Raw genomic sequence first — 72,089 nt, forward strand, 5'->3', positions numbered from 1 at the left:
ATTAATGCAATAGCCATATCTGACAGGAAGGGGAACAATCTACATCGCTGTAACATCTCAACTGGACTAATATAACAGGTTCCATGTAAATGTAACTTGCCCACCTTCTGGGATGAGCTGACAAGAGAGAATACCAGTTTTACTCCACTCCTGGCATTGGCTGCATGTTGGCTCTTGGGAGAAATTGAAGATAATGGTTACTATATATCAGAGATCAGCAACCTTTCAGGAGTGGTGTGCCGAGTCTTCATTTATTCACTCTGATTTAAGGTTTCGTGTGCCAGTAGTACATTTTAATGTTTTTAGACGTCTCTTTCTATAAGTCTATAATATATAACTAAACTATTGTTGTATGTAAAGTAAATAAAGTTTTAAACATGTTTAAGAAGCTTCATTTAAAATTAAATTAAAATGCAGAGCCCCCCAGAGTGGTGGCCAGGACCTGGGCAGTGTGAGTGCCACTGAAAATCAGCCACAGGTTGCCTACTCCTGCTATATATGAAGGCCTAAATTGTACTGTCTCCAGGGTACCTTAAGGATGCATCACTATTTCTTAACTCCATTTCTCTGGAATGCTGGCAATCACTGCACCAAGGGCAAAGCATGAGGAAGCTGGAATCTGGGCTCCTGGTAACAGCGCCAACCCTCTTCACTCCCTACAGAAGTATGCTTAAATATGAATGTGGTTACAGTTAAGGAGAAGCTGCGAGACACTCCTTTTTGCTCAGGTTTTCCCATTGACTTCAACTGTGAAATTCTGGATTGCTAGCTGACGGATCACATTACAAGCTGTGAGCAGCAGTGGTGCATGATTCCGCCCCCCACCGGAATTAAACTGCTTCTTTTTATGCCTGCTTGCCTTGCTCTGCAGCTGTGCGGATACACGTATAGGTACATGCATCTGTATTTTGACATGGGAAAGAGAGGCAGAGTTAAATAATATTGGTTTCAGGGGTAAAAGAAGAGCAGGCCCTGAATACATAAGAAAGGTCCTGAGGTTCTTTTACCTATGCATATCTATGTGTTTTACCATGTCTGTCGCAGCCTCATAATAAAGGCAATGCTGCTAAAACTTCACGTGTGTGCTGATTTCTCCTTAGTTCTGCTAGAAAGGTTGGAAAGGGTCCCACTTAGGGAAAACTGTAAACTTCCACTGCTTCACCACTTTCCCAAAACGCTTTTTTGCTGCCAAAGTTTCAAGCACAAGATTCTTGTGCAAACAAGGTTTGCTTGAGTCTGTTCTGACTTTGGTGCTAAACTGATTGCATTGCAGCTGATCTTGAAGGTCAAATGAAGGTAGAGGAACTACAAAATAGCGTGATTCGGTACCCAACTGAAACCTAATTGGGAAGGAAATAGTTTCAAACTGAGCGACGGTGGCCTGAGACCCTGACCCTTACAATGACAAAAGCTTCTAATCATTTAAAGGGCTTGCATTGCTTATTTGAGTAGTGTAAACAAAAGAAATGAACCACCCTTCTGGGATGTGATGTTCTATTAGGAGATATTACCATCCTTGTTTTTATCCACTCCTATGCCACAAACCATGAACATGCTCTATGTCCTCAGGCACTCATTGGTTAATTTACTTGTGCAGCATAAGACAACAAAAAACAATACATTACACAACAGTACAACCAGAATAAAGAGCTGCACTATTTCGTTATGGTTTTTAACATTTTCATTTCTTCTTAGCCATGTATAATGTGAAACTACAGGTGAAGTTCTGGCCAATACATTAATAAATCTTATGAGGAAAACTAAATTAATTAAAACAAATTAACAAGTACAATAAAATATTAATACATCTGAGTCTCCACTGCATATTTAAAATGAATCAATGCACAAGTAATGGGAAGCTGAGCTCCTGTTCCTTTCTGACTCATATGTAACTAATATCATCCAATTCTCAAGCTGTTAAATCTCTTTAGCTCTTTTTAGATGGAACTAAATGTGTACTGGACTTCAGGCTTTTCAGCTTATTTCTGCTCAGATACTGTGGTGATGGGCACGCTAGAAATAAGGGAAAGATATGCACTGTAACTAGAACCAGTTGGAAAATCCTAAGTATTTTCTGCAAAAAAAAAAATCAGAAAAACAATTTTACTTTTTTTCCCTGTAGATTGCCACGTACTTTTAGGGGCGAAAGAAAAATGCAGACCTGTTATTTATCAGGCTGCACGTGGCAATAGACTGTATAGGTAAGGGAGGCAAGGAGGGTATGGGTCACGATGCAAACTGCAGGCACACACACAACTAAAATTAATTAATTTAAAGTTTTATTAGGGATAGTTACAAGGGGAGCAGCGTATGATTAGCTAATAGGGTTAATGGAACTTAAAACATACAATGACTAAAGTATTTACTATCAAACAATATTTATAAACAAAGATGCAGTAAACAATATTTATAAACACAGATGCAGCATTTAGTAATAACCAATACTTACGAATACAAACCAACTCATAACGACCAGCAAACGTAGAAACTCTGCTTAAAACACGTGAGCTGAGAGAGGCTTCGAGGTGATCAGGCTCGGTTACGGGTGTGCACAAGGTACACAGGATTCGTTTTTCTTTCTCCTCTTCTACCTGCACATGGCAGACCAGCCTAAAGTACCCACTATGACATCACAGAAGTGTCATAGGGGATGGGGCCCAAAAACTGTGTGTGTTCGTTTCTGTGTACAAGCAAAGTTTACACCAAGTAGGGGAGCAGGTGCCTAAAAGTCTGGCTTCACCCCCAAAAGGTAAGGAAATGCATTTAGTTTAGAATGCGTTTAACACTGAATGACAAAAGAAGAGGCCAGGGCAATACCAGTATAGGCAAGTTTTTAGGATGCAGACAGGAACTTACCTTAACATTCCCTTGGACATTTTTTCATTTTCAAAAGCTAATTTTTTTGCAAGGGTGGGGTTAGTAAAAAATGGAATGCTTAAAGAAGTAATTTTTTACTTAAAACGATCTCTTTCATCAAAGATTTTGACTAAAAATGTTAACCAATTCTAACTGCAACACTGTTTCGTGCAGCTTTTGGTTAATAAGATGCAAAGAATTTAAACTGAGCTTAGAATCACAGAATATCAGGGTTGGAAGGGACCTCAGGAGGTCATCTAGTCCCACCCGCTGCTTAAAGCAGGATGAATTCCGAACTAAATCATCCCAGCCAGGGCTTTGTCAAGCCTGACCTTAAAAAACTCTAAAGAAGGAGATTCCACCACCTCCCTAGGTAACCCATTCCAGTACTTCACCACCCTCCTAGTGAAAAAGCTTTTCCTAATATCCAACCTAAACCTCCCACACTGCAACTTGAGACCATTACTCCTTGTTCTGTCATCTGGTACCACTGAGAACAGTCTAGATCCATCCTCTTTGGAACCCCCTTTCAGGTAGTTGAAAGCAGCTATCAAATCCCACCTCATTCTTCTTTTCTGCAGACTAAAGAATCCCAGTTCACTCTCACCTCTCCTCATAAATCATGTGTTCCAGCCCCCTAATCATTTTTGTTGTCCTCCGCTGGACTCTTTCCAATTTTCCACATCTTTCTTGCAGTGTGGGACCCAAAACTGGCCTCCGGATGAGGCCTCATCAGTGCCGAATAGAGGGGAATGATCATATCCCTCGATCTGCTGGCAAACCTCCTACTTGTACAACCCAAAATGCCATTATCCTTCTTGGCAACAAGGGCACACTGTTGGCTCATATCCAGCTTCTTGTCCACTGTAACCCCAGGTCCTTTTCTACAGAACTATTGCCTAGCCACTCGGTCCCTAGTCTGTAGCAATCAGGGCCGGCTTCAGGCCCCAGTGCGCCAAGTGCGTGCTTGGGGTGGTATGCCGCGGGTGGCGCTCTGCCGGTTGCTGGGAGGGCGGCAGGCGGCTCCGGTGGACCTCCCACAGGTGTCCCTGCGGAGGGTCCGCAGGTCCCGCAGCTCCGGTGGAGCATCTGCAGGCACACCTGCTGGAGGTCCACCAGAACCGCAGGACCAGCGGACCCTCCCCAGGGACGCCTGCGGGAGATCCACCGGAGCCGCGGGACCGGCGAGCAGCAGAGCGCCCCCCGTGGTGTGCCGCTGTGCTTGGGGCAGCGAAATGGCTAGAGCCGGCCCTGGTAGCAGTGCATGGGATTCTTCTGTCCTAAGTGCAGGACTCTGCACTTATCCTTGTTGAACCTCATCAGATTTCTTTTGGCCCAATCCTCTAATTTGTCTAGGTCCCTTTGTATTCTATTTCTACCCTCCAGTATATCTACCACTCCTCCCAGTTTAGTGTCATCTGCAAACTTGCTGAGGGTGCAATCCACACCATCCTCCAGATCATTAATGAAGATATTGAACAAAACTGGCCCCAGTACCAACCCTTGGGGCACTCCGCTTGAAACTGGCTGCCAACTAGACATGGAGCCATTGATCACTACCCATTGGCCTGATGATCTAGCCAGCTTTCTATCCACCTTATAGTCCATTTATCCAGCCATACTTCTTTAACTTGCTGGCAAGAATACTGTGGGAGACTGTATTCAAAGCTTTGCTAAAGTCAAGGAATAACACGTCCATCATTCACAAAGCCAGTTATCTCATCATAGAAGACAATTAGGTTAGTCAGACATGACTTTCCCTTGATGAATCCATGCTGACTGTTCCTGATCACTTTCATCTTCTTGAAGTGCTTCAGAATTGATTCCTTGAGGACCTGCTCCATGATTTTTCCAGGGACTGAGGTAAGGCTGACGGGCCTGTAGTTCCCTGGATCCTCCTTCTTCCCTTTTTAAAAGATGAGCACTACATTAATCTTTTTCCAGTCATCCAGGACCTCCCCCGATCGCCATGAGTTTTCAAAGATAATGGCCAATGGCTCTGCAATCACATCAGCCAACTCCTTTAGCGCGCTTGGATGCAGTGCATCCAGCCCCATGGACTTGTGCTCGTCCTGCTTTTCTAAATAGCCCTGAACCACTTCTTTCTCCACAGAGGGCTGGTCTGGTCACCTCCTCCTCATACAGTGCTGCCACCCAGTGCAGTAGTCTGGGATCTGACCTTGTTCGTGAAGACAGATGCAAAAGCATTGAGTATATTAGCTTTTTCCACAACCTCTGTCACTAGGTTGCCTCCCTCATTCATTAAGGGGCCCGCACTTTCCTTGACCTTCTTCTTGTTGCTAACATACCTGTAGAAACCCTTCTTGTTACACTTAACATCTGTTGCTAGCTGCAACTCCAAGTGTGATTTGGCCTTCCTGATTTTGCTCCTGCATGCCTAAGCAATATTTTTATACTTCTCTGTGGTCATTTGTCCAATCTTCCACTTCTTGTAAGCTTCTTTTTTGTGTTTAAGAGCAGCAAGGATTTCTCTGTTAAGCCAAGCCGGTCGCCTGCCATATTTACTATTCTTTCTAAACAATGAGATGGTTTGTTCCTGCAACTTCAATAAGGATTCTTTTAAATAAAATGCTCTCCTGGGCTCCTTTCCACTTCATGTTATTCTCCCAGAGGATCCTTCCCATCAGTTCCCTGAGGGAGTCAGTCTGCTTTTCTGAAGCCCAGGGTCCATATTCTGCTGCTCTCCTTTCTTCCTTTTGTCAGGATCTTGAACTTAACCATCTCATGGTCACTGCCTCCCAGGTTCCCATCCACTTTTGCTTCCCCTACTAATTCTTCCCCCTGTCTGTGAGCAGCAGGTCAAGAAGAGCTCTTCCCCTACTTGGTTCCTTCAGCACTTGCACCAGGAAATTGTCCCCTACACTTTCCAAAAACTTCCTGGATTGTCTGTGCACTGCTGTATTGATTCATAGATTCATAGACTCTAGGACTGGGAGGGACCTTGAGAGGTCATCGAGTCCAGTTCCCTGTCCTCATGGCAGAACCAAATACTGTCTAGACCAACTCTGATAGACATTTATCTAACCTACTCTTAAAAATCTCCAGAGATGGAGATTCCACAACCTCCCTAGGCAATTTATTCCAGTGTTTAACCACTCTGATCTTGCAGCAGATGTCAGGGTCAATAAGAGAGATTGCAAGGAGAAAAACTCAGGGCACATTTAGAACAGAGATAAAGTCAATCACTACTACAACCTTTTCTTGAGATTTCAGAGTATGTAAAGTATCAGAGGGTAGCCGTGTTAGTCTGGATCTGTAAAAGCAGCAAAGAATCCTGTGGCACCTTATAGACTAACAGACGTTTTGGAGCATGAGCTTTCGTGGGTGAATACCCACTTCCTCAGATGCATATAATGGAAATATCCAGGGGCAGGTATATATATGTGTGCTAGCAAGCAAGCTAGAGATAACGAGGTCAGTTCAATCAGGGAGGATGAGGCCCTGTTCTAGCAGTTGAGGTGTGAAAACCAAGAGAGGAGAAACTGGTTCTGTAATTGGCAAGCCATTCACAGTCTTTGTTCAATCCTGAGCTGATGGTGTCAAATTTGCAGATGAACTGAAGTTCAGCAGTTTCTCTTTGAAGTCTGGTCCTGAAGTTTTTTTGCTGCAGGATGGCCACCTTAAGGTCTGCTATAGTGTGGCCAGGGAGGTTGAAGTGCTCTCCTACAGGTTTTTGTATATTGCCATTCCTAATGTCTGATTTGTGTCCATTTATCCTTTTCCGTAGAGACTGTCCAGTTTGGCCGATGTACATAGCAGAGGGGCATTGCTGGCATATGATGGCGTATATTACATTGGTGGATGTGCAGGTGAATGAACCAGTGATGGTGTGGCTGATCTGGTTAGGTCCTGTGATGGTGTCGCTGGTGTAGATATGTGGGCAGAGTTGGCATCGAGGTTTGTTGCATGGATTGGTTCCTGAGCAAGAGTTATTATGGTGTGGTGTGCAGTTACTGGTGAGAATATGTTTCAGGTTGGCAGGTTGTCTGTGGGCAAGGATTGGCCTGCCACCCAAGGCCTGTGAAAGTGTGGAATCATTGTCCAGGATGGGTTGTAGATCCTTGATGATGCGTTGGAGGGGTTTTAGCTGGGGGCTGTATGTGATGGCCAGTGGAGTCCTGTTGGTTTCTCTCTTGGGTTTGTCTTGCAGTAGGAGGCTTCTGGGTACACGTCTGGCTCTGTTGATCTGTTTCCTTATTTCCTCGTGCGGGTATTGTAGTTTTGAGAATGCTTGGTGGAGAGTATGTAAAGGATCTCATTGTTCACTTGGTCAGTCCAATTTTACATTTCTGGGTTTCCACTGGTTTCAGTGGAATTACCCTGTCATAAAACGGAATAAAGAGTGAAGTATTGGGCCCTGTAGTCTTTAAACAGCTTGAACTGAAGTAGGCATTGTGTCTTTTTTGTCATTTAGAATACTCCTGCCTGTTCTGTTCTTATCTGGGTTTATAAAGCACTCAAGAAACCACTGAACTTAATAATTTCCCTGTTTAAAAGAACATCAGTTTCTCTGCTTGTGCTGGTGTTTTATCTGAGTAAGAACTGTAGGATTTGGCTGTGAGTTGGCTCATGATACAGGTTTGAACTTTTAAAATATAAGTTGATAAAAAGGAAAAAAAAACATTATCTTGGATTTTCTTCCTTGAAGAAAGTGTTGTCTTTATGTTGAGATTGCTGAATTATTGCTACAAAAGGAGCATTCTGATAGTAGGGGGCAGCCTTTTCTTTTAATGTCAAAATTATTTAACACACATTGGGTGAGATCCTCACCACCATTCCAAGCCCTATATGCCAGGTAAAAAAGGCTGGAGTGGCATAACTGGACTATAAAAACCATGGATGAAGTCAGAGAAGGATTCTCCCAGAGCAGGAACTAGTCTATAAGCTGTTTACTGAGGACAGTTTTGCAAGTCGCGGTGTAGGTTGGGGTGGGGCAGGGTGGTAGGAGAAATATGTCAGGAGAGAAGACACTGGCCATCTCTAGATGGCTGCCATAACTTAGACAGGTCCCCAAGTCTCTCTAACTTATGCTGTGGGCCTCTCCAACCTCTGGAGCAGCCTAGGACCAGGAGGGCACAAGGGTGGCTTAAAGCCACTGTGACAGAGTGCTGGGAATCAGCAACTGAACCAGCACTCTGGTCACTGTTTAACCAATTAGGGCCCTGGGGAGAGAGTAATGAAGGAGAGGCATTCCTGATTACCAGCTCAGCTTGGGGTTGGGTAGCTAATTAGCCCATTAACAAGGAGATTGAATAAAAGATCACAGGAAAGAAGTGCAAAGAGGGACAAGTAGAAGAGAGGGGCAGGCTATTAGGGCCTGATAAAAGGGAGTTCTCTGGGAGAAAATACCTTTTACCCGTTTGCCTCTGGAGAAGGGTAGTGTAACAGGAGAACATTGTAAATACTGTGACTGCACTAGTATGTAGAAGGTGGTGGACTGAAATGCCATAAATAAATTGCACAGTGGTATCTCCAGAAGACAAGGTCCCTGAGTGGCCTTTGAAAAGCAAAGAGGACTGGAAGAGAGAGTTCCCTCTCACAGCTACGTTAGCCCCTTCCTCCACCTGGGCTGTGAGTTCTGTGTTGCCCCTTAGAAATGCAGCACAGAATTTCATCCATCTAAAAATAAATATATATATATATTTTACTAGAACACTAGTACACTAGAACACTTTTTACTGAAGAGGCTGACAGACAGACCGCTCACAATAAGAAAGAAAATAAAAAGAGTTACCTACCTGTTCTGTAACTCTTGTTCTTCAAGATGTGGGTGCAGACATGTATTCCACTCAGGTGTGTTCACACCAAATGGGCCAACATGGGAGATTTTTCCCTTAGCAGTACCCCTCAGAGTGGTGCCTGTGCCCAATGCCTCCTTGTGGCCCCGCCCAAAGCTATAAAAGGGCAGTGCCGCCCCCACCTCCCCGTAGCTCCTTCACGCCAGAGAAGCTGGCTGAAGACTCTGATGGAGAGGGGATGGAAGGTGGGTGGCAGAATACACGTCTGCACCTTCATCCTGAAGAACAACAGTTACAAAACAAATTAGTACCTGTTTTTTCTTGCAGTGGTTGCATATGTGTATTCCGCTCAGGTGATTCCCAAGCAGTGCAGTTCAAAGGTGTGATCAGAGGCTGCTTGAACAACAATCGCAGAGGACCAAGTAGCAACCTTACAAGTGTCTAGTTTGGAAATATCCCTGAGGAACATCAGTGACCTGGCTTGAGCCCTCAAATAAGCTGAGCGCATCTGTGGAGAAAGTGGCCAATTCTGTCTCATTGTTTCCTTGTACTCTGGTCTGTATTCAAGCGTTGTCTCTCATCTTTTACTTAGACTGTAAACTCCTTGGGGCAGAGAGTTATCGTGTGTTTGTACCACATCTAGCACAATGGTGGCCTGGTCCACGACACTACTAAATACAACTACTATTAATAATATAACGTCTATTTGTGCCTGGTCACTTTTTTGGGTTTGTTCTACTGCCTGCCTCGAATGGTTTAATCTTGCACAAGGCGTGTGCGTGTGTTGTGTGGAGCAGAGGCTATGCCTTTCACACACCCATTGAAAATGTTACGGCAGAGAGACACAACTCTAAACCATACCAGCACTTGTAGATGCTTGAAAAACAAGCCATTTCTTTGACTTTTCTCTTCTAATCTAACCTCTCTATCTAGGAGCTTATATGATCCTTGGTACACTAGTATTTTACTTACTTGCAAGTATTTAAAGATTATGGGACAAATCCTGGGGCCCACTTTGGTCACTGTAACACCAACAGTGCACAAAGTGACCTGAAATCCTTGGATTCCTCTCTGCTAGAGAGATCCTGCACTGATGTAAAGATGACAGAGCTGGCTTTATACCAGCTGCACCAGACCCATGCCCTGTAGAAGGAGCATTATGTCCATTTGAGGGCAGAGAGGAGCATTGCTGCAGCTGGAATTTCTACAATTCCTGGCCAGTAAGGGCAGTTCTAGCTTGTGTAAATTAAAGCAGCCCAATGGTAGCTTTAACTTGTGCCAGTCCTAGATCAGGAGAGGCAGAAAGGTGACATAGGACCACCTTTCCCTCTCCTTTCTATGTGTAATTCTAAAGGTTTTCATAGATTATGGAAGATTTTGTTGAAGATAAAAGCATGTACTGCAAATGCTCAGCAGGCACCATGCTTTTGAAAATAATGGCTCAATTCTAGGGTGGTTGATTGTTCCTATTTAGAAGGAATAATCCCTATTCTTTTTAATCCAAAAGGGAAAAAAAAGTAGTATTTTCTTACTCAGTCATCTCCTTCAAATGCATTTCATTGGGGGTTAAAACTCTCTCTATTTCCTCCCCAAATGTCTTCATTAATAGCCTTCAAGTATTGGCATCCCCAGGCGATGTACAGATGCAGCTCTGGACATGCTAGGGGCTTCATGGCACTCAAGGAGATAAGACAGTTTAGTTTAACACAACACGAATGATTCCAGCCTCAAGTCCCAATCAAAGAGATTTACAGCTGTTTTAAAAAGACAGTAATGTTGACTTGACTGGTGAAAGAATGCATGAAGCTGCACTCAATAAAAGGTCTGGTATTAACAAGTAAATAAATTTTGGAAACACAATATACAGATAAACTTTTTTTTTAAATTAATGTAGTATCCTAATTCTAAAGCATTAAACATGTTTGTGCTTTTGAAATTAATAGTCAGTTCCCCACAAGAAAGACATATCCTCTAGTTAAAACAATTAGCAAAACAGACAGTGAAAAAGATAATCTTTGTCACCATTTAGGCCCAATTGAATAGATTTTGGCCCTAATATTTGACAATGCACAAATCCTATTCTCTACTTTTCCTTACAGGGCTTCTTTTCTGTGCTGACTTTGTTGTCCTTTATTTATTTTAAGGCACAGCCTTGTAAGATCCTTCCTGCTCAGGACATTACTGAATCAGGCCCTACATGGGGCATTAAATAAATGCAGGAAGAGCGGTTCTGCTTTTAAAGTGGATGAAAGGAAATTAAAAAGGCAATTCCACCCCTTGTAACTGGTGGCTCTGCATAGACGCTACTGAAATGATCATCTGCACTCTGCATCAAGTAATTATGGGTTGCCTCATCTGACTGAACTCCATATGTTGACACAGACTGGTGGGAGGCACACCTTTCCTTATGTGCTGCTGGTGCTGCTGCCTAGGAAGAGCAGGGGGAGGGGGAGCTGATCATGTTTATTCCTTCACTGTGAGGCGCACAACCTGCTGAACAGACAGGTGCTGGCTGTGCTGATGTCCATGGGCAATGAAGCCCGGTGGTCCTAGCCGCTGACATCTATATCTCGAGCTATCTGGATTTTTAAACTGATATAACATGAAGATTGTCACTCTCTGTTACTGTACAGCTGTATCTGGTGGATATCCTTTGAGCACAATGCCTTGACCACGTCTGCCCTCCTTTCCTCAACTGATGGATTGTGCCATTATGTGGAGGGTAGTGTTGTGAAATCTTTTGGTCCTTTTATTTAGCCTCTAATTCAAATGTTCCCAGTCATAGTTCTTATTAGAGACTTTCCCAAATACTAGAACTAGTCTAGCTGCTGTTTATACGCCAGCTTTAAAATGCTGCAAATATTCTCCTCTTTCTTAGGGCCCAATCCTACCCCCATTATAAGCAATGGGGGTGTGTGTTGGCCATTAATTTTAGTGGAAAAGCAGGACTGGAAATGTATTACTGTATTCTATAAAGGCTTGATTCTGTGATGGGCTATGTGCTCAATTCCCACTGATTCAGCAGGAATGGAAGGTACTGTGCAGCCCAAGGGATCAAACCCTATCTCTGTATTTCATTTTTGTTCCCTTCAAAATGCCTCTGAGCAGGTACTAAAGGCATATCAGCAATCTGTTTGGTCCAAATTTTAAATGATGTATAAGCAAGGTTTTTTTTTTCTAAATCTAACACCAATAGAAATGTTCCTGTGCTATTCTTCAAATTCCAATGAAAAAAGTTGCCTTTACATCAATAAACATCCTTCTGCAGTGTTTGAACCCCAAATATTGGCGCAGTAAGAACAAGACCGTGACTATAAACAGAAGTGAAGCCAAGCTGATTGATTTTCATTGCCCAAGCTGTATTGAGGAAGCAGTTAAACTGACTATAGACCAAAAGAGTTGTACAAAGCAAATTATCTTTTTCACATATGGTTATTTTAGGTAGCAACTGAAACAATATTAGGCAAAACATTTTCAATCTGATGCAGGTATCAGAGTCCATTTCAGACAGATAACACTTACTTTGGGGTTTCCATCTGTCAAGTCAGTAACTACCACCTGAGGTCAACACTGGTATATAACAATGTCTTTGTGTGTCTAGTGAGAGGTGTGACATTTCTAGGATAATCCCAGACTTTTGTATTTCTGTCCACAGCTGTAGGTAATCCAATATCTGTTAGGTGTTAAGAAACACTATCATGTTACTTTGAAAAATAGAATTTAATTCCTTTTTAAACTTTGTTATTTGCTAGATCCTTTTAGAGACGTGGAGACAGACAATATTGATAGAGAGAGGCATTCCTCCCCATTAAACATTAATGTTTTCTCGCACACTGAATTTCTTTTGGAAGTTAATTACAGTGATTTTCACTCCAGTACGGAGAACCCATACATGGTCTTGTACACCATATAAATCCTGGGGTAAGGGCTTATGTGGTCCATAAGGTCTTGAGCTGCCTCTCTGCACAGGGGCAAATTTCATCCTTAAAGAAACATGGAAGTATTACATTACTTTCTTGCCTGTGAAGAATATGGCTAGACACACTAAGAACCAAAATTTTCAAAATTGGATACGTAAAGTTAGGCATCTAGGCCCAGATCCTCAAGGGGCATTAGGCACTACCTTCAAGGATCTGGCCCTGGTTTCATATTCAGGCAACTAAGTGGCCTGATGTTCAGAGGAATTCAGTAGTTGTAACTCCTACTGGTTCCCCTGTGAGCTTAAGATGTTCAGCATCTTTGAAATATCAGATTCATTCTTAAATATGTTAGATGCCTCATTTTCAGTTCCCAAGTTTGAAAACATAGGTCTGTTTTGGCCTTTTTGATAAGACACCAACTCCCAGTGATGCATAAATTGGGATCTCAATATGGAAAAACAACAAAAATGAACCCCCCTACATCAATTATGTTTATTAGCTGAGGGAGGAGGGTGAGTTATTGAGGAGAAAGGTAAAAAGATCACCTATTCTTCAATAATACTTTTAAATAAAAGTACAGGTTTGGGATGACAAGGGAGACAAAGGGTATGTCTACACTACTGGATTATACTGATTTTACAGAAACTGTTTTTTTAAAACAGATTGTATAAAGTTGAGTGCACGCAGCCACACTAAGCATGATAATTCAGTGCGTCCATGTACCAAGGCTGGTGTCGATCTCCGGAGCGTTGCACTGTGGGTAGCTATCCCATAGTTCCCGCAGTCTCCCCCACCCTTGGAATTCTGGGTTGAGATCCCAGTGCCTGATGAGGCAAAAAACATTGTCGTGGGTGGTTCTGGGTACAGCCTCACCCCTCCCTCCATGAAAGCAGCAGACAACTGTTTTGCGCCTTTTTTCCTGGGTGAACTGTGCAAACGTCACAGCACAACAAGCATGGACCCTGCTCAGCTCAAGACAGCAATCATGGATGTTGTAAACACCTCATGCGTTATCGTGCAGTCTACGCTGAACCAGGTTAGGAGGCACTGGCTACGGCAGAGCGGCAACGAGAGTGATGAGGGCATGAACACAGAATTCTCTCAAACCGCAGGCCCCTGTGCTTTGGCGATCCTGCCGGTAATGGGACAGGTTCTAGCCACTGAACGCCAATTTTGGGCCTGAAAAACAAGCACAGACTGGTGGGACCGCATAGTTTTGCAGGTTTGGGATGATTCCCAGTGGCTGCGAAACTTTCGCATGCGTAAGGGCACTTTCATGGAACTTTGTGACTTGCTTTCCCCTGCCCTGAAATGCCAGAATACCAAGATGAGAGCAGGCCTCACAGTTGAGAAGCGAGGGGCAATAGCCCTTTGGCAGCTTGCAATGCCAGACAGCTACTGGTCAGTCGGGAATCAATTTGGAGTGGGAAAATCTATTGTGGGAGCTGCTGTGATGCAAGTAGCCAAAGCAATCATTAAACTGCTGCTACGAAAGGTTGTGACTCTGGGAAATGTGCAGGTCATAGTGGATGACTTTGCTGCAATGGGATTCCCTAACTGTGGTGGGGCGATAGATGGAACCCATATCCCTATCTTGGCACTGGAGCACCAGGGCACCCAGTAAACCGCAAGGAGTACTTTTCAATGGTGCTGCAAGCACTGGTAGGTCACAAGGGATGTTTCACCAACATCCAGGTAGGATGGCCAGGAAGGATTCACGATGCTTGCGTCTTCAGGAACACTACTCTGTTTAAATGGATGCAGCAAGGGAATTACTTCCCAGACCAGAAAATAACAGTTGGGGATGTTGAAATGCCTGTAGTTATCCTGGGGGACCCCGCCTACCCCTTGATGCCATGGCTTATGAAGCCATACACAGGCAGCCTGGACAGTAGTCAGGAGTTGTTCAGCTACAGGCTGAGCAAGTGCAGAATGGCGGTAGAATGTGCATTTGGCCTTTTAAAGGCACGCTGGCGCACATTACTGACTCACTCAGACCTCAGTCAAACCAATGTCCCCTTTGTTATTCCTGCTTGCTGTGCGCTCCACAATCTGTGTGAGAGTAAGTGGGAGACCTTTATGGCGGACAGGGAAGCTGAGGCAAACCACCTGGCCGCTGATTATGTTCAGCCAGACACCAGGGCGATTTGAAAAGCACTCCAGGAAGTGGTGTGCATCAGAGAAGCTTTGAAAATGAGTTTCAGCACGGGCCAGGGTATGGTGTGACTGCTGTGTTTGTTTCCCCTTCATGACCCCCCTCCTCCTTGATTGACTCATTCCCTGTAAACAACCCACCCTCCCCCTTCTATTACAGCTTGCTTAAGGAAATAAAGTCACTATCATTTAAAAATCATGTATTCTTTATTAATTCATTATAAAAAGAGGGAGAGAACTGACAAGGTAGCCTGGGTGTGGTTTGGGAGAAGGATAGGAGGGAAGGAAAAGGCCACTAAAAAAATTTCAAAGTAATGACAACCTTTTGGTTGGGCTGTCCATGGGGGTGGAGTGGGTGGGTGCACGGAGCCTCCCCCCACGCATTCTTACACGTCTGGGTGTGGAGGGTATGGAACATGGTGGGTGGTGAGGGTGGTTACACAGGGGCTGCAGCGGAACTCTGTGATCCTGCTGCTGTTCCTGAAACTTCACCAGACGTCGGAGGATGTCAGTTTGATCATGCAGCAGCCCCAGCGTTGCATCCTGCTACCGCTGATCTTCCTGCCTACTCCTCTGATCTTCCTGCCGACACCTCTCATCTCGAGCGTCCCTCCTGTCCTCATGTTCACTGGCATCTTTCCTGTAATTTGATACCACATCCTTCCACTCATTCAGATGAGCTCTTTCATTGCGGGTCACTTCAATGATTTCCGAGAACATTTCGTCTCGCATCTTTTTTTCCCCCTGCCTTATCTGAGATAGCCTTCGGGATGGAGTAGGGAGGCTTGAAAAATTTGCAGCTGCATGAGGGAGGGAAAAAGGGGAGAGAAGTATTTAAAAAGATACATTTTACAGGACAATGCTTATACTCTTTCATGGTGAACAACACTGTTCACCTTACATAGCACATGTGATTTGACTACAAGGTCGCATTTTGCATCTTAATACTGAGTGCCTGCGGCTCTGGTGTTACAGATCTCAGAGACGCAAGTCTGGGCAGCAGAATTCGGCTTGCATGCGGCCATGGTAAGCCATTGTCTTCTGCAGCCTTCATATATCCAGCGCCCTCCTTTAACAAATAGCAAGCAAAGCCTGTTCAGCGCTGCTTCTTTCCTGTTAACTTGCAGCAGCAGAAACCATGCCCCCATCCAATTCTCTGGGATGATCGCTTTACCCCTCCTCCCACCGCCTGGCTGGTATCATGGAAGATCACTGCTAAACACCCCTCCCCCACTGTGTGGCAGGTAGCAGGGAAGATCTCTGCTACCCAAACACGAAAAAGCTCAGCGCCAATCACCCGCCCTCCTTCCCCCTGCTTGGCTACCTGCAAGGAAGGATTTCTTTTAAGCAAGAGGCAAACAGCCCAGTAGGAATGGCCATCTCTATCCCCTTAATTAAATACCAGAATTTCAACCAGGTTACCATGAACGATATCACTCTCCTGAGGATAACACAGCGAGATAAAGAACGGATGTTGCTTCAATGCCTGCAAACACCGGGACCATACGCAGCTAGGCTTTGTCATGCAATGATACTAGATTACTTGCTACATGCATGGCGTGGTCAAGTGTCCTACCATGGAGGACAGAATAAGGCTGCCCTGCCCAGAAACCTTCTGCAAAGGCTTTTAGAGTACCTCCAGTAGAGCTTCATGGAGATGTCCCTTGAGGATTTCCGCTCCATCTCCAGACATGTTAACAAACTTTTCCAGTAACTGTACTGGCCGCGAATGCATCCCAAGTCCTCAGGGCAAATTAATCATTAAAAAACGCTTGCTTTTAAACCACGTTTTATATTTACAAAGGTACACTCACCAGAGGTCCCTTCCATGGCTTCATTGTCTGGGATAGTGGCTTGGGAGGGTAATTCCATCAGTCTGAGAAAAAGCTGCTGGCTGTTGGGGAGAACGGAGTGCTGTGTGCTCTCTGCAAGCTCGTCCTCCTCTTCCTCCTTCTCATCTTCCCCGTCCGCAGAATCCTCAGCCATGGCTGAAATTACCTCCCCCACCTCGGAATCCACGGACAGGGGTGGGGTAGTGGTGGCGGACTCCCTGAGAATTGCATGCAGCTCAGCGTAGAAACAGCATGTTTTCGGCCCTGCCCCGGACCTTCTGTTTGCTTCTTTGGTTTTCAGGTAGGCTTGTCTGAGCTCCTTAACTTTCACACGGCACTGGACTGAGTCCCTGGTGTGGCCTTTCTCCATCAAGGCCTTGGAAATTTTTTCAAATATTTTTTCATTTCATCTTTTGGAATGGAGTTCTGTTAGCACAGAATCCTCTCCCCATATAGTGATCAGATCCAGTACCTCCTGTGTGGTCCATGCTGGAGCTCTTTTTCGATTCTCAGGAGACTGCATTGTTTCCTGTGCTGATGAGCTCTGCGTGGTCACCTATGCTGGTGAGCTCTCCACGCTGGGCAAACAGGAAATGAAATTAAAAAGTTCGCGGGGTTTTTCCTGTCTACCTGGCCAGTGCATCCGAGTTCAGATTGCTTTCCAGAGAGGTCACAATGGTGCACTGTGGGATTCTGCCCGGAGGCCAATACCGTCAATTTGCGGCCACATTAACTCTAATCCGACATGGCAATACCGATTTCAGCGCTACTCCTCTCGTCTGGGAGGAGTACAGAAACCGGTTTAAAGAGCCTTTTATATGGATATAAAGGGCCTCGTTGTGTGGACGGGTGCAGGGTTAAATCGGTTTAACGCTGCTAAATTCGGTTTAAACGCGTAGTATAGACCAGGCCAAAGCCTACAAGCGTCTTCTTATCCTATCCTGTCCACCTGCTGGCATGAAAGTCATGGAGAAAGATGGGATGTTGTAAGGCAAAGAGGCAGCTGCAGGGGGTGGGAGTTCAGTGGTAAGTAGGGCAGAAGGAAAGCCTGGGGTGTGGGAAAGCAGCAAGTTTTAATTGCATCTTGTACAGAAATGCAACTGGGTTTTAGGCATTCTGAGCAATTTTAATACAAAACGAATGGCTACCTTGTGCTGCTCTTACTCATGCTGGGTAGTATCTTACTCCTCAAGGCGTCCCAGTGAAGTCAATGGAACTAAACCTGTACTAAGGCAGTATTCAGCCTAAGGGCATCAGAAGAATCTTGCTTTAAATTTGGGACCTATTTCCCATTTCAGGTGAGATTCAGATGTCCTCACTCTCACTGTAGTGAGCAGTACCTTGCTGTGGGAGAAGTGATTCCAATGGGACATCTTGCAGAGCATGGAATTACTCTTTTTGGGCTTGTCTCCAGTTACTGGTGGATTGATTTAGTGGGTCTAGTGAAGACCCGCTAAATCGACTGCCAATTGCTCTCCTGTCGACTCCAGTACTTCACTGGAATGAGAAGCATAAGGTAAGTTGACAGAAGAGTTTCTCCCATCAACCCAGTGCAGTGTAGATGCCGCAATAAGTCGGCCTAAGGTACGCAACCCCATAGTGTAGCATGGGCTGAATTTGGCACTAGGTTTTTTGACAGGAATAAGTCAAAGGTGGCATTTTGCCCACAGACTGCAACTGAAGGGGCACCAGGACTCATGAGAAATCAGAGGAGGAAGGAGGACAAAATAATCCAGAAAGCCTCAGAAAAAAAAAGGAGAGAAACTAAATTAATGACAAACTTCAAACAGAAGAGAAAAAACATTTATAACCTTATCCCTACTACTTCCTCTTATTTTTATACATACTGTTCACAGTGGGAACTTGTAGTGTATAAATCATACAAAACCTGGGACTTAAAAAAAAATTTGAAGTCTTCTTTAAGATGACATTTTAAAAGAAGCAGCCATACTTTAAGTGACTACAGGGTGTGGATTGGTATTACCAGGGCGAAAATCCAACCCAGTGATGTTAGTGAGGAGTCTCCATTGACTTCAATAGGCTATGAATTAAGCTCCTGTACACTTCTTGGCTGGCTGAAGACTCGCATCCTTTGGCCTCATATCCAATAGTATATTAATAAACAATAATACTTAGCTCTTATAGATAGTGCTTCACATCAGTAGATCTCAGAGTGCTTCACAAAGCTGTCGGTATCATTATTCCCATTTTACAGATGGGGAAACTGTGACAGGAAGATTCAATGACTTGCCTAATGTCATCCATCAGGCCAATGGCCAAACCAGAAATAGAACCCAGGTCTCCAGAGTTCCCATCTAATGCTCTATCAGTCATTCTCACTTCCATTCTGCCTCCCTGTAGTGGACTTTTGCTATAGTGCATGCTGTGTGTATCCAGGATCAGTACTTTCAGCAAAATGCAGCTTCTGTGCTCAGGTAGACCTGTGCTGAGAACCCCATAAGAACGACCATACTGGGTCAGACCAATGGTCCATCAAGCCCTGTATCCTGTCCTCTGACAGTGGCCAATGGCAGGTTCCCCAAAGGGAATGAACAGACAGGTTATCATCAAGTGATCCATGCCCTGTCACCCAATCCCAGCTTCTGGTAAACAGAGGCTAGGGACACCATTCCTGCCCATCCTGGCTGATAACCATTGATGGACCTATCTTCCATGAATCAATCTAGCTCCGTTTTGAACCCCGTTGTAGTATTAGCCTTCACAACACCCTCTGGCAAAGAGTTCCAGAGGTTGACAGTGTGTTGCATGAAAAATGCTTTGTGTTTGTTTTAAACCTGTTACCTATTAATTTCATTTGGTGTCCCCTTGTTCTTGTATTATGAGGAGTAGTAAATAACTCTTCCTTATTTACTTCCTCTATACCACTCATGATTTTATAGACCTCCATCATATCCCCCGTTAGAAGCCTCTTTTCCAAGCTGAAAAGTCCCAGTCTTATTAATCTCTCCTCATATGGAAACCGTTCTATACCCCTAATCATTTTTTTGCCCTTTTTGAAGTCAATGGGGTTCCACACACATTCACATACAGAGCTCTAGGCAGAATTGGGCCTTATATATTAATATCTAGAATGTAGTAGAATATTTGCACTTCACTGTAGAGTTGCCACTTATGTTAGACAGCTCTTAGCACCTGCAATGTCAAAAGAATACTGTTACCGACAGAAAATGTACGTTCTGCAGTGAAAGAGCTCAAGGGGCTCATACTGTATTTAAAAATAACTTTTTATTTTGGGCATTTAAAGATCAAACAAACCCATAGCTAAAGCCTTCATTCCCAAAACAGTCAGAGCTGGTATGGTTTGTACAGGTACTATAAATTATAAAGAGAAATATAATATGAGCTTAGCAAAGACAAAAATATGTTTGGTGGATTGGCAAGTGTGTCTTTTTTTTCCCCCCCAGCAGCAGTCAGAAACATGAAGCCACAGTTGCAGACAAGTGTTCAGAATTTTTTTTTTGATTCAGGATTCTTTGTATCACTAATCTTTTCCACATTAGTACATCCCTTAGCCGGTTGTACCAATTAGTCAAGGTGAGTGACTCAGATTTTCTCCACGGAACTGCAATATAACATCTGGCATCTACTAACAAATAGAAAATTGGGTTTCTGACTTTTAGATGACATTTTTCCATGAATAGCAAACTCAATAACAGGACCTTGGTGTCCAACTGCAAATCCAAGCCTGTGATAGTCTCCCTTTTGTTAAACTGCATGTAATGTTTATGAACCGCTAGAGAATGACAATGCAAGAAGGTGAAGGCATTATCCACACAGCAGCACAGTATCCGCAACAGCACAAGTTTCCTGTTGCTGGTTGGCCAATATGTGGCCTTTTCAGCAGCAGACTGACCATTAGAGATGGCCTCCTATCTCTATACCCGTTCAATTCTTTATTATCAGCCTCACCAGAGCAGTCAAGGTGCCTGTAATGGTGTTTTTGTGATGCAAACATCTGTCCGCTAAGAACTGGAATTAGGCCACCAGTTCAATTCACAACTGCAGATGAACCATCATGAGGTGGTAACAATATTCAGCCAACTCCGATTAGAATCAGTGAGCTAGAGAGGAAAGTTTCACCCTTGTTCATTTGCAAAACCCCTCGATTCTGCCAAACATGGATAAAGCAGCCAAGCGATACCACTTGAAACATCTATCACCTGAATTATATACATATGCTCTTTTATCTGGAGGAAAATACCAGTCATAACAGGTTGCAGCTGTATTACCTGATTTTAATGTAGCTGCAGGAGCTGGCAACTTGTCTCCAGATGTCCACCCCACTGTTTGGTAGTGATTGATCTGCCTTACCACAGTTATATACATATCCATGTCTCAGTCACCCTTCCTGCTTTTAAAATGTTATACAAATTAGGAAGACACCCTTAGTATTTTGTGAGCTGTACTCACTACATATACTGCTCAGAAGTTTGTTATCCAGTTCTAAGATGTTAGATCAATCCAGAGGATGCCTACATTGTATACTCTGGAGCATTACCAGCCAGGGTAATTGAAAATCAGATTTATGTTTTTCCATTCTTAATATGCATTTCCTAAACATTTGAGCTATCAAGTATAACTCAGCTTCTTCCCACTCTTGGAACTTAAGACATTTTTCTGCAGACATGAAAAGAGCCTTAATTTCTTCATCATATACAACAGGGGACGGCAATCTTTCAGAACTGGTGTGCCGAGTCTTCATTTATTCACTCTAATTTAATGTTTTGCGTGCCAGTAATACATTTGAAAGTTTTAGAAGGTCTCTTTCTATAGGTTTATAATATATAACTAAACTATTGTTGTATGTAAAGCAAATAAGGTTTTAAAAATGTTTAAGAAGTTTCATTTAAATTTAAATTAAAATGCAGAGCCTCCCGGACCGGTGGCCAGGACCTGGGCAGTGTGAGTGCCACTGAAAATCAGCTCGCGTGCTGCCTTCCGCACGCATGCCATAGGTTGCCTACCCCTGATATACAATTTTGCATGATAGTGTAATGGAACAATAGTGTGTCTGCTGCACCACATTATGACCTGGTATTCTCTATATAAAAAATTGGCAGAAAAAAGTCTGAGTGTGGCTTTACACATCATAAAGGAGCAGCGGAGAGTAAAAACAATATTGTTGTTGATTTATCATTATTTATATGTATTACCATACCACCTAGAAAGCCTAGTCACAGAGCAGGTTCCCATTGTGCCAGGCGCTGTAGAAACATTGAAGACAGTCCCTCATCTAAAGAGATTACAATCTAAGCAGTTTTGCTTCACAGTTAACCTTAATCCATGTTTGAGCTTTTTACTAAGCAGGTGGTCGGAATTTTCTGCCTTTGCAGGTTCTGGTAGAAACTGCTTTACTGTGATTCAAGAATACAATTGTTAGTTGCTTTGGAATTCAACTGTATTTTGGAGTAAAAACTGAGATTAGATTTTGATGATCTTCCATTATGATTCTTGCTTATGTGGACAAGGTTAATTCTGATCACCAAATTTGTGGTCAGGAAGAAATTATCCCAGGAATATTCAATTTTTCTGCTTCCCTCTGGGACATTAGGCAGGGAATCCTTATTCGTACCAGATAGGCCTATCTCAAAAGATCAGCTTTGTATGATTGCAGAGAGGAGGTATGGTGGTCCTCAGGCTTTCAGATAGTTTTCTTCTATGTTTCTCTGTAACACACAAGATCAAACAATTGGGAAAGTGGCCAAGAATAAAAAAACGGAACTCCTAATGACAGCAGTGAAAGGAACAAGAGATTAATGAAAAAGGGTCACTGCTGGCTTATGCCTTTACAGTTCCCCTTTAATGAGGTACAATGTTGGGTAACTGGTGTCATGTGTCATGTCATAATGCATCATATTCATGTTGGGTTCTGTCATGTCACAGAGTATAACAGGAGATGACAGATACAATGAGACTGTCAGATGAGGAATTTTCTTTTTTACTTGTTATTTACAAGGTTTAAAATTTACTAAACATGTTACAGAGCTGAACAAGAGGGAAAAAAGAGTCGCCACAAGACAAAGCAAGAGAGAGCAAAAGGCCAAATCCTGCAAGTCTTACTCAAATCTCAAGCAGGCTAAACTCCCATTGGCTGCATAAAAACAATAGGATTTAAGCCATTAACACAACTAGAGATGGGACCAAGCTGCAGAGTCTGGATTTTGATCCCACAGCATTTGGGGTTGTTTAGATCGTGTTTTGTTTCAGCCTATTTTAGAGACGGCCATAGGAATTTGGATTCAGATGTACATTTGGATTCCAAACTCCCTGAAAGTTCAAGTGTTTTGATTCAGACCTATCTCTAATTAATATATACAAAAAGCTAAATCCTCACCTTTGTCAGGTCAGAGCTTGGTACAGCAGAGGTGGTGGTGGAGTCCCAGGCCTGGGGCTGGCTGGAGGTTGAACAAGTGCACCTTAGATTAGCTGAGGAGTGCCCCACCCCCCCGTCACCTTGAAACAACCTCTCCTGTCCCTGAAGTCAAGGACCCCAGGATACTCTGGAGGAATCTGCTGCTGCCCGTTTAGGGTAGCTTTAAGGTGCCTTTGCAGTGCTTCAGCAATGGACCAAGATCTGTCCTAAGACTCCGTTTCTCAGAACACACAGTCGCATAGAAATAGTCACAGCTTCAACAAGCCCAGCCAACACAAAGTACTCAGCCTCAGCAAAATCAGAAATGCACGTCAGTGTCCGACACCCATCAGCATTCTCATGCTTTAGCTGGGTTAAGGATCACATACTCAGATAGAAATATTCTCCCTTCAGAATGAGAAATCTCTGGTGCCTCTGTGGCAAAGCCCTAGCTAAATCTGGAATCCTGTATTTTCCATACTAGGAAAAAAACCTTCTTAGTCAAGCAGCTAGCAGAACTCTATTGTTATTCTAAACAAAAGAGAAGGTAGTGACTAAGGGCTTTGTCTACTTGGCATGGCAAAGTGCATTAGAGGGGAATGATTCATAGAGCACTCTAACATTTTGTGCTCAGATTGCTCCCTGTAGACCCTGTTGGCACGCTCTAAAAGGTACAAAGAGGACCAGCAGGGTCTACACAGGACAGTTGGAGTGCAACATGTTACAGTGCTCTTCAGCTTATATCCCTCTAATGTGCTTTGCTGCGCCATGTAGACAAGCCCAAAGAGCTAGATAGTGACTTTAGGCACAGCCTTGAGCAGAGGGTGGTATGTGAATTGCATCACAACATGAATAGCCTCAGCAGACATTGTGACTCAAAGACAACCTGATTCACAATTCAGTGCCTACTACTCTGTCTTTGCTCATAGGTGCGCAGGGTGTATTTACTGCTAGTGTAGATACATGGAGGGTGACCTATACCAGGAATAATTTGTTAGCGCCTACTCTTCTGAAAATTCTCCATTACTTCCACAAAAGTTGTAAGAGTTAAGGGGATCCACGACAGGCTTCAGCATACAGCATTTGCCTCCAAACTTAAGGTACCCAAACCATACCACCAGATTTTTAGACAGGAATGATGTATCATAGTGACAACCTACAATGAGGTCAACTACAGTACCAAGAATCATGTCAACTAAACAAAGCTTCTACTATTGAATCAGCTTTCACTGTTCCTTCTTTCTGGCCAGATGCAATTGGACAACCAATTCAGAATAAAAGCCATTTACTTCCACCAGTAGTTCATCTAGTTCATATCCTTTCTCACCCCCTCTCTTTCCTCAGTTGGTGCAAGGTTTTGTACACAGTCACATTAAAGTTTTGTTAATCATCAAATTTAAATGCATCAAAAACAATGAAATCCCGATCTATGTATTTATCTGTCCAGACCTTATTCCTGGATTGTGCCTAGGGAGAAATATTTCATTTTCCTATATGCTTTAAAAAAGTCAGAGACAATATCTTTCACCTCATTGTTTATAACTGATGTGCACATTTAATCAAGCAACCTTTGGACCAGATGTTTGTCTGGGGTAAATCAGAATAGTTACAAAGGATTCAATGGGGTTATGGTGATTTATACCAAGGCATCCAGTCCTTTGTCCTGTTCCTCTCACACAAACATTAACATTATAAAATTTTGAGATACCTGAAAACATTAAAAAGAATTGCATTGTAACAATTAATCTGATGTGTTGGAATATATAATGGGATCCCCCATATACGTCTTCCCCTTATCCATCGTTTTGTGTATCCATTGCTTATCAATAGTGGAATGTGTTCCAATTCACATCAGTCTCAACCCACATATTCCTCATTTGCAATTTACTTGCTTCACCTTTTGTGTCTTAGCAACCATTGGCAGTGCCCCCCCCAGCACCTCCTGTTTGCCAGCAGCCACATGGGTTGCCGATCAACTCCTTCTCTTCCCTCCCAGCACCTCCTGCATGCCATTGAAAAGCTGGGGTGGGGCATGTTTGGAGAAGGGGGCGGAACTGGGCGGGAAGAGGCGGGTGGACCATTATTTCTTATGCAGAAACATTCCCCAGTATCCGTCATTTCGGTATCCATTTTCCTTTTCAAAAACACAACCCTGATGTATACCAGGGACCCCCTGTACACATCTTGTTATAGCCAGGGTTGTTGAAGCCACGTTGGTCCTGGGACAGTAGAGAGACAAGGTAGGTAAGATAATATCTTTATTGGGCTGTCTGATAGAGACAAGCTATCGAGTTTACACAGAGCTCTTCTTCAGGTCTGGCTGTAAACAGGATTACCAGACCTGACAGACAATGCAATTGTGGTTTTGTTGAAGGAAGGTTTTACTACAGCATTGTGTATCTCCATGTTAGTGAACACAATGGAATTCATTTTAATCATTCAAGTTTTCATAGCTTGCATTATGCCAGATGCGAATCTGACCATTTGTGGCAAATATTTTGTCTAGACAAAAAACAAACAAACAAACAAAAACAGATTTGACATTAGCACCAGCTTTTCCTCCTGGTACCTGGCAGAGGGCAATCAAAGCAGCTTTCCACTCCTCTGTTCATTTGCTGAGCTTCATTTTAGAACTGTACTGAAGCTGCCCCTTTCTTCACTTGTGTCATGCTTTGAGTAATACAGCCTATCAGCAAGTCCTCCTCCTTGGTTATTGGCAGCTCACTTTCCTGGAATATTGCTGTAATATATCTTCAGAGCAGAACTTCACTCTAAGGCTGTTTTAGTGTAATACACTCTTCCTGCTTTCTAAGATGTTATTATAAGAGAGAAAAAAGGAAAGACATTACATGACTGAAGCAAATTCTTTCCCAGAAATAACAGTCAAATATGCTAACTGATTTAGTTTATCATATGAAAATTATGTTGGCATCAGCAGAATACATCTTGCCATTAAATATACATTCTCTCTCTCTACGATACTGTAAAATCTTAAATGTCCACCTTTAAGAATGCAGTTTCGGTGGGGAGAAAGAGATAAGTAGTACAGTAGCTATGTTGCAGAAATAAATCAAGCTTGTCTCCTCTGGAAAAACACACCACTAAAATGTACTAATACCACGTGACCCTGCCAGGAGATTTCCCTCTTAAATAAACCCATACTGCAGAGTATAGCAAGAAAGTCTCCTCCCTGTCTGGATAGGCTAATTGAGAGTCAAGAATGATTTGAGCTGGTAGGAAAAGTGTGCTGTCATGTCATTATTATCTGCACAGAAGCAAACTTGCTGGAGTCTGTATTGCCCTAATAATACAACAGTGTGGTTTTGCCCAGACTGAATCCTAAGAAAATGTACAAAAATATTTTTGTAAGTTTCTCAACTGTTACGTTTTTCTTAAGAGAATATATATTTAAGTGTGGATGACTTATTTTCGATTAAAGGATACAACAAAAAACAAAAATAAAGTCTTCAGGACATAGAACACAGTGTGCTGAGGGCAGGTCTTTGCTACTAACCGGATCGGCAGGTAGGGATCAATCTATCAGGGATCTAGACATGGATAAATCAATCCCCGAAGGCACTCCCCATTGACTCCGGAACTCTAGCTTGTAAGAGGTGGAAGTGGAGTCAAAGGGGGAGCTGCAGCGGTTGACTCACTGCCGTCTTCATGGCCAGGTAAGTCTACCTAAGATATGCCAACTTCATTTAAGTGACTAGCTACATGAAGTCGGCATATTTTAGGTCGACCCCCTGCCCAGAGTAGACCAGGGCTCAGTCTGGGTTTGTTTATGCAGTGAAGTTGCACCAGTTTACCATTCAGTCATTCAACTGATACAGCTGTGTGTGTAGCCAGGCATTTTGAATTAGATCACAGGGAGTGCCCTTCCGGACAGGAAAGAGTGCCCAATTTACCTTTCAGGGTGCTTTACAGTACAAAGAAAACAGACGCACCTTTACAACCCTACATACACCATACCGTCTATGGAAAAATTCGATACACAGCAGTACTGTAAAAAGCAGCGTATGCTCACATTTTTGTTGAAGAAACAATAAAAACAGGACATTAAGTTTGATTTTCTCTAACTATTTGGATATTTGGCAAGGAACTAGACACTACACTGTCCAGGCCTTTTGCATGAAATTTTTAACATCAACTTTTACTTATTTCCCTTGACTTCAAATATTTTAATGGAAATATAGGGGAGTTGTTAAGGTGTGTCTAAACTGCAGAATTCTTTCAGCAGTGTGTAGTGTACATAAATGTATAACTCCCCTACCATGGTTATAAATAGCAGTGGAGACAGTGAGGTCTGGATCAAGCCGTGAAGACATGCCTGAAGGGTATGGGTACATACCCAGAGTGCATAACCCACCCATTCTCTACTGGCCCAAGCTGGGTAGTGGCCCGCTACCTCCACAGGAAAAGACTCCGGTAGTGGGGGTATGGCTGAAGTAGCTCTCTGCTGCTGGAGCCCTTCTCCTCCACAGGGAAAGGCTTGGGCAGAGGGGCAGCAGGGAAAGGCTATCAACTCCCTGCATCTTCTCCGCTGCCTGGAAAGACTCTGGCAGCAGGAAGCAGTGGGAAAAAGGCTCACTGGCTCCCCCCGTTCCCACCAGAGCTCTTCCTCCCCACAGGGAAAGGCTCTGGCAGTAGGGAACAGCTTGAGCTATGGCCCCTGCCTCCCCTCCCCTGGCCAGAGCCTTTCAATGACACATGTACAACACACTGCAGTGGGGATCCAGTACACTAAAGGTCGTCAAAAGTGATGGGTAATGGCCAAATCATGGTCCCGATTGACTTCATGGGAGTTTTGCCTGTGACTTCTCTCAAACCGTGATTAGGTTTTAAGTAAAGTTCTAAGTAAAGATGGTTTATCCTGGCATCTCAGAGTCTGGTGCTGCCACCATTAAAGTCAGTGTTAAAACAATCACTCAGAGGCCCTGTCTAAGTGAGTAACCTTTCTGCTAAACAGGCTTTCTTAGCTTTATTTAGACTCCTTTATGCTCAATCTGACTCCCGTAGAGCTTCTTAGACCCACCCCCCGCAGATATCTAAGGAAATCCACGTTGGAGAAATTTGCACTTCAGGAAGCTGGAGGGTGGGGTAGGAAGGTTTAAGTTAAAGTAGCATGGGGGCTTCTGGAACATGCACCTTCTTCCCATTCTTCGGTGTGTAAATTACATCAACTTACACTTAGGCCATGTCTACACATACAGCGCTGCACCTATACAGATACAGCTGCACCAGTGTAGTGCATCTGGTGAAGATGCTCTATGCTGACAGGCAAGACCCCCTACCCCCATTGACATTAAAAGAACACCTCTGTGAGCAGCAGAAGCTATGTTGGCAGGAGAAGTCCTCCCGCTGACACAGTGCTGTGCACACGAGATCTTAAGTTGGTGTCACTTATGGCACTCAGGGGGGTGGTTTATTCATAAGTTTTGCTGACATAGGCTGTAGTGTAGACATAGCCTTAGATTTCATTAGAGTGGGGGTAAATAGTTGTAATGGTGACTAAGTAAGTATAAGGAGATCTAAGTTACTCAGCATCTGCGAGGCTAATGGAGTCTAGTGAGCGTCTAAATTGACATAACACACTGGGGTGTCTGGAAGTGTAAGTCACCATCTGAGACTCTTTCTAAACTTTCTTAAACTCACCTCTGAATTTGAGCTTCTCTGTGTAAGTCTGTTTCACATTTCAAAGGTAGCAAGTTCAAATCCTGCTAGGATTACACTTTTACTTACATGCTTACTAACATTTCCCCGATTAAAGTAACCATATAGATCAGTGGTCCCCAACCTTTTTGTGGCCAGTAACACACTCATGTTTTCAGAAGAGTGTGGCGGGCGCCAACAATTTTTCAAGGCTTATTTTGTATTTGTACATTAAAAAATCTGAAAAACATCATATTTAATATAACATGAATCCAGAGAGAAGAGAGAAGCTGGAGAGATGCTGCGAGGACAGAGAACACCAGCTACTGTAGCCTGCAGCCCCAGAGTTCTCTGTCCCCGGCAGGTGCGGGGCTGTGGCTTCTCTCTGGCTTATGCCCCGGCCCCGCACCTGCCAGGGACTGGGAACACCGGCGCCCACAGCCTGCAGCCCCGGAGTTCTCTGTCCCCAGCAGGCGCGGGACCGCGACTTGTCTCCCCTCCTGGGCACTAGGCGGGTCCCGTGCCTGCTGGGAACAGAAAACACCATGCTTGCAGCCTGAGTTCTGTCCCCATCAGGTGCCAGGCCATGGCTTCTCTCCCCTGCTGGGCACTAGGCGGCTGCACATATATGCCCCTGCAGGTGCCATGGTGCCCACGGGCACCACATTGGGGACCACTGATAGATTAATTATTTTCCTTTTTCTAAAGCAAAGTTTCAGATCCAAAATATTTCATGTTAAAAACCCCTACAAAATTAAAAAACCCAAACTCTTCATCCATGGAAAGATGTATAAAAATATCTATGTTCAAATTTAACAAGAGACAATTTGGGATAACTTGTCCCTCCTTCTCAGGCACATAAACCCAAACATGGAGCTCTGACTTGAGGAGAAGCACTGGTTGTATTTTGTTAACTTGACCTTTTAAACTGCCAACTCTTTTTATAGCTAAAACATCTTCATGTGGTTGAACTATTCTAAGGTGAAATATTTTGGATCAGGTCCTACAGAGAAGGCTAGGGAAAGTAAACACCTGAAGCACATTCCCATTTAAATGCAAGGAAATGCCCAATAATGATTTTAGAATGGGATGGTCTCCCCACTCGTTTCAATTAACTATAATTTCCCATATTACCTAGCAAGGAAATCTGCCTTCTAGATACAATGAAACTGCTTATTCCATCACACTAAACTTTCCCCCAGTTGCACTGGTAAAGCAAAGAAACATCCTTTCCTCCCCATGGCATTATTTTCCATAGTTTTTTTCCCCCTCTGGGATCAGAGAGGTCAAAAGTGGCTCCAAATGTACCGAAAACTCTATTAGTTTATTTTCTTTAAGGTGGAAAGCAGTCAGTGATGCCAGGAAATGAGCCCATTAGTGATTTTTCCCATAGTCCTCTAGAGACATATGCCTAAATTATATTATATATACCAATTGCTGAGTTTTCTTGTAAAAACAATATAAACTGTAGAGTATAAACAATATACTGAGTAACTAAGAATGTGCAGTGGTTATTTATTTAGGGATCCTGATCCAGCACCCACTAAAATCAATGGGAACCTCTCTGTTGACTTCAATGGACCATGGATCAGGTCTTTGAATAGGTCCTGACACTGGAGGTGAATAAAACATTAATCATTATTAGTAATAAAGAAATATTTGCCTTTGGGGGTCATATCCTGAACTCCTCAATCAAACTTCATAATCTCACTACCCACAAGCACCTGATCTTGGAAGGGGATTCACACTGAGTCCCTCTTTCTCTCTCTCTGCATAGGCACCTTCAAAGGCTACTGGTTCTTGAGAGAGACTGGTTGAGATCAAATTTCCAGCAGAGAAGGAAAAGAGCTAGTTTTCTTGAGCTCCACAGCCACTTCTGGTCTACTGTAGAACTTCAGTCCTCTTGGTGCTTTTCTAGGCCGAAGTACCTAACTAGTTAGAGAGGTACTAATATGGCCATCATGAACACAGTATCCAAGCACCACAAATATTAATATATTCATCCTCACAACCTCTCAGTGTTATCTTCATTTTAGACATGGGGAATTGAGGCACTTGTCCACAGGAAGTCTGTGGCTAAGATGGTAATGAAAACCAGGTTTCTTGAGCCAGCCCTGTCCACTAGTCCATCCTTCATTATTTTAGCAAGCACTCCCTATGATTCTCCAGATTTGGCCTCAACTTACTATTCTGTTCCATATAGCTTTCTAGTTATGAAGTGTGTGTTTGATGAAATGGGTAAGATGTTTCTACAGGCCTTTTTTTTAAGCGGTATTGCTATGGATAATACTTTTATTACCAGAGGCTGTGGAGCTACTAACCTACAAACATCTGCAATTATACTGCCCTCCATTGGTGAAAACAATATGATCACATAGAAGAGAGGTCATGGGCTTAATTCTCCTCTGTCCTGCACCATGTGTAGTCAATTACACAAGGACAAAGTGGCAGTAGAATGCTACCACTCTGATTTGGTTGCATTTTACACCCACTTTGCACTGGAGTAAACGAGGTGCCGGGCAATGGAGAATCAGGCCCCCAGTATGTGAACCAACCACTACAGGTTTCCTTTTTAGCAGCTATTCTTTTCATTAGTGGTTGTTGTTGGCTGTTGTGGGGGGGTTGTTGTTTGGCTTAGGTTAGTATTTTTAATTGGAAAACAAAATAGAGTTTGGTTAAGAATTTGTTTAGAACTAGGAATCAGAAAATAATTTATTTAAAATATATTCCAACTACTAAACAGCTGGAGAAATAAAAGCTGACCGTGAGCCACAACCTGTTCTTTTTAGTCACCCAAGTAATGTCACTGACTGCCCTGGAACTATTTGCATGGCTGAGGAAAGGAGGCTGTCTGTGTCTCAAACAATTTTCTGACATATTTTACGAATGGATTTTTTTTTTAAGTATGTGTGTTTTGTGAGTTGCAACTGTTGTTACAAATTGACCACCCTGGCAAGAATCTTCTCCAGCCCCTTATAATAGCCTTTGCTGTAGCTCTCTGCCTCACTGACTCTCCACTTCTTTTCAAATCTCATCAGAAAAATATATTTCTCTCTCTCTTTGCTGTTATTTAATGCTATAACTGTTGCATTCTGTTGTATGTTGCAAATCATATAGTATAAAGTCTTCTCTAAGTTATTGTCATCCTGAGGGAGGTCTGTTTTTTCCAGGAATAAATGTCAATATTTTTGTTCTTTTCATCTAAAAAGTCAGCATGGTCCAGTGGGTAAGATCTAGGAGAGGAAAGACATCTGAATTTCATCATGAGTTCTGCCACTGACTCACTGAGACACCTTGGGCAAGTCAGTTAAACATTCTGAACCTCCATTTTCACCATAAGAATGGCCACACTGGGTCAGACCAAAAGTCCATCTAGCCCAGTATCTGTCTACCGACAGTGGCCAATGCCAGGTGCCCCAGAGGGAGTGAAACTAACAGGCAATGATCAAGTGATCTCTCTCCTGCCATCCATCTCCATCCTCTGACAAACAGAGGCTAGGGACACCATTCCTTACCCATCCTGGCTAATAGCCATTTATGGACTTCACCACCATGAATTTATTCAGTTCTTTTTTAAACGCTGTTATAGTCCTAGCCTTCAGCACCTCTTCAGGTAAGGAGTTCCACAAGTTGACTGTGTGCTGTGTGAAGAAGAACTTCCTTTTATTTGTTTTAAACCTGCCGCCTATTAATTTCATTTGGTGACCCCTAGTTCTTGTATTATGAGAATAAGTAAATAACTTTTCCTTATCCACTTTCTCCACATCACATGAGTAACATGGGGATAATAAAACTTACCTACCTTTATAAAGGACTGTAAGGTATACAGATATAAAAATGTTATATAAGAGCTTTCAAATTCCAACTCATTTTTAAAAAGAACAAATCTGATTTCAGGAATAAGCAGCTTGGTTTAGGAAGCTTTTAAAAGTAAATTTTAAAAAAATAAATTTTGGATTATAGCCTAAATCCATTGAAGTCAAGCAAAAAATTCCTATTGACTTCAGTGGGCTTTGATTCGGGCCCTCAGTGCTGACAACACTAGCCAGCTCTATCTTTAGTCAGGTACGCCCTATGCAAACTTACCTCACGCGCATAGTTTCAGTCACACCACCTCAGAACTGTTAATATTTCAATCTGTTGCCTCCTGCCAGTCTCTGTGTAAAAGAATAAATGGACACAAATCAGACATCAAGAATTATAACATTCAAAAACCAGTTGGAGAACATTTCAGTCTCTCTGGTCACTAAGTCAGCAGCAGGGGTGGCTCCAGGAGTGGCTCTAGACATTTCACTGCCCCAAGCATGGCAGCATGCCGCGGGGGGCGCTCTGCCGGTTGCCGGTCCCGCGGCTCCAGTGGACTTCCCACAGGCGTGCCTGCGGAGGGTCCGCTGGTCCCGCAGCTTTGGTGGATCTCCTGCAGGCGTGCCTGTGGATGGTCTGCTGGTCCCGCGGCTCCACCAAAGCCGTGGGACCAGCGGACCCTCCGCAGGCACGCCACCGAAGGCGGCCTGCCTGCCGCCCTCCAGGCAACCGGCAGAGCGCCCCCCACGGCATGCCGCCCCAAGTACGCGCTTGGCGTGCTGGGGCCTGGAACCGCCCCGGGTGGCCCTCTTGCTACAAGGTAGTATATTCCCCTCCCCCGGGGAGATGATATGGGACAGGAGCTGGCTTTGTCCAGCCCCTCCCTCTTGAGCTTTGTCCTTGAGCCCCGGGGCTACAGGAACTGGCTACAACCATCCCTGCCCCCAAAGCTGCATTTTTTACTGCTACAGAGGAATCTAAGAGACATGCTCCTATTCTCCCAGCAGTCCAAGTGACTTCACCCTCCCCCATTCCCCCAGGGGCTTTTAGCACAAGATTCCTTCTCACTGTTAACCAACTCTGGGACAGATTCAGCCACATTAAAGAAATCATTTCCCAGTAGATGCAGCAAAGAGTCCTGTGGCACCTTATAGACTAACAGACGTATTGGAGCATGAGCTTTCGTGGGTGATGTACATGCATCCGACGAAGTGAGTATTCACCCACGAAAGCTCATGCTCCAATACATCTGTTAGTCTATAAGGTGCCTCAGGACTCTTTGCTCATTTTACAGATCCAGACTAACACGGCTACCCCTCTGATACATTTCCCAGTAGAAACGGTGCAAAATTGTGTGCCACTGTAGCAACAGTCAGCTCAGCCTGCAAATGATTAGTTTGCATGTGTACTTTAGCTAAAAGGTGCAAGGACTTTGTAACCCCTATCAGCTCTAATTCTGCCATTTTACCTGGCAACAAATCCTTCTCCTGGATTAGGTCCCTCCTGACCACAGAAATGTCAGCCCCCATATCGATTAGTCCAAGAAGCACTTTCCCATTCAATTTAACAGCATGCATATGCTCACTGCTTGGTCGTGTAGAAGCAAGCTTTACAAGTCCTGTGTGGAAAGAGGCAGCAGCCAGACTCTGAGAAGCAGCAGCTTCCTGTGTTACTTGGCTGCCTGCTTCCACTCAGCAAGGGACACTTATTCCTCAGGTGCTCAGTGGACATACAGTGATAGCACCTCTTGGGTTCCTCTGCCTGTACAGGAAATTTGGGATGAGTAACAGGGGAATGGGGAGGTGAATGCCCAGCTTCCTTTTTCCCAGGGGCAAAACGCTGCTTTCCCCCAACCTTGTACCCCTTGCCAAAAGCAGAGGGAGGGTCCTTTAGCAGTTCCCAGAACCCAACATGAGCACTCTCCTGCAGCCATCTGGCCTGACCCTGTCACAGTTGTACTTTTTGTGCTATTTTATTTCTGTGTAGGTTGCAGAACAAAATGGTGACTAAAAGGAAACAGTGATTATCTTATAGCATTCAAACATCTTTGTTCCCAGTTAAAGATGGTCCTGGTGCTAGCCCGGGACTTTGGAGACCTGGTACTGGCACAAATTTCCTCAGTGAGCTTGAGCAAGTCATTTAGTTTCTCTGTGTCCGAGTTTGCCATCTAAAATGGCAACACCACTACAACTTCCCTACCTCACAGGGTTTTGTGAGGACACATGCATTAAAAGGATTGTCAGGCACTGAGATACTGTGGTAATGGGGTAGCACATAAGTACCTCAGACAGACAGGTGATTCAGAATAGCATTCAAACAAACCTTTAGAAGTTCCCTTTGAGGCTGAAGTTTGAAGATTTTTCAGTCCAAATTGTGCCTTTTAAATAATGTTTTAAGTGGCTAGAAGATGAGTTTTACATTCTAAGGGCTTATCTACACAGTGGGGTAATGTGCCCGAAGGGGAAAGAAGGTGGATATCTAAAGCACTCCAACATATTGCACATTAATTGGTCCTCTGAGACCCTGCTGGTGTGCACTAAAGCTCCCTAGTGAGCTTTAATTTAGTGAGGTTTCCAAGAGCTTTTCAAAGTGCACTAAAGTGTTGACATTAAACGGTCCATGTAGACTCTGCTGGTGTGCACTAAAGATTCCCTAGTGCCAGCAGGGCCTATGTGGACCATTTAACGTGCTTTAGAAAGTGCATCCCGCTAGTGTACATTGCCACACAGTGTAGACAAGCCGTAAGCCTTTATTACAGCATCCCAACTATAGCAGTGTAAGTGCTTGAACCAATGTGCACTGAAGCGGATGCCCATTCATTTCAGATGGTTTTGGATTAGGCCCTAAAATAATAATAAACAAACTTCAATCAACTGTACTTGCAGCCCTGATATTGCTACAGATACGATGGATAAAGTTGTTGAGTTCAAATGTTCCAGGGCAAATTGCAGAGGCTGTACCAACAACTGAGAGCACAGCCCTGAGTCCCAATCTGATACTCAAAATTCTAATAGTTTATATTTGTTAATTCAGTCTCTACAACTCTTCTGCACTTAGTGGAAGGAAAGTTCTCTGTAAAATCTTGCCTTGCATGCTCTAGCAATAACCTTTGTTTCCTCTTTATACTGCTACTAGCAAAATTTGCGAAGGCTATAGACTATTCCCTGCACATGTAGTCAATTTCCTGTGACCAGCTCAAACTGACTTTCATGTGACCATGTCTAAGCTGCAGAATGTGTCTAAATTGGTCTAACCTTCCATGTACATCATTTCTAGTAGTTTCAAGCCACCCCATCTGGAGAAGTGCTTGAAGGAAGCTCCACTTTTTAGAAACTAGCAGACAGTATGGGTGGCCTGGAATTCTCAAAGCTGGGGGGAAGAGGAGGAGGGGAGAAGAGAGAGACAAAAAAAAAGAGCAGATCAACATCAGAGAAGCTGCACCACTGAACATTAGGGAACAGCCTGGAAATGCAGCTATCATTATGCTAATGGCAATGTCTGCTTTAACATCTTAACTGAGGTAGTACAAAATTTAACTACCATCCACAAGGGGATCCCCCACTTTCTATTCATGACTCAGACTGTGCACAGGGAAACACAGTGCATTTAAAAAAGAATACTAAATCTCTTTACACTGTTTCTGACACCGGATTTCTTTAATTAAAGCACTAGTAGCTGAGGATGACCAGGGACTCAAAAAAGGTATTCAAGTTTCTGCTGAGAGGTGCTGCAAACACACTCCATTAAATGAGCTCTCTCCCCTCCTACTGGACAGAGCAGAGAACTGTTGTTTATCATGACAAGAAGAATCCCTTTCTTGCTTGCTTTTCTGTAATTTATAATATCCTGAACCACTTAGATTCAATAGCTCAGAGTATTTTTGGTTAATATTCAGAAGAAGCAAAAAGGCAGGAAGCTTTCATGACCGGGATTAAAACACAAGCTAACCTGCTTTAAGAAAGCCGCTTTTAAAATGAACTTCTCTATCTTCTTGTGTCTATATGTGGAACCCACCATAATAGTATCTGAGTGCCAGGTGATGAATACAGCGTAAAATCCTTACCATCTAAAACACATGCTTGTGTAAGGCAACAAAGCAATAGCTCTACCTAATAGCTAAAATAGTAGCATTTCTCCATATAGTTTATTTGGGGGAAAAAGTAGAGAAAACAAGCAAGCCATCTGTTTGCGTATATAAGTGTTAGGAAAAATGGCATCAGCTGTGCAAAGCCTTTAAACTGTAAAGATGTGTGGGGTTAATAGGGTAGGAATGGAAATGAGACGGCTAGAGAGGGATATGCTGTTTGCAACAGCTTCTTGAAAAATAAAGTTCATTACAAAACTAACACTGCATTTCATCAGCTTGTACATCGTTTGCCTGCTAAGAAAAGAACTTGCAAGACTATGTATAACAGTGCTATCTGGTGACTCGCATCATAGCAATGGGATGCCCTCATAAATTCAAAATATTTAGGGTCAAATTTACAGTGAGCCTCTTAAACTTGCAAATTTTGAAGATTTATTTAATCAGCTTTGCAAGTGCAAACCTCTATTTGCACAAACATAGGTAATTGTATGCGCAAATCATCATGTGTGTGTAATTTATTCTTCAAAGGCAAATATCTAATTTGTATACACAACTGCCAGGTTTGCACACTGAATTAAGTTTTCTGGGTCCAAGGAAGGGGGAATGTTTTCTAATGCGGGTACAACAGATGCACTGAAGACAATGCAGATGCAAAAGAGACTGTAAATAAACATGGTTGTGCAAGCACAACTAATACATGCACATTTTTGCAGTTGTTCCCATTTTACCTTCCTGGCTCATGATTTTGGAGAAATATTACTTGCTTATTATAATCTGCAAGCAATTCTTGATGACTGGGATTTCAGGTTGAAATCCATTAGACATCACTTCAGCCTCTAGAAGCTACTGTTGATAACCTGGGCTGACTATAGGTACTGGGTTGCAGTTCATTCTGGAGACAGCTGCAGCTCTTGATGCCTACCAGTTTAGTTGGCTTCCCTACTGCTTGTTTGCTGTGCAGAATAGGAGGTTAGCAGTGGTACCTCCTACCCATTTTCCTTGAATACCCATATGATGCTATGGTGGGGAGGAGCAAAGGTGAGCATGGGGGTGAGGAAGGAAGAAGGGACCATGTATCCAACCCTCTGCTGCTACTCACATCTTTGTGTCCAAATTTACTCTTTCTCCCTCCTCCACTACTGGTGTCAAGATGGTGGAGTGGGAGAGGGAGTTGGGCAGGGGCAGTGTTCAGGAGAGGTTGCTGGGGCACAGCAAGAGGTGATGGGAAAGCAACCTTCTCATCAGTCAAAGAAAAGGGAGGTGCAACCTGTATGCATATTTTTGTATATTTCTGATTATATTTCCTGAAAAAGCTCACACACAGTAAAGTTTTGATGGGGTCCGACTCAAGATTTTGGAATACTGATAGAATATTCATGGTTTGAAATACTGATAGTTCAGTTCCATCATGGTCAGCCTGCTAGATCCCTATTCCACATCCAAATTCTCAGGAGTATCTTAAAGGTCACACTTTTTAAAATTGATATTAGGATCTTCAGCCTAGTCTTGTTTCAGCACCATGTAGGGTGGGAATTGGGAAAGTTTTGCACAAATGTTTGGAAGTAAACAGATGACATGAAAGATGGAAACATAAGAAATTAGATGTTTAATTGCTCATGGGAAAAAAAAATCAAATCTGTAGTGTGCATAATCCCTGAATGTTGCTGTGTCTCTTGTCACAGAATAAAACTACTCAAGGCATTAAGACTATCTTTGGGTACTCTCTCAGAATGCTTCACAATTAACTAATTCCACCAAATAGTAATACCCCACCTCAGAGCCCCTCAGTAGTGACTGAAGCAAAGCAAACTTGACAAGTCATATTATGGTGGCTGCTGGTAATTTCAGGTTGCAGACAAATCTTTCTTTCTCTCTCTCTTCACTGCTTAGATGACATTTTACATAAGTACAGCAGCAAAGGGAGAAGACAATATTAAAGAATCACAAAGAGTTTCTTTCTTCTAACACTGATCAAAGAACACTGTCAGAATAAGGAAAACAGCATTACCCCTAAAGCTAATGTTTCATTTTAGAGCTTCTGCCTAGACCTATACCCAGTCCTCTTCCTCTCTGGTTTCCTGCTACAGTTTTCAGGAAACAGAAGTCATATATATCCCATGTGGAGTTCAGGTACTTAACAAAGTCCCATGTTTCTGTAACCCTGCTTTATACTGCAGTATTTGACTTATTTTTTTAGTCAAAAGGAAAGGAGAGAGAACTCTTAGTTTAAATACTTGGGGCTTGTCTCCAGTTACCAAGGGATTGAAGTGTGGTGATCAATCCATCAGGGGTCTCTCCTGTCGACTCCAGTACTCCACCAGAATGAGAAGCATAAGGTAAGTTGACAGGAGAGATTCTCATCGACTCAGTGCGGTGTAGACACCGGAAAAGGTCAATCTAAGGTATGTAGCTGGAGTTGTGTAACTGAGGTGGACTGAGCCCTGTAGTGTAGACCTGCCCCTTGGTGTCTCTGCAGACGTGCAGAGGGCAGGACAGTGGCCTAGAAACATCCAGAATGAGGGTGACTGTTAATATACAGTTTCAGAAAAGCCTACTAAAAATGCCTATGAAGGTTTAATTGTGGAGTCTTGCAGGTCCCACACATATCCACTGTTTGATATGAAGCCAATTAGCAGTTGGGTGGGTGAAAATCAGAAACATCAGTAAATTTACTGCTTGAAAGTTTTTGTTTAAAAAAGTTATTCATAGTATTTCAAATACTATTTACAATATATTATACTATTTACAATTTTTTGTGTGTGCATTAAATGTTTGTTTACTAAGAAACAACCTGGTAGTTCATTGAGAACTATTAATACCTACCTGCATATAATAGCCCCGAGGTTTAATTCTGTGTAATGCTTTCTGAGAAGTCCTGGAAAAAAAGACAGAACTCTGAAGTGTGATTCAGCAGAGTTAAGCTGAGGTGGAGGTGCAGGAAGAGGGGATTGTAATAGAGTTATGCATCCTCCTACCCCAATTACATTTCCACCTTTTAACCCAGTGGCCCGAAACTGTGGTGCATGCCCCTGAGGCAGGTGCGGAGGAAGGGGGGACGCAGTGGGGCTTGGGCCAGCCCCCACAGGTGGGGGGCAAGGAGAGAGCGCCACCCAGCCCTGCTCCAGCCCCAGCTGCAGCTCCACTCTGCCCCCTGCTCCACCTCCAGCCCAGCTCTGCCCTCATTCACTCTCTGCCCCCAGGCCAGCTCTGCCGCTAGCCCCAGCCCCTCTGCTGAGCCAACTGTGCTGTAATGGAGGGGGCAGGAAAGGACAGATTCCATTACTGGCAAGGAGGGGTGCGACAGGAAAAGTTTGGGCATCACTGTTTTAACTAAGCATTCTAAATGCTTCATTAACTAAAGGTGAAAACAGTATACTTCTCCCCCAATATTTTACTTCCATTATAACCCCTCTCAGTCATCTGCTAAATTTATCTAAATATTGCCCCCCATATTAAATTATTTTGTATGTGCACATCAACAGGAGATTATACCACTTAAATGATCTTCTAATTCTCTCTCAATATTATCTGGAAAGTGGCTGTGGAGGACTGGCCAGTGCCCAACCAGAAAATGAAAGGCAATCGCTTATTTGGATCCACCCGGGAGAAAAAGAGGCATGAGATCTTACATTTTGATTTAGCTAGTGGCCAGCCAAAACAGAATGGTATGCATTACCCTAGGTGCTGCAAGTATAAGAGAAGTAATAAGAAAGGATTTCACTGTTTGATAGCGAAGCACCATTTGATGGGGAGGGACAACCACAAAACCACTATAGGTTGATTCGTCTAGTCCAGGGGTGGGCAAACTTTTTGGCCTGAGGACCACATTGGGGTTGCAAAACTGTATGGAGAGCCGGGTAGGGAAGGCTGTGCCTCCCCAAACTGCCTGCATCCTGCCTGCCTCCTGCCGCCATCGGATCCCTCCCACTTCCTGCCCTGACTGCCCCTCTCAGAACTCCCAACCTATCCAATCCCCACTGCTCCTTGTCCCCTAATCACCTCCTCCTGAGACCCCTGCTCCTAACTGCCCTCTGGGACCTACCCCTGTATCCAACCCACCCCACTTCCTGTCTGCCCCGACCCCTATCCACACCCCCACCCTCTGACAGGCCCCTTGGGACTCCCATGCCTATCCAACCCCCGCCATTCCCATCCCCAGAACACGCCCCCCAGAACCTCTGCCCCATCCAACTGCCCCTCGCTCCCTGTCCCTTATCCAACCCTCTCGCTCCCTTACCATGCCGCTCAGAGCAGCAGGAGCTCACAGCTGTGCCACTCAGTGATGAGCTGCCAAAATCTTAACAACCGTTACCCTATAAAAAGTTCTGATTTAAGGGGGGGGGAATGGGGGTGGGGCTGGGTCAGGGGGAGACATGCCCCACTTGCCCCCCTGGTAACCATAGAACTTGCAGCCCCCTCCCCCCTTACCTTGCTGGCAGCTCAAAGCAGCAGGACCACACAGAAGCTCAGCTGAGCTGCCCAGCTGCTGGCCATGCTGCAGCTCTGCGGGGCGGGGGGGGAGGGGCTGGGAGGAGACATCCTCGTGGGGCCAGGGGCCTGGGACAAATTGTCCCACTTACCCGCCCCTTCCACAGCCCTGGAGCTTGCAGCCCCCTTACCTTGCTGGCAGCCCAGGACTCAGCTGAGCTGCCCAGCTACTGGCCATGCTGCAGCTCTTCGGGGTGGGGGAAACGGGGGAGGGCCCAGAGGAGACATCCTCATGGGGCCAGGCCCCACTTGCCAGGTCCCCTCTGGCCAGCCCTGGAGCTTAAAGCAGGACCCCTCCCACACACACACACACCTTGCCGGGCTGCTCAAGAAGCAGCAGCAGGACGACTCCCAAGCTCAGCTGAGCTGCCCAGCTGGTGCTGGCGGCTGGCCATGCTGCAGCTGGGAGGAAGCAGGGGAAGGGCCAGAGGAGCCTCAGCCTCCCCAGCTGGGACTCCTGGGAGCAACAGTTCTTTGCCCACCCCCTGGCCCTTTAACAACCGTTTCTCCACAGAGGTCTAATTTTAGCAACTGGTTCTTGGGAACCTGTGGGAACCGGCTCCAGCTCACCACTGGCGCCGCCTGGCCGGAGCCAGCCACACTGCCGCACTGCCCCGAAGGAGCACGCTGCCCAGCAGGAGCGGTGGCCCAGAGCACTAGCAGCGCAGCGAGCTGAGGCTGTGGGGGAAGGAGGACAGCAGGAGAGGTGCCAGGGCCTAGCCTCCCTGGCAGGGAGCTCAAGGGCCGGGCAGGAAGGTCCTGCAGGCTGGATGTGGGCCACAGGCTGTAGTTTGCCCACCTCTGATCTAGCCTGACCTCTTGAATACACAGGCCTCTGTGGTAATCTTCGCAGAGTTCCTTCCAGTACAAAGAAAAGAGAAGGTTGAAATGAGAGCCCAATGGTTGCACTGATAGTGTAGAGGGCAGATGATTGCTACTATAAGGTCGGTGCATAGCTGGTTGGAAAATTGTTCCCAGAAAGTAGCTATCAGTGGTTCACAGTCAAGCTGGAAGGGCATATCGAGTGGAATCCCACGGGGATCAGTTCTGAGTCAAGTTCCGTTCAATGTCTTCATCACTGATTTAGATAATGGCATAGAGAGTACACTTACAAAATCTGCAAACACCACCAAGCTGGGAGAGGTTGCAAGCACTTTGAAGGATAAGATTAAAATTCAAAATGATCTGGACAAACTGAAGAAATGATCGGAAGAAAATATAATGAAATTCAAGAAGGACAAATGCAAAGTACTCCACCTAGGAAGGAACAATCAGTTGCATACATACAAAATGAGAAATGACTGCCTAGGAAGCAGTACTGAGGAAAGAGATCTGAGGGTCATAGTGTCATAAGAACAAACAAAAAAACAAACCATCATTCTTGGATGTATTAGCAGGAGTGATGTAAGCAAGACATGAAAAGTGATTCTTCCTAATTCTGATTAGGCCTCAACTGAAGTATTATGTCCAGTTCTTGGTGCCACACTTCTGGAACAATGTGGACAATTTGGAAAAAGTCCAGAGAAAAGCAACAAAAATCATTAAAGGTCTAGAAAACATGACCTGTGAGGGAAGATTGAAAAAATTGGGTTTGTTTAGTCTGGAAAAGACAAGACTGAGAGGGGACATGATAACAGTTTTAAAGTACAAAAGAGAGTGTTAAAGGAGGAGGGAGAAAAATTATTCTCCTTAGCCTCTGAGGATAGGACAAGAAGCAATGGGCTTAAATTTCAGCAAGGGCGATTTAGGTTGGACAGTAGGAAAAACTTCCTACTGTCAGAGTGGTTATAAATTGCCTAGGGAGGTTGTGGAAATGCATCATTGGAGATTTTTAAGAGCAGCTTAGACAAACACCTGTCAGGGATGGTCTAGATAATACTTAGTCCGGCCATGAGTGCAGGGGGAACTAGATGACCTCTCAAGGTCCCGTCCAATCCTACGATTCTACAATGCTATGATTCTAGGATTTACAGAACATTGGGATACTGTTTGTGATTAGGTGACAGTGTGGATGATAGCATCTTGGCTTAGGCAGATAGTGTGCTGTCTTCCTGCGTGAAAGCTGGAAGAGTTTACTTGGTGAGTTTCAAACCAACTAAATTATAGGATGGTGTGACACTGGCAGGATAGAAGCTAGCTCTTGACAAGGCTGCAGGCATTAGCTAAGAACTGACAGACTCATAGCTTGAAACCAGACCAGTTCACTTTTGTGTTAGTGTTGCTCAAAATAGGTATTCGTCTTATAAGAATGTATTTAGTGTTTAGACACTATAGGATGTTTGTAAGGTGATGAATGCACTAATCATATTTGTAATTTCTGTTTTCCATGCTATAAGGAAACATGTACATTTTTCTTGATAACTTTGACAATGTTTTCTCTAAACATATGACCTCAGATCGGAAGAGTGATTTCCCCTCCCCCATCTAGAACTACAATCAAAATCAGATGGGCCATCAAGGAACATCATAATACAATGGATTGCATTGACTACAATGCCGAATACAATGCATCGGTGAGGCCTCATCTGGAGTACTGTGTCCAGTTTTGAGCCCCACATTACAAGAAGGATGTGGAAAATTGGAAAGAGTCCAGTGGAGGCCAACAAAAATGATTAGGGGACTGGAACATATGTCTTATGAGGGGAGGCTGAGGGAACTGGGATTGTTTAGTCTGCAAAACAGAAGAATGAGGGGGTATTTGATGGCTGCTTTCAACTACCTGAAAGGGCGTTCCAAAGAGGATGGATCTAGACTGTTCTCAGTGGTACCTGATGACAGAACAAGGAGTAATGGTCTGAAGTTGCAGTGGGGGAGGTTTAGGTTGGATATTAGGAAAAACTTTTTCATAGGAGGATGGTGAAGCACTGGAATGGGTTACCTAGGGAGGTGGTGGAATCTCCTTCCTTGGAGGTTTTTAAGGTCAGGCTTGACGAAGCCCAGGCTGGGATGATTTAGTTGGTGTTGGTCCTGCTTTGAACAGGGAGTTGGACTAGATGACCTCGTGAGGTCCCTTCCAACCCTGATATTCTATGATTGTTTACTTGGAAATGCTACGTGCAAGGAAACTTGCCTGTGGACTTGGAGGCTTAATGAAGGAAATAAAACAAAGACAGATTGAAAATTTTCCATCTTTTTGCAGTGTGAATGCTCATAGAACCAGAGCCACCAAACTGAAGCCAGAGATCCCCAAGGGCTGGCTTCTGGGTCTGCCCTGAAAGACACTTTGAGTTGACAGATCACTACAACTCTGTCACTCTTGGGATTTAGACTGCAACTCATTTGTGCATATGTTTGCTTGCTTTAAGCTGTAACCAGCTTTTATTTCTTTTTTTCCCCCAGTTAATAAACCTTAGATATTTTATTACAGGATTGGCTACAGATGTTGTCTTTGGTGTAAGATCTAAGGTACCAATTGATCTGGGGCAAGTGACTGGTCTCTTGGTACTCAGAGAAACCTGAGTATAGTGTGATTTTTGGTGTAAGTGACCATTTATCACTAAGTCCACTTTGTCTGCGTGTCAAGATAGACTGGAGAGTCTAAGGGGACTGTCAGTGACTCTGTGGTCAGACTGTTATAGTGATCCAGAAGTTCATGTTTGTTTCTGGCTTGGTGAAATCTAATTATAAAACATGCCACCAGGTTGGGGTGTCTGCCTTGTTTTTGACAGTCTGCCCGGAGGTAGGCACTCACGGTCTTCAGTCACTCCAGGATGTGTGACAGATGGCCAGGGAGGAAGAGATTTCGGTTAACTCAAAATCTGCACGTAAAGCCAATTTCATTAAAAAAAATAAAATAAAATAAAGATGTGCTGCCACAAAAGTGGCAAAAGATTATAAAAAGGAGTATTAAAGGAAAACACTGAAGTAATGTGTAATATATTCTAGCTACTATATCTAATTATGAAGACTAATTCACATGAGTGTTTTAATATCTTAACTATAAAGAAAATAAACAATGCAGATATCTTGACAGTTTGATGGTGCAAAAAAGAGACCAAACAGCTTCATTTTTTAAAAGGTTTGGAAACTAGAAAGCTCTACTTTTAAAATTCTTTAACTTACAATAATCACTAACCTTTACACAAAATATATACATTTGTCACAAGTGGTCCTAGGCTTGAAGTAGGAGCACAATACCACCCTCCCTATGTGCTCCTAAGTGGTTACATCAGTCCATAAAGGCCTCCTCTCTGGCTGTTCACAATGTTCACCAATGTGCCCACCTCCTGCTCCCATACATGTGAAAGTCTCTATCCTTTGTTCTCACAAAGATTTATGCAAAACACAGCAAGCTGCTATCATCACGGAAAAAATGTTCCTCCTCAGCATCTAGCCTCGACATCAGGATCCTCCAACTACTTATCAGTCTTCCAAATGAGCATGCCATAATCCATTCTACAACTATTCAGGGTAGAACTGAAATGTTCCTTTTCCCTAGCTCATTGGCCAGCAAAAGGCTCTGCAAGCCAGGGGCAGAGGATAAGCTGGATCTCCCAGAATGACTGGAGGAATGGCAATCCCATTAAACATCCGCATAGACTATGAGTGACAAAGTTCTATTTGTTACTCAATTAAGAAATCCAGAGCTTCTAAAGATACTGGCATCATGGACTTTTGTGGACCACACCACATAATATTGATAAACCATCACCAGAGAGAAATACCCCTTTCTGATGATGTACTCCAAGACGTGATGTTGGGGGCAAAGAATAGGCACAAGGGTCCAACCAATGACTTGTATACAATTAGGGGACAAACCATGCAAAGCCCTTAAATAACCTGCACATTGACTAGCCATATGTCCCAGCGGGACAGTACCTTCTTAATAAACAGCAGCCTTAATAGCAACCTCCATTACAACAGCCGTGATGGTTGATCCACCTACACCAAACTGGTTAGTAACTAACTGGTAGCAATCAGGGGTGTTTTGCTTCCAGAAAGGGATGGTCATGTCCTTTCCTGCGCTCGGAGGAGTGTTCCTATAGCTGGTCCACCACTGTAGCTTTGGGGTGAGCACTGCACTTAGTTCCAGGAAAGTGGCTTTTGACATACTGGAGCTGTGCTGCCATTGCAGGTCATCTCAGGTCTGCAGCACTATCCTGTCCCAGTACTAGTTGGGAGAGCCCCCAAAGTGGCACTCCACCAAGTGAATCAGCTCCAGGAAAAGATGTAGAAGTGTCTGATGGTTTTCAGCCTCCCCATGTGCCCTCAGCACCCTGATTCTAAAGGCACTGCATTACTTTAGATAGTATACCAGCAGTCTGTTTAGAGTCATGACCTTGAGGAGTGCAGCAATCATTTCCCCCATGCTGGCTGACAGCACTTTGAAAATGGTGTAGAATTGCAGAGAGGAGGAGGAGGACAGAATGAAACAAGAAGAATCATAAGAATTATTCTGTTTGACCCCCAAACCCAGAATTCCATTGCCTTCTGGGTAGAAATCCCAGCATGTGGTGTGTAAAAAAATTCCAGAATCATACACAGCAGAGGCTGAGCAATGCACCACAGATATCTAACCGCAATGCTGAGCATTCATTTCAAAACTGCTGTGCTGTGTCCCCAAAGATACATGGTAAAATTAGCTTGATCTTAGATGACTACTTAATGAAGATACACAAAACCCTCGCTGAGTTAAAACTGTAGGCATGTCCGTATTGAGCACACACACCTAAACGGGGTGGGGCATTTCTAAAATGACTTTGAAAAATCCTTTAAAATACTTGGTCAAAGTCAAAGGCAGTCCTTGATAAGTCAATGGAGATGCACCCTTCTACACCATGTTTTAAAAGCTATAATACAGAAATATTTCTCCCTCTCCACAGCATCCAATATCAGTCCATACACCTCAACCACCCAATACCACTATAGACACTCCTGTGTCACTGCATCATTCCCATCACCCACTTCAATACTGTTCTTGGCTAAAATACCCATGTGTGAGTGTCATCTCTCCTCTCACCCCCATCTAGTTCAGTTTTGCATATGGGTTTTGCACCTTCCCTGCAGTATAAGTGACTTTTTTAGTGGGTCCATGAGAAACCCCTCTATTTCTCTTCCCTGTCTCTTGGTGCTCTCACTTGCCTGCTGTCTCTTCAGCTTTGCTTTCATCATTGTTTACCTATAAGAGCAGCAATCTCTAGAAAAGTACAGGGAAGAGATTGCAAGTCAGTGCATATTGTAACAGGGCTGCAGTTAACCCTTCTGTATAACTACTGCTAATTTGTGAGAAGGCATTCAGTGGTATTACATGGGCACTTAGAGCACATGCAAAGGTGAAGATATTTACTAAAGTTAATGCAAGTATTTTATGTACTCAGGTAATTATGTAGTCAACAGATGTAAGAAACACCCTTTTCCTTCAACTGCAAAGGTCTGAGGCTGTTTGACAGCATATTACCATTACACCAGTCGTCTCAAAGGAAATGGTCATATCAAGATGGCCATATAGCCAGAGTTCATCTGTGCTCATATCTTTTAAAGGAAGACAGAATGAACTAGTCAAGAAGAAATATTAGAATCCCAATTGTCAAATCTTCAAATGATCCCCAAAACTATAGGTGAATAGATCCCTCTCCCAAGAGCAAGCAGATATGCTTTATCTGAGAGGGATTGTGGAAAAAGGCTTTTTGTGAGTCACATTTGTTTGACAAGGTCACGTCCAATATTCTAGGAACCTATCTTCATAGAAATGTCAGGCTGGAAGGACCTCAAGAAGTCATTAAGTTCAGTGCCTCCCTGCGCTGAGGCAAGACCAAGTAAACCTAGACTATCGCTGACAGGTGTTTGTCAAGTCTGTTCTTTAAAACCTACTAGGACAATCTCCCTTTGAAACCTATTCCAGTGCTTAACTATCCTTATATTAACTAGCTATAAGGAAAAACTATCTAACCTAATTCTCCCTTGCTGTAGATTAAACCCTTTGCTTCCTGTTGTACATGGAGAACAATTGATCACAATCCTCTTTATAACAGCCCTTAACATATTTGAAGATTTATTTGGTCTCACTTCAGTCTTCTTTTCTCAAGAGTAAACATGCTCCTTTTTAACCTTTCCTCAGAGACCAGGTTTTCTAAAACTTTTATTATTTTTGTTACTTTTCTCTGGACTCCCTCCAATTTGTCCAAAATTTCTTAATGTGACACCTAAAACTGGACACAGTACTCCAACGGAGGCCGCACCAGTGCTAAGTAGGAGTGGGACAATTACCTTCTGTGTCTTACAAATGACACTCCTGTGTACACACCAGAATATTAGCCTTTTTCACCATTGTATTACATTGTTGACTAATTCAATTTGTGATCCACTATAACTCCAGATCCTCTTCAGCACTACTACCATCTAGCCAGTTATTCCTCATTTTGTATTTGTGCATTTGATTTTTCCTTCCTAAGTGAAGTACTTTGCACTTAACTTTATTGAATTCTGACCAGTTCTCCAATTTGTGAAGGTCATTTTGAATTCTAATCCTGTCCTGCAACATGTATTCCACCTTCTAGGCATCTTTTCATTCCTAGGGGTTTAGATTAGCAGTTTATAAATTTATCGTAGCAGAATCTATAGTTAAATTGTAGTTTTATTATATAAAGATATAGGGTGAAATCCTTGCCCATTGAAATCAGTAGTTTTGCCATTGATTTAAACTTGACCAACATTTTACCCATAATGTTTGAACGTATTTAATAAACTGTTTTATATGTCAGAGATAGTAGACATCTTTTATAGGCTTTCATCCATTGTTCTAGACTAAAGGCAGTTTATTCTGAATGCCCACAGATTTTACAAATAAGAAATAATTTAATATGCAAATTTTTAATTTAACTCATTTGCCATTGTGTTTAAACAAAGGACTTTTCAGTTTACAAATAAAATATTATACACACATGCACTTATTGACCAGCATCCAAGTCCAATTGAACGTAGTTTTAGTACTGTAAGTAGGAAGCCCCTAAACATTAAGTTGACAACAAATTCTGTCAGCTGGCATTCACAAAGAATCTTTTTTCATAATTTCACTGTCACCAAACATTCTCTTCAGCTCCTTCATTGCACACTTTTCTACGTAAGCCTTGAAGCAACAGTTAAACATGTAGCTTCAATTTGTAGAACAGTGGGTTCATATCCACTTACTAGCTCCTCAGAAAAACTTCTCAGAAACACCAGGCATGTTTCTTTAAATGCACAAACCTATCGGGTCAGGATTTTCTGCAGAACTATACCCAAGTTGTTCTATATGGAGTGTTTTTCTACTTATATTAAGCCACCCAATTCATTCTGAAAATTAGTATTCTTTTACCAGTCATACATATAGTTTCTATTGTAGGTTATGGAAAACTTCAGCTAAAAAACTGAAAAAATTCTATGGATGTTGCCTTAGGAACTCTGGGAGTGTGGAACATGTATAGATAATAGCTGGCAAAACAGAACTGGAAGATAAACATTCATTCATCCTAACCACATGGCAGGCATTAACTCTTGGACATAGTAGGCATCAACTCTTTTAATCAAGATAATGTGAAGGACCCACTCATGTTCTGCTTCCACTAGTGGAGCAGATCCAGGCTGGTTGATGTGTCCTGAGGAGCAGCGAGAGACAATTTATGTATAGGAGTTCTGGGTCCAAGCCATGCTTCCCCTGCTCCAAAACCTGATTGGATTGACAATATCCCTATGCCAGATACAATAAGGAAGAACAGCTTCCTGGAACAGACTTAACATAAGAGCTATTTTCTTTACTCACCAGACAAGGTAATATCACTTCTACAATATAAAGACTGCAATTACTAAAGTAAATGAGGGAGAGCACTAGCATCAGACAGGATCAGATAAGTCACAGTACTTTCCAAAGCGACACCCACCACTGAAACAGAACCTCCATACACACAAATATAGACACTTCCCCCCTTCCCAAATCTCCACACAATATGATGGAAGTTCTCACACAATGTAGATTGCCATACACAGCTGATGCAGATTTGTGACAACTGATGCAGATCCCCGACACAGTTCCCTGCCTCCCAGTGATACAACACCCCCCACATTCCTCACAGACCCTCCTTACCAGCTGACAGTCTCTTTGCTGCTCCTCTTCCCCCATGAAGAGAGCAAATGTTTCAGCTGCTCTCCTATGAGAATAAATAGTATTACTAACCTCAAAAGCTTTAAAAAGCAAAACCAACCAACCAGGGATCATCCCCAAAATTATTTGGAGGCAAAATCATGATTTTTTTTTAAAAAGAGAGACTAAAAAGCTTGATTTGAAGTATTTTTCTCCTCTGCCAATGCGTGCGAGAGAATTTCAGGTTGAAAAATTGACCTTCAATGCACACAGAAATGAGACCAACACCTACAAAATCTCCACCAAGCATTCTCAAAACTACAATACCCGCACGAGGAAATAAGGAAACAGATCAACAGAGCCAGACGTGTACCCAGAAGCCTCCTACTGCAAGACAAACCCAAGAAAGAAACCAACAGGACTCCACTGGCCATCACATACAGTCCCCAGCTAAAACCTCTCCAACGCATCGTCAGGGATCTACAACTCATCCTGGACAATGATCTCACACTTTCACAGGCCTTGGGTGGCAGGCCAGTCCTTGCCCACAGGCAACCTGCCAACCTGAAGCATATTCTCATCAGTAACTGCACACCGCACCGTAGTAACTCTAGCTCAGGAACCAATCCATGCAACAAACCTCGATGCCAACTCTGCCCACATATCTACACCAGCGACACCATCACAGGACCTAACCAAATCAACCACACCATCACCGGTTCATTCACCTGCACGTCCACCAATGTAATATACGCCATCATATGCCAGCAATGCCCCTCTGCTATGTACATTGGCCAAACTGGACAGTCACTACAGAAAAGGATAAACGGACACAAATCAGATATTAGGAATGGCAATATACAAAAACCTGTAGGAGAACACTTCAACCTCCCTGGCCACACTATAGCAGACCTTAAGGTGGCCATCCTGCAGCGAAAAAACTTCAGGACCAGACTTCAAAGAGAAACTGCTGAGCTTCAGTTCATCTGCAAATTTGACACTATCAGCTCAGGATTAAACAAAGACTGTGAATGGCTTGCCAATTACAAAACCAGTTTCTCCTCCCTTGGTTTTCACACTCAACTGCTAGAACAGGGCCTCATCCTCCCTGATTGAACTACCTCATTATCTCTAGCTTGCCTGCATATATATACCTGCCCCTGGATATTTCCACTACATGCATCTGACGAAGTGGGTATTCACCCACAAAAGCTCATGCTCCAAAACATCTGTTAATCTATAAGGTACCATAGGATTCTTTGCTGCTTTTACAGATCCAGACTAACATGGCTACCCCTCTGATACAGAAGTGTGTGCCTCTCTCTTTTTGGCAGCTCAGATGGAGACTCTCCTGGCTATCACCTCTAAGATAGGGGAAATGCCTTCCATTTCCTCTATTATTGTCTTACTCTCTCTCCCCTAGTTTCCCACCTTCTCTCCCCACACCAATATTCCCCTCTTGTACAAGGGCTATAAAATGGAGCTGGAAAATGGATATCCAGGAAACACAAAGCACTTTCTCTCCGTCTCAAGGTTTCCAATTATTTTTCAATAAAGATTTATGTGAGATGTGAAGATTTTCTAACATAAGGATGTCTTTACAACATCAAGCAGATCTATCTTTGCTGAGGGCAGCCTGACATCAGGCCCTTTGGAAATAACGGGAGAAGGTGGCCAATTTTACTAGGAAATTCTAAGCATAGAATCACAGAATATCAGAGTTGGAAGAGACCTCAGGAAGTCATCTAGTCCAACTCCCTGCTCAAATCAGGACCAATCCCCAGACAGATTTTTGCCCCAGATCCCTAAATGGACCCCTCAAGGACTGAACTCACAATACTGGATTTAGCAGGCCAATTCTGCATAACTTAACATCTATCAGCAGAACTTTCAGTCACAGGACTACAGCCATTCCAGAAACAGCATGTGGAACAGAGTTTCCTTCAACCCTACTTCTCCCTTCAGACACTAATTTGGAATGAGGGTAGGGCACACTTCCAAGAGCTTAAAGTCCTTAGTCTTGAACAAGTGTGTTGTATCAACCAGGCAAGGTACTAACACACTTCAACAGGATTTTATTTTTTAAAAGTGGAAACCTCTTTACCAAGCTGCTGCTGCACCCTCTGTAACTCACTCTGTCTCCTCAACTCCTCCCCCCTCCTTCCTGTTTCCTGTCCTTTCAGACTCCCAACAGCCAGTGCTCTCAGTTCTAATAATCACAAGCAACATCTAAACACCACAAAGTGGGAAGATACACTGGACATAAATGTCCAGTGTAAGAGTCAAAAGTATCTGTTAAAGACTATAATGGAGGAAAAATTCCAGAGTTGGGAGAGTCAGCATACAGAGGAAAAGAGATAAACCAAGAGAGTTTGTGGTGCTACACAGAGGCAAGCAATGATCTTAGGCCTATTTATGTGTGAGCTGCTTCGTGTCTTTAACAGAATGTATGACACAGAGGCAGAAAGACAACCTAGAATCGGATATGAAAGTGTTAATGTCATATGCAGATGTATTCACAGGAAACAGGTGCCTCCCAGTAACATGCAAGATACAGATCAGAGACGATGCAGAACCAGTGGCACATGCTACATAAAATGTTCCTCTTCTAGCCTCTGTCTTAAGGATTGTGGACCTGCAAAACATGACAGCAAATGCTATCATTTGGAGAATAGAACAGCCAGCAGATTGAATTCACTCGTTAGTAATTGTAGAGAAAAGAGGAGGGGGATGACAGCTGTGGATGAACCATAAGAACTGAACAAAAGCATAAAAACAGAATACTTCCACATACCCACAAGGAGTGAACTGTTGTCTGATATGGCAAGAACCAAATTCTTCATCAAATTAGATGAATTGGTGGATTTTGGTAGATCCTCTTGGACACAGTGCTCTGATATCTGCATTTTCAACTCACCATTTGGAAGATACTGATTCCCAAAACTGTCTTTTGGAATACGAATGGCTCCAGAAATATTTCACTGTACAATAAGCCAGATGCCAGAGGGTCTGGCAGGCATGTGAGGTACATTGATGACATGGCACTGCCATTGAACATCAACAACTACTGAGAGGAGCATTCCAGTCTCTAGTCAGGCTTCCAATGTTCCAGGCTTCTCTCAGCCTGGGAGCATGTCTACGCTACCTGCCGGACCAGAGCGCAGCGATTGATCAAGCAGGGCTCAATTTATCATATCTAGTCTTGACATGATAAATCGACCCCTGAGCGCTCTCCTGTCAAGTCCTGTACTCCACAGCCACGAGAGGCGCAGGCAGAGTTGATGGGGGAGAGGCAGCAGTCGACTCACCAGGGTGGTGGTTTGACAAAGTGGGTATTCACCCATGAAAGTTCATGCTCCAATACGTCTGTTAGTCTATAAGGTGCCACAGGACTCTTTGCTGCTGCTTTTACAGATTAAGTCTTCCAGGAGGTGTAGAGATGCCACAGACTCTGGAAGCAGTCTGTGGTTTCCCAGGATACACATCCCGCTGGGAGCGGAGACAAAGAAGGACAGAGCAGTTGCAGGCTGCAGCTACCCTCAAGTAGTAGGCAGTTCTGTTACATCATTCTGTACATAATTCCTGTTCATAATTAAGTTTATCCTGAAACAGGCCTGGCCATCAGTAAAATACTGCAGCTACTTCTCTCTAACAGTGTCTAGATGAGAGCCACAGGGGAAGGAAGAAAAGGACCAAAGAGGCTTTAAAGGAGCTGAATGTGCATTCCTTCAAGTCACACACCCAGGAGTCTGGTTTGTATTGAGGCAGCAGCTGAATCTACAAGTCTCCAGTATCACCCAAGGGCAGTGTTGCTGTAAGTACAGATACAAAGGACTCTAGTATAAGTGCCAAGTAGTCTATTATAGAAGTACTTATACGTAAAAGTATGCTGTGGAAATAGAACTTGCGTATTTATATGTAAAAGTATGAAGAACAAGTGCAAGTACTTTCAGCTCCCATATTCCCTGCAATTGTCTGGCAAGAAAATGTCAACAAACACATAGTGGAAAAGTTTCCCCACTGCCAGTTGTAGTGACCAACCAGAAGGGAAGCAGGTGGGGCTGCCACCCTCCTTGGCAAGGCCAATAGAAAAAAGCCCTGGCAGCCAGAACTCAAAGCATGAAGCTCCCAAGATGGGATAGTGAGTTCTGGGAGCCCACCAGAATCCCAGACAGTTGGGAGGGATGTGATTGTTCAAACAAACTATTTTGAAAAAGTTCTTGCAGATTTTAAAAGTTACTTATGCTTCAAGTACCTTTAAAGTGTACTTAAATACAAGTTCCAAGTACAGAATATTTCAAGAATTTATTTACAAGTATGTAGAGTACTTCAAATACTTAAATATGTAAGTACATGGGAGCACTGCATAAGAGAAGTTAGAAAGATAGATGCCCCAGCTCCCACTCTTCCTCCTCCCCTTAGTGTTGCTAACTCTCAATAATTAATTGTGAATCACTTGATTTTGCTTTCTGCTGCAGGAGTTTTTGCTAGAGCTCCTGTTTTCAGGCAATTTTAGAGCACGTGCCAGAGATATCTTGTCCCTGAACTCTAACCTCCCTATTACAGTTTCCTGACCAGTACCCTCTCTCCTGTTGACCTCAGCCGTGTCTCCTTTCATGCCCAGGTCCTCACCAGATACCACCTTATCCCAATTCCATCCCATTCTTCCTTTCCAGCACCCTGAATTCTCTTTTACACCCACAATCTGCTATGCTCCTGCTCCTCTACCACTAGATTGGTTGTCTGGGACTTCCTTATTATCTCCATTTTCTGATCCTTTGCCTGGACATTTCCACCAGTTACTGAGGACCTGGCACTTCAGGGCCATCACTGCTCTAAGTTCTGTGTGCCCTCTGGTTCTTTGTCCTTCTCCTGGTTATTCTAGTAATTCTACAGATCATTCTGTGGAGGGCCCCTTGGACATGGATCGTATGTATAGTGGTCAAGGTCTGCTGTATATTTACTGCCTTGTACCACAACCAGTGACACTCACAGTTGCTGCACCTTTCTTGCCTTCAGTACATTCAGAATTGACATGTATTGAAAATTCTTGTTATAGAAATGTTCATCTTCAAAATGCTGGAGTCTGAAAGCTAGTATCTGCTATTTTGTCTGTTAGAAACTAATAAAAACAGCCTTTCCGTGGACAAACTGGAATGCCTTCATTGATGCTTTTAATAGCATATGCATCACTTTGTGGAGGTTCTGGGAGAATGAAACTTCACAAGCAGAGTTCATTTTGTTCATAGTTGTTCTTGCTAGGCCTTAATTAGCAGGCTCTGCATAAACCATTTATTAGTCTCTTCTGATCTCCTGGGAAAAAATCCTGAACCTATTGAAGTCAATGGGAATTTGATCATTAACTTCAATGGAATCTCTATTTAACCTCTGGTTTCTGCTTTGCCTTTGGAGTAAGGCTATGAAATCCCAAGCCATAAACTGGTTTGGAGAGATCTTTTTCACATCTACAGCATAATGTAGATACTCCTTTCACCCTCTAGGGATGGGAGTGACCTGATCCTGAGTTACTTTCTGGCCAAAGAACTGTAACTGTATTGTGAATACAAGGAGAATAGAGAAGTTCTATTTTTGATGGCCATTTTTGGGATGGGATAGATCTTACATAAAAGAGTGATCATCTTAATTACAATAAAAATACTTTTATTTCCTAGGAATAAAAGCATTTTATGAATTTTTTTTTAGTGAATATTTTTGATTCTTGAATCTTTCACAGTGCTAAAACTATTGATGTTAATTTGTTAATTAGTACACATTTGTTCACACTAATTTGAGGGATCTGATTTGTGAAGAATTGTTCTTTGTTTTAGATTAAGAAAAGGGCAGATGTTTTAAACTCTTTGCTATTCAGATTCTCTCATTTCTTTCCAAGGGAGGATCTGAAAAAAATATCGGTCTTAACAAAAGATGACAATATTATAATGACAGGTTATCATCAGATAACATGTTATGAATATTCTCAAATCCTTTCCCCCTCATGTTTGCTACTGCTGTTTGTACTTTTTCTCCTGATCCAGACTGCACAACTTTCTAACCATTATCTTGTAAAATGTGTGCAGTTCCAGTAGTCACAAACATAATTTATAAGAGAAAATGTCATATTTCTAAAGTTCTTTGGTGAAGTTGCAGGCCCATTTTGAATTATGTGACTGCTAATTAAGTGCAAGTTCTGGATCATTTTCTTACACAGGCATATGCAATCTATTCCTCACCTTGATACTGTCACCTGCCTCCCCCTTCCCACTGCCCCCCTTTTTTTATTATTACTATCTTGTGTTTGCCTTTTTCTCTCTATAGTGGTCCCTTTTACATGAGTAACACGTGCCATCCATTCCTGGGTATTGTTTTGAGGCCATGTGGGAGACCACAAATTCCAAGATTTCTTATTGGTGTAGATTACAAGGAGTTTTATGCTGAAATCCGTTAACTAATGCTTGTAAAGATCCCTGTAATGACTTGTAATATAGCTCTTAGCTTCATGAGAAACTGCTAAACTGATAACATTTATTTGTCTTTTAATTTGGGACCAGAAACATAAGAAATTATTTAGATGGAACTTCATGTGACTTTTGTCTTTGTGACAGTTCTCAAGGTACCAAGGACTATGAGTCACCTTGTTACCCCTCTTGCCTCCAGCTTGAGGAAGACTTACTTGTGCTTAACTGAGTCTCAGCTTCCCAACACCACCAAGCCAACTAGACACTGAAGTGCTCTAGACTCTGCCAGACCTTACCCTGCCTTGCAGGTTAACAGTAGCTGCACCCCAGTCCCTGAGCCCCTTCAAAGCATTCTCCTGTAGTGTCCAGCCCCTTATCCATTGAACACTCTCACAAATACCAGGTCTGCTGTCCCCAAGGGTACATTGTACACACCAGTTTGCATTATTCAGCTCAGGATTAGCACCTGGCTTAATACAACATTGGAATATACATAGAGTGAAAACAACAATTATCAAAGATTCAAGAGACAGTGAGTAAGGGTAACACAAATATCAGGTTACATATAAAACAACATTATAACATGCTTTCTAAAGACCACATTTAACTTAAAAAGCTAACTTCCCATCTAAAGAAGTTCATTTTATCCTTCAAAGTTCTCTGTAGCGTTTCATCCAAACTCGGTTGAGAACCCATTGTCATGAATGTAACTGCACTGCCTGTTTACGTCCTGCGTGCAGCATGACAGTATGTCGTCTTTGTTGCCCAAATATAGTCCAGCAAACCTTGGAAGCTTATCTCAAGATAAGGTTCTCTTCCTCTCCCTCTGGGTTTCTATACTTGTTAGTTGTTGCATGCTCTTCCTTGTGGACTTTGCACTTCTCTGTTGACTTCATATGTGAAACTATTGTATTGGTCTGCAATGCCTAATTTAAATGCTGACAGAGACACAGGTGAATAAATATCTTCTGTCTGACAGGAAACCTGTTTCTCCACTTCTGCTGCACACATACCTAACTCTTTACATAGTATCCGTACACACATTTCACAGCAATATCAAAATCAGTGAGACCCTGACTTTGATTTCAGACCTCACAAGACATTCTTTGGTGAAACAGAATATACATAACAGAATCCCCTGCTCAGTTCGCACTAAGGAGTCCTTGGGTCACAGTCTTCTCCTAGCAACTCTTGTACCTTTTGAATGTGTATTAATGTGTACTGCCAGAAATGGCACTGGTTCATACCCTTTGATGGTGCATTACTTCTTATGAAAAGAACAAGTGTTGAGAATGACTACACCTGTAAATGACACAAAATGAAAACCTATGTCCCTGCAGCAAAATTACTCTCCCTATTCTATTAATTATCAGGGGCCTATAGGTAGCATAAACAGATAATTTAAGGACTTTGATCAAGTTGGGTGGGGGGTAAGAGAAAACTCTTTAGCAGGGAACATGTTTTGATTGAACTCATACCAAGTTTCAGAAACTTGGGGAGGAAAGAAGCATCCCTTTCTTAAGCATAAAGGAAACCTTTTTGCTACATTGAGGGACAGCATCCATTAAGCAGACTTCTCAGTCACAGTGAATTCCATGTATTGTGTTACCCTAAACTTCTAAATCCTGACATAGAAAAGTCTTAAAAGTGTATATCTGAAAGTATAGTGTAGTATACCACCAACAAAACCACATATTTTAGCTCCATCAATTTAAAAATTAATTGCTCTGCTCTCCTACAAATTTACAAAGTATGCCCTGTAAAACTGCCATAAACTGGCCAAATTACTCATCAGAAATAGCAGTTGCTGCCAGGAAGGTCTTTTCCTCAAGGGTTTGAGTCAATGAGTGAAATCCTGGCCCCACTGAAGTCAACAGCAAGAAGAGCAGGATTTCATCCCAAGGCAATAAAATAAAATAATTTTAACAACCAGGGAGCACACACCTGATTAATTTGCTTGGAATTATTAAGATCCCAAAGGAATTTTCTGAACAAGAAAAGGCCACTTGATGCAAGAGGTCTGATATTTAAGTTTCTCCTTTAAAAGCTAGCACTGCCATAATTTAAAAGAGGTATTAAACTGTTTGCATCTTCAAACTTTGGAATTCAGGGGTGAAAGCTGCACACCTCTGCAGAAGCCTGCCTGTAACTTTGTAAGCACACAACCAAACAAGAAGCTTTTTTCCTCCACAATTCTACAGCACTGGCACCTATAAAGTCTTTGTTATTTCTGCAATTGTAGATAAAAATTTAAGAATTTCTTTGCATATCTGAGACACAAATCAACAGATTAGGAACAGATGAATGCAACATTTAGCTTACATAAAAAAAAGCAAGAACCAAACAAGTGATTTTTGTTTGGTCCTGGATTTTTTTGTGCTGGGGGATGGGCATATTCTGGTCATTGCTGGCATATGAACTAAGCACAAAATACTGATTTTTTTTCCCTTTTGTGGCTTTTGATTCTTTCCTTAATGGTGAACTCTAGAGCTGTTAGTAACTTATTATATATAAAATGGCCCAAATTTATAGATTTACACACAAAACTACATTTAGCAGTTCAACATTTTCTTTAATTCCACACTGTTTTCAAAAGGTTATTAGTTCAAAATCACACACAACCTTTCTCAGAGATGGTGGTTTTCATATAAACACTAATAAGACCCAGTGCATTTTTAAAGGTCATAATTCACATCGGAGAGAAGTGGTTAATAGAAACTGCTACGAAATACAAATCCAACAATATCCATTTCACAGACTTGCCCAAGAAGTACTGAATATACCTCATTTACATTGTCTTACTTAATGTATTTCAAATTATCCAAGAAACAACATTTGCTTACGTTAGGGAGTTTATCCTCTTGCCACTAGGCAATGAAGTCATTCAGAGAGGGCTTACCACACCCAGGTATCTGATACACCATGCCCTCTTCTGGCCTTCCAAAGTACTTGCATATGTCTTGGTGCTTCAACTAAGGCCTGGTCTACACTACGCTGTTAAACCGATTTTTAACAGCGTTAAATTGATTTAACGCTGCACCCGTCCACACTACACTGCTCTTTATATCGATTTAAAGGGCTCTTTAAATCGATTTCTGTACTCCTACAAAACGAGAGGAGTAATGCTAAAATCGATATTACTATATCGGATTAGGGTTAGTGTGGACGCAAATCAACGTTATTGGCCTCATTATTTTACAGTAGCTACCCACAGTGCACCGTTCCAGAAATCGACGCTAGCCTCGGACCATGGACGCACACCACCGAATTAATGTGCCTAGTGTGGACGCGCACAATCGACTTTATAATATCTGTTTTATAAAATCAGTTTAAGCTAATTCGAATTTATCCTGTAGTGTAGACGTAGCCTAAGGTTCCCATTTCGGGGGCTTTGCTTACTTAAAAACAGCAAACAAACAGTTGATTTGGTCTTCCCGAGGTGCAAGGCATTCCTTTCCTGGTCAGTAGGGTATACCAAATATATAGTCCTCTGGGCATAGTCCTCATAGTTCCACCATACTGGGGCTGTGTGGGCAGTCCTTCTCTCCTGGGCAAGGTTATCTGCTTGTCATTTATGGAAGGCACAGCCACAGGCATATGGGAACCCTCCTCATCTCCGTAAGCCTTTGTCTGCTTTCAGGCTGAGTCCTTTTGCAGACTTTGCTCACTGGTCTCCTATGTAGCTGCTCTGGAGAGTTGTCTCCTCACAGTTCTCTCTTACTGTTTGAAATATACTCTTACAGGAGTGGCTGATATTGGAAGGGGAACAGGTGCTAAGACCACAGCTGCAGGTTAGGTGTCTGATGAATGCTTCTGGAGGAAGTGGCTGGTGGTTGGGGTTGCTGCTGGGGGCTGCCTATCTCCATTGTGTGTGTGTGTTTTTCAGTGATGAGGGTTCCAGCCATGCACTACTGGGAGCTGAGACAGAGGGAGTCAGATGGATAAACAGAATATGGCTTTGGACAATCAATTTCCCCAGCTAGATAAATGGTTATGGCTAGCTGCGTTGAACAGGTTGATGGTAAAGAAGGTTTTACCTAATTGCAGCCACTTTTGCCCTAGTGGATTAAAATTGAGGACTGCTCCTCTCAGTTAATATGGGTGTTAGGTTTCATAAATGCTGAATAGCCATTGCTCATACTTTACAGAGGTATAACACATGGCACTGATGTATTCCTTTGTGTCTTCTTAAATACATTACTGAATATAGCTGCAGGTACCTTTTAATCTGATAACGGTTGCAACTTGTGAACCATTCAGATAAGAGAACTGAAAAGCCAAGCCAGATTCAGTATAATTTATCAGACTTTTTTTAAAGTAATATTTTGGATGCATATTTTGAAAATAAATATTTAAATATGGGTTCTTTGCATTTTATATAAACCAATGGAAAAAAATTGACTATTTGGGGGGCAGTTTTGCATTTGATGCAGCACTAGCCAATCAGCTTTCTCTAGTTCTAAATGGAACAAGTGCAACAAAATCTGGAGGTGGAACTTAAAGCTTGATAGGACAGTTTCAGAACATCTGCAAATATCTGGCAATAACTAGGGTGACCAGACAGCAAGTGTGAAAAATCAAGACAGGAGGTGTGGGTGTGTGTGTGTAAAAAGGAGCCTATATAGAAAAAAGCCCCAAATATTGGGACTGTTCCTATAAAATCAGGACATCTGGTCATCTTAGCAATAACTAGGGTGACCAGATGTCCCATTTTTAAAGGGATAGACCCATTTTTGGGGACTTTTTCCTACATAGGCCCCTATTACCCCACACCCCCATCCCATTTTTTCACAGTTGCTGTCTGGTCACCCTAGCAATAACTGACTGCGAAGGAAATTAGCTATATTAAAAGTAACATATACCCCTATTTGTTCCAGATTAGATGAAAAAAACCCAGTCATCTTCCCGTTGTTTCTTTGCAAAAGGAGCACATTATAATGGAGCTACATTGTCAGCACTGGCTCCACTTAGTTTCTAGATGAAGCTTAAGGTATAGTTTTGAAGACTTCCTTTCACTCTATGGGTGATACCCTGCAATTGTAATTAGCAATTGTGCTTGAGTTAATAGCTCAATAGAGCTGAACAAGGGAGAAGGGCATTTTACATGAGTGGTCATCAACTGGAGGTTTTATGTTCACCCTTAAATCCAACAAATCCAGACTTTGTTGAAATCTGGGACACATCTCAAGGCTCACACAGTTTCTTGGGCTTTTCATGATGGGTTGGACTGAAGGCTATGGGATGATCTTATGAGAGGAGTTATTATTTTTGAGGGGATTTGTGATGGGGTGGGACTGTCCACTCTGGCACCTCCTGCTGGTTGTCATAGGAATTAGCTCTGCTCGCCAAGGCACCATCCTTTGGCGATGCCTCACCGCGTCACTTTCATTTCAGGACCTCCGCCACTCACAGGACTGCAGCGTCCATTTCAGTGACACTGCCCTCCAACTGTGCCACGCTCTGTTTTCTCTCTTTCTGGGAGACTTGCATTCACCATCCAGCCACTATCTCAGTGGCAATTACAGTTCTTTGTCCCGGGGCCACTTCCCATGTGGCTCCAGCACCCTTTTTTGCCCTTACCTCAGGGCCTCAGCCTGCAGGCCATAGCAGCCCGCCAGGAGCTCCCTTTAGTTTGCCCAGTCCCTGCTTGCAGCACTGAATTGTCCCAGGTGCTGGGGCTCCTTCCTCCTGCTAGAAGTCTGGTGTTCTCCCCTCAAGCTCCAGTCAGTTACTGAATCATGTTCTGACCTGCAGCCTCTCATATATTCGCTACTCCTCTCAGCCCCTTTCTAATTGGCTGCCTCCAGCACAGTCTCCCGAGGGCTCCTTAGGGCTGCTTTCCTGCCAGTGAGGGGCAGTTTCCCCATTACATGACTGAATAAATTGATACTTTAAATTTTGAGAGACAGGTTTGGTTTTGGGGCTTAGGGAAAGTAATCACTGCAGGGGTTTACCCAGAAACTCAGCCCTCAGCAGCAGAAACAGTCAGTCACAGAAGGACCTATGTACCCTGTGAGGTCATCAGTCCCCAGCAGCTTCTTACCACTCTCTGGATGTTCTTTCCCCTCTGCTAAATGCCTATTTGCTCCAACTCCCTCCTGTCATCTCCAGCACAATCTTTTTACTTGGATCTCACTTTGCCTTCCCTTCATTCTACCCTCCTTCTGCCCTGTATTCTTTTCTCCTATTACTCTTTCTCCACTCACTTCAGTGTCCCTCTACCCCACTTTTGCCTTCTGTTTAGCTAATCCCCTTTCAAACAACAAAGTATAAAAAAAAAAAGCAAAAACCCACACAGCTTGAAACAAACCAGCAAAAAACCTACAAAACTAACATGATGTTTGCAACTCATCACATTGCTTGCCCTGCTTGAAAGTTTTATCCTTTCTTCCTCAACCGCTTCCCTGGCTTGGCTATCAGAATGTAAGGTCTTCAGGGCAGAAGTTGTCCCTCACTTTACTACCCCGTGAGGTTCTATTCTCAGCTGGTGTCCTTAGATGCTACCATATTACAAAACATCATAAAGAATAACAATACCTCATCAACATGGCATGCCAAGCCCATTTAGCTGGTTGTCTGAGATGTCTTCTCCCTTATTTCTGTCCCATTACTTGAATAGTTTGCTGTCATACTGTTTGGGACTGCTGTAGGTATCACTTCAAGATAGAGTTCTGGAGGAAAGATGACTCTGCTGGGATGTAATGGTCCTTTTAGCACAACTTTCTCGCTCAGCTACAATTTATTGCTCAACTCTGAGCAACCTGCTGTCTACTAAATACATGACATAGGTCACATCAGTTCCCAATTATTGGTTAATACTTAAGGGAAATACTATTCCTATTGCCAGTCATATCACTCAGCCATGCTAGGAACTCAAACAACTTTTCATGATAGGTCATGATGACTCCCTTTGTTGCATCTTTCTGCTTTGTAGCATTTTTCAGGGTGGAACTCATCTTTAATAAGGCAAGAGGTAAAAATCAAAGCATTGGTCAGTTTTAAGTTGAGCAGGGAGCTATTCTTTGCTAAGATTACATGGAGATCAACTTCTCTGGCTCTCCTGCTGATATCTTCAGTTGGAATTTTAAAAATATGATGTACAGAATGTGTGTACTTAAAACCTCATTCTTTATATATCAAAATCTGCAGGTGTATTTCTAGAACGTTGAGTAATGTAACATGGAACCCTTGTCTACCTGGAAGCAAAATTCCATTCCCCAAATAGCATCTAGACTGACACTCACTTATGGGGCTGAGGATCCAGGGAAACTTTCTTATTCTGTTCCTGGCAGCAACCATCTCATTTCCTTGTACATACAACCTCGCTCCTTAAACAATCTGTTTGCAAGCAAGCCACCATTTTCTGCCAGCTAGCAATGCAGTGTTACTAGTAATTGCAAAAGCCATTAATAAGAGAGGGGAAAAAAGCAAAAACACAAAAGGGAATAAATACTGTACATAGCCTGAAGGGTTTTCCCTCTCACACATGATTCACTGTTGTTCCTTGCCTCACTTGGGAAAATGTTGTCCTGCTGAAAATATACCTCAAAGGCAACTCTGCCTCAGAGACATCACGTATGCATAATGATAACATACACTTCGTAGCGCCGAGAGGTGTTTTTAACGAGGCATGCTGAAATGTACCAACAACTTTCTCTCTCTTCTCCTTCTGTGCTCCACAGATGATTTTTAAACATGTTTCCTGGTGGTCTTTTTCCCTTGTGAGAAAGAAAAAAAGATGCCACAGACAATAATTCTGAATGGCAGGAGCTGAGAGGAATGACTTTCCATCCTCCCCATTCTGGACAAGTATGGGTGAAGGAGTTCCCTTCAAACCTCCAAATCAGCTTGTCCATTTTTCCTTACCACTACTCCAGAACCATACACAGATTTTTCAGTCAAGTTATAAATAGATATCCAGAAGGAAAGACCCTCTCCCAAGGGCATGTATTTATTTTGTGATTGAAAACAAGGGATGCAAAGCTTGTCACTAAACTGTAACAGGTTTTTTTGTTTTGGCAAGGGTGGGAGGAACATTTCAATTTTCTTGATGCTAGATTGCCACTTTACCTGCTGTGTGGCCATTTTCCATTAACACGTCACTCAAAATCAACCAATATTTATATTAGGGTAGTACCCAAAGGTCCTAATCTGGCTCGAAGTCTCACCGTGTTAGGTGTTGTACAAAAGCATAGGAAGATGTGGTGTCTGCCTGGAAGAACTTTTTGTTAGGAAGGTGAACCTGGTACATTCATCAGCACAGTATAGTAGACACCTTCCACTCAGATGTATTAGTGGATGCTCAGTGGTAATCAAAGAGCACAGTTTATATTTTAGAAGGGACAGAAGAGAAATGGCTTTCTGTGTAGGAGGACTGCACTGTGACTGACATCCTCTTCTACATTCATTAAGAACCACCTAGCCACTCTATAGATATATTGACATTCAAGATCTGTAATGCATCAGCTTCAAGAGTCTAAAAACAAAGTATCGGCTTGCTCCTTCTCTAAGCTACTGAACAAATTGAGTTAAACTGCTTTGCAGTATTATGGTAACCACACTTGTGAAATGCCAGAACAGGGGAAGGCAACCTACGGCACGCATACCAAAGGTGGCACGCAAGCTGATTTTCAGTGGCACTCACACTGCCCTGGTCCTGGCCACTAGTCTGGAGGGCTCTGGATTTTAATTTAATTTTAAATGAAGCTTCTTAAACAATTTTAAAAACCTTATTTTTAAATAACTAAATTAAAAATTAATAATTAAAAAACTATTGCTTTACATACAGCAATAGTTTAGTGTGTGTGTGTGTGTGTGTGTGTGTGTGTGTGTGTGTGTGTGTGTGTACACATGAATATATGAATGACTCATAGAAAGAGACTTCTAAATACGTTAAAATGTATTACTGGCACGCAAAACCTTAAATCAGAATGAATAAATGAAGACTTGGCACACCACTTCTGAAAGGTTGCCGACCCCTGTGCTAGAATTAGATGTGCAACTGATGGGGTTACGGAGAACATCAGAGAAGAAATTACACCATGTATTGTATCTGCTGGCAACCAGAAGGTGTTCTCAAATTGATACTTCCAAAACCTACCTAGGAAAATGTACCCAAGCTTGCATGAAAGTTTCCTGCCTTTGAGTAATAAGACCCATTATAATAGGTGCTTCAGCCTGGGGACATAACCAGGCTTGTCAGTCACTGGCAGCAAGAGAATGCACCACTCCTGCCAGCTGTGACAAATACCACAGCCTGGATAATTCTATCCTTTCTTCCCAAGTTAGTGATTTTGCTAACTATGCTTTGAAAAGGACAATAGTTTATCCTACTGCTGAGCAGATGAAATGAACCTGAATCTTTGGATGTCAGTTACCATCTCTTTCTGACTCCAGATGATCCCAGGGTAGGCCAGATCTATGGACTTCATTACTCGAAGAAAAGACATTTTCACATATGTTAACCTATTCTTCATCATGCTGATGTACACAGAGACATTACAGCAGGCTTTTCACAGCACAGTGCCTGCAGGGTGGGAAGCAGGATCATATTTTAAACTATGGACATCCAAAAATAAGGTAAATTATACACATTTCATCTTCCCCTTACTAGTGCACAAAAGCATAGAGAAGACTTCTGCTAAAAATGGCATTGGATGGGAACTGGATGACCAATTTGTAGAATTTGGTGAACTGATGGGCAAGTGGCCACTTGACAGATCTCATGACAAGAGACATAGGACTTCTCTGCCAATTAAGTTGTCAGTGCTCCTAAGAACTGGACTGAGGCTTGATAGCAGGAAGGAAGATATTTCTTGAATTTATGTGACAAAAAATGGAGCTTGCTTTGGGAATGAATGTTGCAAGTAATATTGTTGTAGCTGTGTTGATCCCAGGATATTAAAAAGACAAGGTGAGTGAGGTAATATATTTTATTGGACCATCTTCTGTTAGTGAGAGAGGCAAGCTTTTGAGATCTCACAGAGCTCTTCTCTGTCAGTTGTGACGACTACCTGGCGGTGGAATCAGGACAAAAGTTAAGGTTGGTTGGGTCACTTATCTGTGCATTTCTTACCTTAACATATTTTAAGTGCAACCTTAACTCTGAATTTCTGGGTTCATAATGCTTGGTTTGGGGATAATTATATCACTGTAATGATTTTTCCCTTAAGTTACTGAGACATACCCTTACTGTAAACTCCATTTTAATGTACCATTTTGCCGAGAATTTCCTTAAGTTTTTAAAAATTAAAAACATGTAATGAAACAAACATTTTCTGCACTAATGCTAAACAAGAAACCCAAAAGGAATGCTTTGTGCAATATTTAGAAAGATTTGAACATATGTAATATCAACTGTAACTCATTTTTTTAAATTTTAAAACTTTTAAAGGCAGATTTACCAGTACTCCAAAGCAGGGCAAAGCAGCCAGAGAGAACAAGCCAGTTAACTTGGCTTTACAGCTGCTTTGCCTTGCTAGAGCCTTGCTAGAGCAAGGCAAAGCATCTGCAACATGCAAGGAAATCTGGCCCTTATTTTCCAGGTGACTTACTGATTTGCAGGGCGGTGTAAGTGAAACTAGTACTATGTAAAGTGGAGGGCAGGAAAAGTTCAGTCCTTGAATTCCATTGTCTCTGTGCACTAAAGGCTCTCCATGCACTCCCTCCTCCCAGGAGTGTTGTCCTGGTTACACACTAGAGCCAAGGCCTCTTACTACACCCTTTGGCACTGGCATTGTCTCTGTTGAATCCAATGCCCACCATCCACCACCCGAGGGTAGAAAGCAACTGAGCTCTGCAGTTAGGAGTCTGGCTGCTGGTGTGTGCTCTAGAGACATAGGCATGATTTTCCATCTCATACGCTCCCCTTCCAGCACTGCACCCCTCATGGAGATGGGGGAGGGGCAGCCACTCATCCCTGAAGCTAGCTAGCCTCAGTGAGTTGCTGTGTGAAGGGCTGGAGCAGGAGACACAGGCCTTTCCTTTTTACCTCTGGCAAAAAGGGAAGCCTTCAGGGCCCCAGCTGCTGCTAAAAACTACTCAGAAGGGGAAGAGGCATAAAGGGGGCAGTCTCTTGGAGAGACAATCAGCCCAATGATATGGCTGACAATTAGACAGTCACTTTACTGAACTGGATTATTACTCAGAAGCTTGAAGCAAATGTTTGGAAGTTTTTCAAAAAAAAAACCTTTGCAGCTGGGAGGTCTGGCTGAGCCCCAGGCTGCTGGGGAGGCGTATAAAACTGGAGGAACCTTTTGGAGGGACTGCCAAGGCGTGAGGCACTCTTCTGCTGCCAGTGTCTGACAGGCCTGGCTCTGCCCCCCAGAGGCAAGCAGGGCTGGCTGAAGGACCCACTGTAACAGATCTGTGGACCTTAGTATGAAGAAGAAAAACAAACCAAACATTAATTTGGCTAATTAACTAAAGGAAGTCACACAAATATGTTGCACCGTAATAGCAATCGCTTCTGTTTAATGCTGGTTGGCTTTATATTTATATTTGTTTGTTAAAGTTCTCTCATGCGTGTGGTGTGTAGTTTATTTTCTTGACAACTTTTTGTCAATTAGCTTAGTATGGGCTTGTAGTTAAGGCACTGAATTGAGACTCAAATGATCTAGATCAGCGGTTCTCAAAGCCGGTCTGCTGCTTGTTCAGGAAAAGCCCCTGGGCCGGTTTGTTTACCTGTCGCGTCCGCAGGTTCGGGCAATCGTGGCTCCCACTTGCCACGGTTCACCGCTCCAGGCCAATTGGGGCTGCGGGAAGCGGTGATCAGCACAACCCTCAGCCCATGCCGCTTCCTGCCGCTCCGATTGGCCTGGACTGGAGAACTGCAGCCAGTGGGAGCTGCGATCGGCCGAACCTGTGGACGTGGCATGCAAGCAAACATGGGCTTTCCCTGAACAAGCAGAGGACTGGCTTTGAGAACCATCGATCTAGACTGCTTCAGATACAAACTTCCTCTGTGACCTTAGGAAAATAACTTTCCCTCTGTGTCCCCCAGATTCCCAATCTTCTGCTTATATGTATTATACCTGTCTCCTACCCTTTGTCATCTTGTCTATGTACACTGTCTGCTCTTCAGAGCAAGGGCTCTCTTCTACTGTATTAAACCACCTAGCACAGTGAGGCTCTGACATTGCTCAAGTGTTCCTCAATAGTTGATTTAGAATGTGTGTGTTGCATTATGTTTAGACTTGCATTCATATTCTCGTAGAGCTCAGTCACACAACCTTGTATCCCCACTGGATAGCAAGATCAGGTAGACGATTAGCATGCTGTGTAGTTTTCATTAAGAGGGTCATTTAAGGAGCTGATTTATTTTGTCTTTGATCAAATAATATTTGACTAACATTATTTCATTAGTTATTATATCTACTGTTTATTTGCTTTGCCTAAGGCTATGTCATTTCTGGATATAGTCTGCGCATATATTACCTGCACATATATATTCTGTAAAATATAATGCAACTCTCCTAAGTATTATTTGCAAGAGCATTAACCAATATCACTACAGATCCTATGCATAGTTGCTGAGATTAGAGTATTTTCTGACTTTAAAAAGGAAAAAAACCCCTTAGATCTATATAGGTAGTTACTGGCACTGATTTGAGTGCGGGTTTGTGTGTTTAAGACATGGGTATGCATTAATCTAACTCCTTTGTCCATAGAAGAACTGATCAGAAATCATCATCATTTGTGAAAGTCTTAGAGGGGGGTTTGGTGAAAGAAACATGAAGGTCTTGAAGCTAATGACCCACTTAAACAGCATTTAATATATTTAGCAAATGATGCTAATAGTGAGCAAAACCAAAAAACTGAAGATGGAGGAAGGGCAAATACATTCTTTGACTGGAAAATCATTGAATATTTATAGTCAGAGTACAGATAGTTAAAGGGAGGAAAAAGGAGAAAAGTGATGTGGCAAATGTCATGGCTCTGACACAAACATTGTTCACCTCATTACTCATGGTCACTACCGTATTAGCCCAATCCTATTCCCTTTGAAGTAAAACAGGAGAAGGATCAGACATTGCGAATGAAGAGCTGCATTCCACAAGCAGCAGGAACAACTATTCTATGGTACAGGAGACAGCATGCTCAGCTGCCACATTTCAGGTCAGATTTCCTTACAGACCTCTCCTAGAGGCACTCCCTGTTCATCCCCAATTCCTGCTACGACAGCGTGCCACCACACTGCCCCTCACTATGGACTACACATTAAAAGCATGATCTAGAGCTCGTTGAGCTATTTACGGTATATTAATCAGAGCTGGGGTAGTTTAATTTTTAACAGTAGGACCTTTTGATACACAAATACAAGGCATAAGAGAAATAAACAAGTTGAACTAAATGACGTAGCATGTGACCTTTGGTGTAAGCTTAGTAAGGGCCACAGTCTGATACCTTCACTCCCATTGAGACAGCCTTTACTTGGATTCTGGGACAGCTTGTGGTGTATAGCTCAGTGGTTTGAGCATTGGCCTGCTAAACCCAGGGTTGTGAGTTCCATCCTTGAGGAGGCCATTTGGGGGATTGGTCCTGCTTTGAGCAGGGAGTTGGATTAGATGATCTCTTGAGGTCCCTTCCAACCTTAATTATCTATGAACTAATAAGGGTGGCAGAACTTGACCCACTGCCTATCTCAGGTCTTTTGTACCTCCACTGCCAACCAAAATCAAGAAGTGCAAAGACAACTGAAATCCTTTTAATTAATTTTATCAGAGATCTTTACAAATCTCACTGAAAGACTAGTCTCAGTTAAAATTTGGTTCTTATTTTATCCAAACTAGTTTGCCTTTCTCTAGTGAAGATAATCTGTCTTTATGTTACTAACTAGAGGTACTGGAACAGAATGCTTTTTACATCATTGGGATTATGGACAGATTTGACTTAGACTGGAAAACAAAGATCAAAGCCCTGCGCCATTGCTGATGCTGCCATATCAACTGAAAAAAATATCATTAGCCTGTTTTGTTTGCTTTTTCAGTCAGATAACACAGGTGAGCAGGCCCAGTGGAGTGAATTTTGAAGGCTGTGTGCCAGATGTAAAGTATATACACAAATGAATTCCAGTAAGAAATACCAGGGTGTGTGCAATGTGCTTCTGGGCACCATTACCTTAGTATGACAGGTCATTCTGGGAACAATCTATACTTGGAGTATGCAGCATTTACTATCAAGACAATCTTGTCATCATTTAGTAATAGGTTTTATTATGATAGTAATAGGTATAAAGAGGAGGAAGGGTATGTGAACTGCTGATCACCGCGTAGTCATCTTAGCTGTAGTTTATGACAAATAAAGTTCTTCACCTTTACATCAAGTTTCCTGGGGGCAGGTAAAATGTCTGGCATAGTGGAATACTGGGGACAGATGTGTCCAATTTAATGAAGGAGGATGTCCCACAGAGTGCAAAGGGTTGAAATAGCCAACGAGAACAAAAATAATGTGTGTCAAGTCACATGTAAAAAATTGTTGTAAACAGGGAAATAAAGAAGAAAAAAGTAAAAGGGAAGGAGAGGAAATGAGACAATAGGTGAAGAGGGCTTGTGGGGAGAAGTGCTATGGGAATGGGTGTAAGCTTGAAAGCTTGTCTTTTTCACCATCAGAAATTGGTCCAGTAAAAAGATATTACCTCGTCCACCTTGTCTCAGCTAAAACAAGTCATATGGGTTTCACTGGAAGGGTATTTTCTATTGAAAGAGTCATCTTTAAATATACATAAGAATCCCTAACTATAATATTTGACTGATTCCACTACTCTGATTCCACTACTCTAAATACTGTACTGCTACAAGAGAACATGGAAGGGATGTATTCTGTAAAGGATTCGGACATAAAGCATTGAACTCAGGTACATGCAATTTACTTGATGCAGTTGTTAAAAGGTCATTTATTATATATATATATATAACACGGGGAGAGGGATAGCTCAGTGGTTTGAGCATTGGCCTGCTAAACCCAGGGATGTGAATTCACTCCTTGAGGGGGCCACTTAGGGATCTGTGGCAAAAATCAGTACTTGGTCCTGCTAGTGAAGGCCAAAATCACAGAGGAATCAATGACCTTTCAGGGTCCCTTCCAGTTCTATGAGATAAATATATGGAGATTTTTATATATAGACACAAACAAACAAGGTTGTTTAGGTGTGAGTGCCAGAAAGTCAGCAGTATAGATCAAGTATGACAACTTTTAACCTATATTTTAAAATTTCTTCAACTCTTTTAGTGCATGTGACACATGGGAGATTTATAGCCATGCCACAGTTTCTTGGCATCTTGGAAAAGAAGTTGGAATCTCTGTCTTAGTATATCATATTAAACAATTATTCTCTTTTCAAATCACTTTCAAAATAATGAAAGATAAAAAAGATTGCCTCCCCACTATATGAAACTAAAAGAAACTAGTGTTACCATAAGGTGGCACAGTGTGGCTGTCATTTAAAACAGAGCGAGCAAAGTTATCTCACTGACAAGTGCCAAGTTCTTCCTATCCGAGATTGTACAATGTGCATGTAATGAAGCAAGTACAGGAGGCTCTGATGAAGCTTGACAAATGCTTGTTGTTTTTACCTTATGGTTGCACTGATTTTTCCCTCCTCCTTCTTGGCCATCTCTTTGCTTCTGCTTGTTTCTTCCCCTCTCTTATCTC

General features: G+C 42.9%; 1 long non-coding RNA gene across 2 annotated transcripts; it reads right to left on the reverse strand.

The window, feature by feature from the left end:
- Positions 1–23,967: 23,967 nt before the first annotated feature.
- On the reverse strand, positions 23,968–53,231 carry LOC115645179. 2 transcript variants are annotated; one of them, XR_003998675.1, is made up of 4 exons: positions 52,778–53,231; positions 39,264–39,315; positions 32,636–32,706; positions 23,968–25,702 (listed from the first exon to the last, which is right to left on the reverse strand). It is a non-coding gene; the product is annotated as an uncharacterized LOC115645179 (long non-coding RNA). The 2 variants fall into 2 exon arrangements; XR_003998674.1 differs by lacking the exon at positions 39,264–39,315.
- Positions 53,232–72,089: the final 18,858 nt, after the last annotated feature.

The sequence above is a fragment of the Gopherus evgoodei genome, chromosome 2 (genome assembly GCF_007399415.2).
Source record: "Gopherus evgoodei ecotype Sinaloan lineage chromosome 2, rGopEvg1_v1.p, whole genome shotgun sequence".
NCBI lineage: Eukaryota > Metazoa > Chordata > Testudines > Testudinidae > Gopherus > Gopherus evgoodei.